This window comes from Rosa chinensis, chromosome 2, assembly GCF_002994745.2.
Source record: "Rosa chinensis cultivar Old Blush chromosome 2, RchiOBHm-V2, whole genome shotgun sequence".
Taxonomy (NCBI): Eukaryota; Viridiplantae; Streptophyta; class Magnoliopsida; order Rosales; family Rosaceae; genus Rosa; species Rosa chinensis.
This window is the reverse complement of record NC_037089.1, coordinates 21,263,448-21,317,956: the sequence shown is the minus strand read 5'-3', so window position 1 is coordinate 21,317,956 and position 54,509 is coordinate 21,263,448. Positions and strand designations below refer to the sequence as shown.

Sequence of the window (54,509 nt, the reverse complement as noted above, 5' to 3'; positions counted from 1 at the left end):
ATCTACAAACTAAATTGAAATATAAAATAATAGAGATGTGTATTTAAAATTTCTACGCCTTTATTATTAAAAACATACAAATTTTTTTTTTTTGGGGGGGGGGGACATAAAACCAAAATCTCATAAATAAAAAATTACAAGCACAAATCTAACTTAATCGTACCCTCCGATGCCCTCTAACTTCAAATTCAGCAATCACTGAATCATTATCAATACTGTCAACAAACTCTTTTTCAATGTAGAGAACCATCAAATCATCAAGAAAGTCATCTTCCATCTTATTTAGAAGTTTGTTCTTTATGATGTTCATTGATGAAAATGCTCTCTCTGTTGTTGTTGTAGAAATTGGCAGAGTCAAAATAAGGCAAATCAACATGTAAATCAACCTATAATATATATACATACATTTCAAAATAAATCAAACCAACAGAATAGACATAGGCACATAGCATAGCATAGCATAGACGACATCTGCTTATATTGATAACTAGATAACCAAATTTAAATTTATCAATAAAGAAGCTATAACATAGAAACCACGACATCTGATTATATTCAATAATTTTCTAATTGAGAATACAATGAATCATATTGAGATCTAATTTCATTCCCTTTTATATTCACCAACTACATGTCTCTTTTTATAATATATTAATTTGTTAATATTGCAAAGCAATTCAAGTCATGTGAAACGATATCACTCTATGAGAACTTCTCACAAATATGACAAGTAAGAGGGAAATCAGTAATGCAAAACATATTGACATATTCGGTCCTCCACAAAAGATATAACCCAAATGACCAAATCAGTGAAATCACTTTCTAAGATAATAAACAATCAAACACCAAAACAATCAAACTCATCAACAACCCACAAACTACAAACCTCAGATCAACCAAAAGTCCAAAACCCACACAAACGATCAAAAACAAAGAGTCAAAGCTATGGGTAATCATTAATTCCTTCTATTCATTAAAGGGTACGAAGACATTCATTTTTACCTGGGATTCTAGGAAGCAGACTAGCATAGGGTTTTGCAGCTTTTGCTTGTCGTTGGAATAGGCAAAGAGGCCTGAAACAGGAAGGGACTCAAACGTAGCTGCGTAGAGGGGTGGAGGTGGCTCGGTGGCTGACTGGCGGGACTAAGTGGCTGAAGGAGTCGTGGCTGGAAGGCTGGAAGCGGCTGCGGGAGAGTCTGAGAGTGTGTTGACCTACAACATTAGTATAATTTTTTTATTTATTTGGGCTATACCCCTACTTGGCAGCTTTTGGCCCAAAATTTCCCTTGGGCTACAGCCCAAGTAGCCCTAAGCATAACTATGTCCCTGCCTCCATCGAACCTTCTTTCCATGACAAATTTGAACCTCATCTTAATAGTTAGCAACTCAGAAGGTAATGGAGAAAGTTGGTGGTAAAGTTTTTTAGCCTAACTGCTCCATGCAGGCATGCGTTATCCCTAACTCATTTTTGACAACAGCACTTGCTCCACACAAATTTAATTTAGGGTACGGCTATTGTCACCTTACTAATTACTTTGTTCACCCTATAAGTTTCTGGTTTATTAAAAGACTATAATACCCTAATATAAAATCACAATAAAGGACAATAACTTATTAAAAATTACAATTTATTTTTGGGAAAAAGATGCAAACAGTACCTGACCTTTGGCCCATTAGTAACTTTAGTACTTGACAAAAAAAAATATCACTTTAGTACCTAAAGTTCAAACCCCGACCCAACTTTAGTACCTAAAACACTATTGGCCGTTACGGCGTTAGTCAACTGTCAAACTTTGAGGGTATTTTCGTCCTTTCACTAAATTTCTTCTTCTTCCTCAAGCTCTTCCTCTTCTTCCTGGGCCGGGTCACCCTTTTTTTTCTCTCTCTTTCTCTCTTCTTCCTTTTTTCTTTTCTCTCTTCTTCTTCCTTCACCTGCTAGTAGATCGAGGGTGGGCAGACTGCAGGTGAGATCGAGGGTGGGCGCTGGTGGGCAGGCTGCAGGCTCGCTGCATGGGGTGGGCTACGTAGGCACGGGACGCGGGGCTGCTGATGGATCGAGGGTGGGCAGGCTGCAGGGCGAGATTGAGGGTGGGCGCTGCAGGCTTCAGGCTTGCTGCGTGGGGCGGGCTGGCAGGCGCGAGACGCGGGGCGGGGCTGCTGATGCGGGGGCAATATCGCGGAGGGCGATTGGGTGATGCTGGGCAGCGACTGGGCATGGCGGGCGACTGGGTGAGGTTAGGCAGCGCTCGGCCTGGTGTGCTGGTCTGGCCGGCTGTGGGGCTTCGCGGCAGGGGCTGCTACAAGGTGGGTAGGGCTGGAGAGGAGGAGGTGCTGCAATGCTAGAAGAAATTTTTTTTTTTGGTCTGGGGTGGCGGCAAAGAAAAATTTTTTCTTCTAGGGTTTTGGTTTTGGTTTTTGTGGAGGAGGTGGTGGGTTAGAAGCGTCGGCGAGAGGAATGAGGGTTCTGGCGGTGGTGGTAGGTGGTCATTGATAATGGTTAAGGAAAGAGAGAGAGAGAGAGAGAGAGAGAGCTCTGGAAGAGGAGGTTAAAATATATATATATATATAAATATATATATATATAATGAATTAACTATGAAAGGACGAAATTACCCTTCAATATATGCCACCTGTCAGACGCCGTTATTGAGTTAACGGCTCCAGGTACTAAAGTTGGGTTGGGGTTTGAACTTCAGGTACTAAAGTGATATTTTTTTTTTTGTCAGGTACTAAAGTTACTAATGGGCCAAAGGTCAGGTACTGTTTGCATCTTTTTCCCTTTATTTTTCTTATTACACCTTATAGAACACGTACTTAAATTTCATTCTTAATGTTTTCGTTTATCATTAAACCCTAAAACTTTGTTTCTTAGCAATCATTATTTGCAATCATTCTCATGTTGTGCTAATAACTTTGATGCCTCAAAATATATTATATTCTAATGGAGTCTGAAAACACCTATTTGGAGCCTAAAACCATTTTTGTTTTCATGTTTCTTTGTTTATTAGACGGATTGACTGAGAGACACGAGTAGAAAGCCAAAAGAAACTAAGAGAGACGTGGATGAAGCCAAATAGAAAAAGAATTTAGTTAAACTTTACATTGGAAAAGAATATTTTGGGTACAGGCGTACAACAAATAGGTGAGCATAGTAAACTTGCAATTAAAAAAATATAGGACTAGCTTTAGGGCTAAAATCACTTTGGTCCCTGACTTTTTTTTTTAATCACGATGGTCCCTGCACTTCCAAATTACACCAACCTAGTCCAAAATTTGACTTTGACTTGAAAGATGACGTCATATGCTGAGTTGGAGCCGATATAAGGGCCCACTTTTCTGATTTTAAACACCCAAAGAAGGGCAAAATGGTCATTTCTAATTTAATCTAATTTCTATTTTTTTAAAAAAAATTCTCTTCATTTTCTCTCTTTTCTTCTCTTTCTCTTGCGCTCTCTCTCTCTGACTGTCTCTTCCTCTCTGCAATTTCATCTGAAACAAAAGCAACTCCCTTCTGTGAATTTTGAACTCCCATTGGGTGCCAAAAATAGTTGTACACCAACATTACCACTATCACATTTCTCCAGATAACCCACTTCTGCAGCATTTTGAGCTTTAAGAAGAAAATGTCCTGCTTGGACTGCGGTGGAGATGCATTTTGCTTCTACTGCCGCTCCTCCAGACACAAAGACCACCAAGTGACCTAGGTCTGGTTAATTATATTTCCACCAAGGAGGTCCTTTAGCAGGTTGGGGACGAAGCCAGTAACTAAGGCCAAAAATCAACTCCGACAACCACTATCGCTGCTGTGCATAGTAACTACACGGTAGTCAGCCATTGCTCAAAACCTAACTTTCTTCAAATCTCATCCAAACTCAAATTCAAGTATGCAGAGAGGTAAAGCTCGAAGAATTGACCAACTTTCATACCTGAGTTGAAACCAAAGGTAGCCGGAAATGGAAGAAAACTCACCGTGAAACCCCTACACCATCTCCTTCAATTCTCACTCATGCTTCGTTTTTGGGACAATCCGACACCATAGGGATGTCCACGATATCAAGAGGAAGCTTCGGCCATCGTTGAGACTTCACGAACTGGCCAGAATCGGAAAATTTGCCGGCGAACCTGAGAAGCTTTCGGGCTTCGATTCTCTTTCACTGAAGCTCTTCTGTGAAAACCAAAGTAGGATGACAGCGGTGTCGAGAGGAAGCTGTGGCCATCGATATGTCGTCGGCGGGGATGGTGGTGACGACGGCGGTCATTACCTCGGAGATGAGGGGGTTGGAGAGGGAAACGTCGTCATTTTGGGAGATGAAGGTTTGGTGGCAATAGTTGAAGTGGTGGGAATGGGAGTGGGAGAGGCGAGGGTGTAGAGGAAAGGAGGAGGAGGAGGAGGGCGGAGATCACGGCTCATATCAGGTTTTGGGTTATGCGAATTGGGAGAGTGAGACAGAGCGCAAGAGAGAGAGAGAAGAAAAGAGAGAAAATGAAGAGAGAAAAAAATAGAAATTAGATTAAATTGGAAATGACCATTTTGCCCTTCTTTGGGTGTTTAAAATCAGAAAGTGGGCCCATATGTCAGCTCCAACTCAGCACATAACGTCATCTTTCGAGTCAAAGTCAAATTTTGGACTAGATTGATGTAATTTGGAAATGCAAGGACCATCGTGATTAAAATAAAAAGTCAGGGACCAAAGTGATTTTAGCCCTAAAGTTCAAGGGATTAAACTGAATTTAGTTCAAAAATATATGTAGGGTAAGAAGAGAATGTAGGGTAAACAAAGTAGTTAGTATGGTAGCAATAACGGCACCTTTTAATTTATGGTGTATTGAAATGATTACTTGTGAATCACATATCACTAAAGAAAAACTTAAGGGAAAATTACTGGTCACACCCTGTACTTTGGGTGCGACGACAGTTCAGTCTCTAACATTCTAATTTTAACAAATAACTCCCCAGACATTCAAACCTCAAACAATTTAGTCCAAAATGACAATTTTACTCTCTCTCTCTCTCTCTCTCTCTCTCTCTCTCTCTCTCTCTCTCTCTCTCTCTCTCTCTCTCTCTCTCTCTCTCTCTCTCTCTCACGATCTGGCTAGATCCATTGACAAACCAAAAATACAAGACATAGCACAATTGCTCTCAGGTCCAAACTCGTTGATGATACCAGCGACATATAGAATTGTAAAGTACTAACAATCTCTAGAGTGAGAAGAGTTACCATCAACGGCGATCAACTGTTGCTGAACCTTGAAGTCGGCGGCCGCACAAGCGTCACAAGCGGAGAGATCAGTGAGGTCTATTCTACAGGAAGAATCGAGTGCACTGGTGCCATTGAGTTTGGGAAGACTCAATATGGGCACAGATATTGATGGGGATGAGAAACTGTGGTGACGAAGCTTCAGAGGTCTTCTTCGCATGGTGGCAATTCTTGGAATAGGAGATGCAGTTGAGGTTGATGGCGACGGCAAACCACAACTCTCCGAGTTCACAATTCCGGCGGACGATTTGAATCTTCCGGCGCCGTTTTTCTAAGCTGAGAGAGAGAGAGAGAGAGAGAGAGAGAGAGAGACCTAGTGTTCAACAATGAGGAATCCAGTCGAAGAAGAGGATGTGGGGCGATGACAAGGCTTTCTAATTCGTTCTGAGATTATGACGACGAATGGCAATGGTGGGTGGAGAGCAGGTAAGCAAGATCGGAGTAATCCTATGCTCGGACGGAGATGGCCTCGTGATTGGTTCAAGTTGGAGTCACAGGATCGAGTGGCGGCTTCGCTGGGATCTATTGGTTTTCGTTCGGATTAGGTCGATTTTCGCTCTAATCAGATTGCTCGAATCGAGATTGGGATGTCTAGCTCCAATCTAAGGAGGGTGGTGTGTCTTTGCCAAGATGGTGGGGATGATGGAGGGTGGAATGGTCAGATCGCCTTCCATGGCGTCAAGTTGGCGACGGGACGACGAGGGAGGCTCAGGCAAGAGAGAGAGAGAGAGAGAGAGAGAGAGAGAGAGAGAGAGAGAGAGAGAGAGAGAGAGAGAGAGAGAGAGGAAAAAAAAAGTGAGGGGTAAAATAGTTATTTTAGACCAAATTGTGTGAAATTTAAATGTTTGGGGAGTTATTTGTTAAAATTAAGATGTTAAGGACTGAACTGTCAAGACACCTAAAGTACAGGGTGTGACCAATAATTTGCCCAAAACTTAAATAGGCGGAAGTAAATATCAATCTAATTTGGAAGTCGTTATATTGTAGTTTAAATACTACTTGTTCTGTTTCTGTTTAATTTAAAAAAAAAAAACAAAATATTTGGTTAGAAACGATTTTTTTTTTTTTTTTTAAAGGGCTGGTGCAGCTACCCTAAAGCCTTGATTAATGAAACTGTCGAATTACAAGAGGGGGACTTTGAGCCTAAACCACTTATTACAATAAGCATTTAGAGAACGTCCCAAAATGATATCAGGAGTCTCTACAAAATACATGTATTTTAACAAGCACCAATTAGTAAAGTGCGCACTACTGGCTACTCCATTTATTTTGACATAACAGTGACTTACCAGAAAGATAACTCGATTACAACGAAGCATAATTAGTATAATCACAGGTTTCCCACTATGTTGCTGCTGAAAAATAATTCCGACGACACTTAATTTCTGATTGGTATCATACGCTACCTTAGGAATTAAGGAGGGAGTGGGAGAACCATTTTCAATGGATGTCTATTGTGCACTTCCCCTTCTCAATCTCAAGGAATTGTAAGCCAATTATGTATCATTCACACTGCTGAGTTGAAGTTTGCTAAAAAACATTTACTTCTTTCTCTTCAATGTGATTAACTATAATGTCTTATGAGTAATTTGCTCCGCAAGGCACGTACGTAGGGACAAAATTTTTTCCAGAAAACAGGTCTAGCTAGCTAGAAACTACAATAGTTTTGCCGGAAATTAATCTGACGAAATAAAATATTGTAATGGACGTTCCAATTGATTAAGATGCTCTGCATTATAATAGGGAAACAATCAATTGCATATCTTGCCCTAAAGTCTATATTATTATTGTACGTCCTTTTTCTGATGTTCGTACCAACCAAGCGAGCTAATGCAGCCAATGTTGGTCAATCCAAATTAAGCTAATAATACAAAATTAAACGTTTCAAATAATAATACAAAATTTAATTGCATCAGTTTCTAATACGTGTCTCAATTATTGAAACTAGCTTTCTCTTTTATATTTCCATACCTAGCTAAATTATTGACCAGAAGCAAATGATCACTTGCAAATATAGGCAAGGCAACAATATCATAATTGGATGGATATAGCACCAAGTCATTTCCAAGAGCCTATATATCTATTCAAGTCTATGCATGATGTTGCAAAATTACAATCCAAATCTAAATCAAGTGTTATGTCATTATCAAAGCCGGAGACACAATTTAGTATAGTACTGCACAATATATTATATACATATCTGTCTTGATCATCTTCCAATTCTTATCACAAGTGTATAACTTTTGCGTACCAAATAGAATCTCATCTGAACACTTCAATTGACCAGGCCAGGGGAGCTTCAGAAAATAGATCCTACAAAAGTGAAAGAAAAAAAAATACTAATGATATATTCGATAATGCATGAGCTGGGCAATGAAGTATCCAATAGAGTATACGTCTATCCATGAACTCTACAACGAATAAATAACCAAACGATTTTCATTTTTTTTTTCCATTGATAACCTAATAAGTAAAACATAAATCACTGTGATTTTTTTTTTTTTTAAGGAGTTTGGAACTCAACAAAGGTGGGAGGCTCAGCCCTATATACCTGACTTATTGTATTAAAATTTAACATATACATCGAGATAGACATAAAACTTTGACCTTTAGCATTAGTACATGAATCCTAATAGAATACGTACATCCCGAATAATTGCGGGAGACTCATCTAACCAATAGTGATTAAGATAATTCGTACTAGCAAGGTGAGATAGTCACTGTGATTGTGTTATATGTTCATATGAAAGTATCAGCTTTGGCAAAGTATTAAGACAGATTAATTTTGTCGTCAATACATGTTTAAATATGACCTATTAATGATTTTTTTTTAAAGGATGACTTATTAATAATACAATAAAAATTAACAAACAGGAAAAATGTTTTGCGGCGGAAGGTATTATCATGGAAGAGATCCAGACTCTGTTAAGAGACCTCCAGATCTCTGTGGTTAAGCATACGTCACAGGATAATAATAAGGCAGCCCATGCTATTGCAAACTTTGTAGCCCGAGAGGAAGGGCAAGTATTATGGTTAGAGGATGGGCCTTCTTGGCTCATGTCCATCACTGAGAGTGAGAGGCCTTTAACCGAGGTAGAAGAGAGGGAAATGAGTAGTGTTTGTATCCCTAGTGTGTTGGGTGATACTGAGGCTACACCGAGTCATTCCCGAATTATGTAATTTTGATTTTAGTTAATTAAGTTTTATTAATTCTAAAAAAAAAAAACAATAAAAGATATCGAGTACAATCTATTTTTTATTGTTAAAATTATTTGGATCGATACAAACTAATATTATAGAATATGAAGATTCCATAAAAAAAAAAAAATTTTAAAGCCCACAATTATAAGCGCTGAATATGAGTAAACCTATTAGGTCCGATGCATTTTGAGATAGAACCACACTAATTTTACACAAAATGGTCAAGTGAGGTTAAGTATACATTCCATTTTTTGTGATACTGCTAAGAAGGTTCACAAATACTTATAAAAGTTCTCTTGGCTTTCATTTGCGAACACAAAAGATGAGATGAGAGGATAATGAAGTAGAAGAAAAATGAGGTGGTAGTGTTTACTGTTAAAAGAAAGAATAACTGTGACTAGTGTAGGTTTGGCCAATTACACGTCTTTTGATGAAGCTAGCTAAGCTAGGGCTCCGCTCTCTGGCGCGATCTGGCAGTAGTCGTCTGGGCTTTCCCTCGTTTTCTTGTGCTGATTTGACTGAATCCAGTGGGGACACATACGCCAACCTTTCTCTGACCTACCTTAATCCTCTCCTTTTTACATGGAAGCAAGCTTTGAATGCCATAACCATCCCGGCCCGCCGGCATCCTAAATAACTAAACAGATCATTAAATGGATGTATAGCTCTTTTCCGGCAACCCGAAACTTACCGGGCATTCGTTTCAAATCAAAGTGAATAGTATCCGTATTATACAATTCCGACAACGACGAGGTGACCAAACCCCACGGGGGCAATGCTACCGTTCAGACGCAGACACGTGTCAAACTTCACTACAGTTAACCCAAAAAATGAGAGATCTCTCTCCTCTTGTTCTCGTCCGTTTAGAATCAACCTTGCTTTGTAAAACCAGCATCAGATTTTGGAACTGAACCATTATGAACATGTTGAAAAAGAACCTAAACTTCCCTCGCTCATTTTGGAACTTTCTTTTTTTCCTTTTTATCTGAGATTTTTCTAATGGCTGGTAAAAGAACCAAAAAAAGAAGAATGAAACTTCTTCACCAATGAGAGGATAAAGAGAAAGTTGGATCTATTAGTTGGAAATAAGAACATCAAAGCAGTGAGTTTGTGATAGTTGGATAGGTTGGAAGTAGGGGCTGATGAGAGAGAAAGGTTGGTGTCTACGGGTAGGGGAGACAGAGAAACCAAAATGTGCCAAGGGTAAAACTGGAAATAGATGACTGATCTACTGGTACTGACTGATCTGCTCATCTCATGCAAAGGTGCAGCAGGAGCTGATAATCGAGGAAGAGTGGGGCCTCGGTCAAATCTGGGGAAAGGACAGAGATTGGAAAGCGAGATAGGAACAAAGGCGGGTTCGTATAAAAAAGAAAAGGCCGGTTTGGTTTAGAGGGAGAGAGATAGAGGGAGTGTGTGATAATATTGTGGGCGGGGTAGGGGTTAGCTCAATCAGCCTCTCAACCTCAGCCTGTTTTGTATGTCCATCAAAGGTCACCAAGGAAGGTACGTGCCAACACCACCAACCAGCAAGTTAGCTAGGTCATTTTCTTTCCTTTTCTTTCTCTCGTCACCATCAGAATCTGGGAAAACCGCTTTTCTTTTGGCGTCGTCATCTAACGCCGCTGTTTTTCCTCCGTCCTCCACGTCAAGTTCTACCACCCTACGGCCTCGGCTACGTCATTATCATTCTACTACACCGTTCGTTCTGGTCTTAGAGAGTACAAAGCATGAAAGCTAAGTAGCTAACGACAGTCATTATCTCTATTATTCACTTTATAATTTTAACAAGAATGTGCTCGAGGACGTGTGGCGAAATTATTAACCGGATGAGTGAAACTTAGCTAGCTAGCTAGCTTGACGATGTTGTTGATTTATTCACAACGGTGAAATTACACTAAATACGCCACTAGCTCTCGGATTAGAAGATCTTTCAAACAATAGACGACAAATGCAAATGCATGAATAATATTTTCATTTTCTTCGTTGGCCGCCCTTGCTCTGAGTGTTGCCACCATCTTAGTTTGCCGTGATTTCTTTCTTGAGATTGTAGCACATATATTGTTAAGATTATTTCTTAGCCGGTAAGATTTGCTGATATGGAGCATACATATAAGCAATCCTCACTTTGTCTCAGTAATCGTTCCATCAAAAAGACTTTTTCGAAGATATTTAAAAAAATTAGTGTAATTCGACTTTTGCTCTGCTAGGGTTTTCTCTCTAGCTGAAACACTGATCGAGTGTTCCGTAGCCATGGTGGAGGAGGGAGCGGCAACTACTCTCACCCTGTCGGAAGAAGCCGTGGTGAGCTTGGAGGGGGCTGGAGATTTGATCCATGACCCATTTTTTTTACTTGTGTGGCCGGTTGCTATCCAAGAAACTGGTGGTCGTACCGTCCTTCTTGGCAGCGATCTCCAGGGTGTGGCTGCTAAAGGAGAAGGTCTTGATCCGTGAGGAGGAGGGTGGCATCTTTGTGTTCCAATTCAAAGATCAGGAGGAGAAACACTGCATCCTCAATGGAGGACCATGGTTTTATAGCAACTCGATGCTTCTACTAACGTCCATACGATGGTGTTAGCGCTTTGTCGAACGTCCAGCCGCACTCCCTCGAAGTTTAGGTTGCGGTGAAGGGTTTGTGTGTTGCCATGCACAATGAACGAGCTTTGAATTGTATATGAAGTTTTCTAAGGAGCTTTATTAGGACTGATCTGGTGGCGCTGCAGAGGAAGGATTCCATCTAACGAATCTGACTTAGTCATGACATGCGGCAGTGGATATGGGCTCGAAGGGAGTTTCGCTTCTCGTTGGACTTATCTGTCGAATTGGAATTCCATTATGAGAAGTGTAATGGCATTTGCAAGGCATGTAGCTTCTTTTACCATGGCGGAGTGAATTGTGACAGAGGCCTAGTAGTGGAGGCTGTTGTGATGCTGGCCTTGGATCTACAGGTGGTGGCGAACTCAAAGGTGGTGACGGTCCGAGATTCCGAGTCGGATGGGCCGGTTCTGACCTTCGGGGCTGATGACAGTAACTGATGATGGGCCGCGTCTCGGGGCGGAGGCGGAGATTCATGCATCTGCTACTCCTGTTTTGGTGGGAAACCCTAGCTTCAAACTAGGGTTGACTGCTGGGCTAGGAAACAATGGGCCAGGCGGATCTGTTGGACCGGATGGGCTGGACAAGATGTTGCGCTCTTTGCTTCTGGGCTTCATTCTGGTACAGGGTTGAAGGATGAGATCTTGTGTCATGCTTCGATTTTCAAGCACAAATTGTAAACAAATAACAATCGCAAATACTCCTAACGTGATGGTTCAAACATCAATACAAAACACTAGAAAAAAAATTCTTTAAATAACAGTAAGTAAAGATGTCCTGAACCAACAATGTCAATATAGACTCATTCTTTATAGTCATACATTACATTACACCAAGTTTATAAACTAACTAAATAGCAATTCAATAAATAAACAACCCCACCTTACTCACTACACAGCAAAAGACTAACAAGTGCGTACAACAATTAAGTTCCTAAACTCATGACTGCAACAGCAAGGGACCATAGCTCCAACACATTCACCTTAACCTGCAGGATAGACCCCTACCCCATGAAATAGTGCACCGGGTTGAAAAGACAAACCAAGTAAGCTTATGAAAGCTCGTGTGAGTAACCTCAAAATAACATGAAAGAAGCACATGCTTAAACCATCTCAACTTAACAAAAACATCAAGTTCATATCATATCATATCATTCTCACGTACGTTAACTCAAAATCTAAAACCACATGTTCTGACTCTCAACTGATACATTTAATTTTTCAAAGGTTCAACTAAACAATCAATCTCCAGTAACGATTCAAAACATTTAAAACTCCAATAATCCAAAATCATGCTCCTTTTATCTCAACCGAATAATTGTCACCTCAGTGACCTTTCAAAATCATTGAAATCTCAGCAACCACTTCCCGAAAAATGTAAAGCACTTATAATTCAAAATCAAGTAAAAAGTAATCTCTGCATGTGAATTAGTTCAGGAGATCACATCAAAAGCACATCAAGCAAATCATAGTAATCTCTGCATGTCGTTTAGTTCAGGAGATTACATTAAAATAATCAATAAAAGTCATAGTAATCTCTGCATGTCGTTTAGAAGAAATTACATTAAAACCAATCAATTCAGAAAACAGTAATCCCTGCATATAATTTAGTTCAGGAGATTACGAAAGACAACAAGCAAGTCAATAATATAAATAAGATAAAAACCAATACCATTCATTTACTAATAAAACCAAACACCACATCAAAAATCTCAAACATCAATCACTCAACAATAATCCATATTCTTTTCATAACAATCACCACATCAATTATCACCACTTTAGTACTACTGTATAGATTATCATCACCTTGGTTATCACCACTTTAGTACTACCGTATCGATTATCACAACTTTGGTACTACTGCATAAAGTATCACCACACAGGTCCTACTATGCCAAACTCCAATTATTAAGTCACACAACTCAAAATGCAATTCCAAATCTCAATATTACAATAAAACTGATCGCCTCAAAATACTGTATCCTTATCTCCAATAACCTCAAAATCACCTCACAACCCAATAGTGATCAAATCATGCAAAACAATATTTTTCTCTTCATCAAACAACTCATACAATATTTCACAATCTACTCAAACCGAAAATGATCTGTAACAAATCCTTGTTTTTACTTACCCATGAATCGTTAACAATCAAGTTCATATATTTCAAAACAAATATTTATTTGCAAGAAAAATGATTTTACATCTAATGATTAATTCTACTAAAACTATCACATAACAAATTTATCACCCAAAACAATGTGAGATTTACTCACCTCCATATCCTGCTGTGTCTTCAGACAAACCAAGACAAACACAAAATCATCCAAACTCCACTCACGCAATTCCGTCAATCACCTAATCACATCAAGATCATACTCAATACAACACAAAGCACACAATCATTTTAAAGTTCGAAACACGTGAACTATAAACCGAATGATACGTCAATTGAGACGAAACCCCATTGGAGACCACCTAAGGCCTCCAAAACACTTCTAGGATCAAACCGCCCAAATAAGAGGTCGATCCACCGATCGGATCGTCACTTATCGAAAACCGAACGAACCGAAACTATAATTAACCCAACTCAACCGAACACAAAAGTAAATATACACACATTTGTATTGACAAATGAAGGCTAACAGAGCAAGGAACTGCCCCTGGAATGGCCAGACACGCTGCCACACGCCGTTGCACGTGAAGCCCACGTACTGCAGAGCCAACATCAAAACTATGAAAATCAACTCCACCCAACTTGGAGATCACAACATGAGAAACAACTTTCATAACTGGCACCAAGGCCAATTCAGCCTGGATCGACTGAGATCGAGCCCCAAAAATCCTAACAGTTAAACTTCAAACCATAATTTCTCACTCCACACCTCGAATCGATCTTCAAGACTTGTATGGTTGTGATCAGGAGGATGAGAGCGTCATATAATGACCTGTTTCAGCCGTCGCCGTTGCCGGAGGAAGCTAGGTTCGGGTCAGCGCCACATGAAATCCACCGATCCGCCACTTTCGGTGCACCTCGGAGCAAACCAGTGGCTAGGGGAAGAAGAGGAGGAAAATCTGAGCTGGGTAGTGCAAGTTTCACCACCGGAGGACACCAGACGGTGGAGAAAAAGCCGAGTCGAGTCACCGGTTTCGCTGGTTGGGTCGGGCCTTGTTGAGAGAGAAATCTTCTGGAAAAATCTAGAAAATTTCCCAAAAAGTAAATTATGAAATATTTTCTGAAAATTTCTATTTATACTAATTAAAATTTTTAAAATGGAAATAACTTCTGCTGCGCATAACTTCTTCATACGATTTCCAATTTCTGCGTTCCAAATGTCTATGAACTCGTATCGACACGCTCTATGACTTTCGTGAATGAAGTTTTGGAGAAACCCAACGAATAAAAGTCAACCATTTGACCCATTTAAAATAAAACGTTTCGAGTAATTATTCGTCCGAAATACTTTCACTTTACCACGAAACAATTATTCGCACAACAACCCACATAATAAAAACCGGAAAACACTCCAAAATTAATAACTAAATTCCATGGTATTGCATCTTGGGTATGATAAAATTGCGTGAGGTCGACTAGTCTGAGGTTCGTAAGCGGCTGAAGAAGGCAATTGGTCTAATGGATTTGGGTGAGGGGTTGGTGGAGGTTCCTGTGGTTGCTGGCAAGGTGCCGAAGAAGAGAGGCTGCCCTCGTGGTCATCGGAACAAGCCCAAACTTGCACCAGGTTTTGAGGTAGTTGTCGAGGAGGAAGAGACCCCTCCTCAGAAGGGTTAGGTATGCTATCCTACATTGGCTTTGTCGAAACTTTTGCTATGATGACTGCTGCAATGTGCACCATGATAGTCTTAGGCATCAGGGCTTCATGACGGTTGCTTGCTCGAGGCTGTGTAGGACTATGCTTTATTTTTTTTCTTTGCAAATAAGTGAGCTTTGTTCTTCTGTTATTTTTTTTCCTTGCAATTCCTTTGAGTTTTTAGTTTTTTGGTTAGGAGTTCTTGGCTGCTCTGACAGTCTATCTAGTGCTTGATCTTGTATTATGAGTGGTTTCTTGAAATCCTCAAACTTGGCACAGTGACGTCATTTAATAGAACTTGATTCTGTTCCCTAAAAAAACAAAAACAAAAAACTCTTTCAAAGAAGAATAGGCAAAATGAACAAACAATGAGTCAACACCAAATTTTTGATAAACATACTGATCAATGTCAAATTCAACTAGGACTCATAGGTTTGTAACCTCCACAATTTGGCGAACATGTTAAACATGTTATGGCATTTACTAATAAGGGTATATCAGTCACTGTCAGAATTGATGTTGTGCCAATTATACTTATCCGCAAAGAAATAAAGACTAGTTCTAAAAAGGGCTAAATACTAGTTGATACCCTGTGGTTTAGGTCCAAAATCAATTCAGTCCCTGGACTTCTAATTTCATCAAAAACACCCCTGGACTTTCAATTTTGATCTAATAGGTCTAATTCGTTAATAATCTGTTATGAGTTCAAGTTATAGTTGAATTATTTGTTGAAAAACTATTTATTTTTAATAGTAGGACTCACTCCTAAATTGACTATGCAGACCACCTCGACACCACATCATAAAACATAAGCTATATATGAGCCATGCGTACGTTAACAAGTTAAATAACTCAATTGTCGGAAAATTAACAAATTGGACCTATTAGATCAAAATTGAAAGTGCAGGGGTGTTTTTGATGAAATTAGAGCAAGTTCACCCGTAGTCAAGAAATGTCAAGGTCGAGAAGTCAAGAATTCGACCAGTCAAGATACTGTTCACTGCCACTGGACATGGGTTAGCACCCGTTGTTTTTCTTGACCGGTCAAGACTGTTCATCGCGGGCACTGTTCAATCATCATTGTTCACCAATTTCACTGTTCATTGAGTTTTGGTCTGAATTCTGCACTGTTCATTGTTCATTTTTTTGGGTTCTTTTTTTTTTATTTTTTAAATAAAATATATTTGATGCTACTAACATGGATTTATGGATAATTAATGTCATAATTATGCAATTTTATTTGGTTTGTATTATGTTTATTAGGTGCTATGATTTTGATAAGAGGAATGTGCTTTAATAATAGGAATTTAAAATACAACTTTTATTTCATTAAATAGTAGCTTACATAAATGAAAAACTATGAATAAGTACAATACAATTAACAACATGCATAATCAACTAATTATTCAAATCATAATCATAATCCTCATCTTCTCTAGACATCCAATTTGCGTTTGAATGGTCATCATGAGGGTTAGGGTTGGTGGAATTATCCGTAGAGAAAGGTGAAAATTGTGGTTGTGTAGGATATCCCCCGGGGTAAGGTGGTTGCGGATAATATCCACCCATAGAAGCAGAGGGTTGTGGGAATCCACCCATAGAAACAGAGGGTTGTGGGAATCCACCGGTGAAGGGAGGTGGTGGGAATCCACCGGTTAAGGGAGGTTGTGAGAATCCATCAGGGTAAGGTGGTTGTGGGTATGTACCGGGGTAAGGTGGTTGTGGGTATGCACCAGGGTAAGGTGGTTGTGGGTATGCACCGGCGTAAGGAGGTTGTGGGTATGCACCGGCGTAAGGAGGTTGTGGGTATGCACCACCAAAATTTGGTTGCGGATAGTATCCACCCATAGAAGGTGGCGGCTGCTCGTCAAGATCTTCTTTCTCCCCTATCTTCTTTTGTTTTCTTGACCAATAACGCTTTTTATTTGGCGTCATTTTACTTGTATCAATCTCCATAATACGCTCTTCCCTCTCTTTATTTCGCTCTTCCCTCTCGTTAATTCGATCTTGCCTTTCTTGAAATAGGAGTTGCTCTTTTCGTATTTCGATTTGCAAGAGGATACATGCTCTTTTCTCTTCCTCTTGGAGACTTCGAGCGAATTCGTCATCGAGTTTTTTCTTGCCCTTGGTTGCCTCTATTTGGTTGTTCGCTATACTCTCGAGACTGTTTGACAAACACTACAAGAGAAAATAGCAAAAGCGAGGAATTTCATTTGACAACTTAAAATTCGTCGCAAAAACTTGGCAAATACGAGGAAATTTTAGTTGTCGCACATAATCCCATCGGCGACAACCAATTTTTCGCATAAAGTAGGAATTTGTAAGAAATTGACAGTTGTCGCCCATATGACATTCACCCAATTCCTCACAAAATATCAATTAAGCGACAATTTCTACCAATTGTCGGTTAATGTTTATGTGACAACTTTAACTTCCTCGCAAAAGATTAATTAAGTGACAACTTTTGTGAATTGTCGCTTGATGTTAATGTGACAACTAGATTTTTGTCACTGAATACTGATTTAGTGACCATTTCTGTGAATTGTCGGTTAATGATTATGTGACAACCTTACCTTCCTCGCTAAAAATCACTTTGGCGACAACTTTATCGGGTTGTCGCTTAATGTTTATGTGACAACTTGTATTTCCCCACTAAAAACTAATTAGGCGACGACTTCTGCTAGATGTCGGTTAATGTTTATGTGACAACCTTAACTTCCTCGCTGAAATCCCATTGGGTGACAATTTTTACGGGTTGTCACTTAATGTTTATGTGGCAACTGGAACTTCCTCACCTAAGACCAATTGGGCGACAACTTCTATGAGTTGTCGATTAATTTTTTTGTGACAACTTTAATTTTCACGCAAAAGGGCAATTGAGCGACAACTTCTATGGTTTGTCGGTTAATGTTTATGTGATAACTGAAACTTCCTTAGTGAAGACTGATTAGGCGACGACTTCTGTGAGTTGTCGGTTAATGTTTGTGTGACAATTTTAATTTTCTTGCAAAAGACCAATTATGTGACGACTTCTACAGGTTGTCGCTTGATGTTTATGTGACAACTCGAAGTTCCTCGCTGAAAGCCAATTAGGTGATGACTTCTATGAGTTGTCGATTAATGTTTATGTGACAACTTTACTTTTCTCGCAAAAAACCAATTAGGCAACGATTTCTATTGGGTGTCGCTTAATGATTTTGTGACAACTTGAACTTTCTCGCCGAAAACCAATTAGGTGACGACTTGTAGGAATTTTCGTTTATTGTTTGTGAAAATATATATTAGAATTTCATCATATACTGTTTGTACTTTCTTGTCAAGATGAAATTGATCTTTCCTAGTTGAATTATATTACTTAGAAAGCTTTCATTAGTTAATCTATTCCTTATTGGATTATGATTCTAATCCTAGTCAACTTATATTTATTATTTACTTCTCTATTTGATACAATAAAATTTCTATAAGTACTTCAAAGATGGAGAAGAATAAATCCATCGAAGCTTATTGATAAATTTTTCCTCTCTATAATTATGAGCCAAGTTAATTGAATTATAAGATAATCTATGTTGTTTGGTATTTTTGATGCTCACATTCAATGAACAAAATTCATGAACTGAGTTTATATATTGTTTTCCAACTTCGACTTTGTGTTCCATATATATATATATATATATATATATATATATATATATATATATATATATATATATATATATATATATATTTTTCAAAATTAGATAAGTGTAATAGAAAATATGATACTTTCACAAATGTAGAATAGTGCAATTAATTTTGTCCTTCTTTCAATATATGGTTGTGGTCATGTGTTCGATATGCTTGTTTTTCTTTTTCTCACTGTTTTTTTTTTGTCTATATGTCACGCCCCTGATTTTACACACATGAAAATCGATATATATAACCCCATAATTATATATGCGTGAACGTCCAGTCATCAATACAGAATACCTGGAATCTTTTTCCCTTTAACTTAAACAGATATTGATGCCCTGAACCCTCAAAGTTAATATACACTCACTCCAAAGAGTTATATATTACACAAGCTTACGAATTAAATTGTCAACAACAAAATAAAACGTAAAGGCTGCTCAGAGTAACTATACAACGGAAGTCCTTATCAAAAGTAAAGTCACAAAGGTGGCTTCCTACCGTAAAGCTGCAAGCTCGCTGCCTCAACCTCGATTATCCTAACCTGCAGGATTAACCCCTACACCGTTTGAATAGTGTACCAGGTTGCCACACAACAAACCCGGTAAGCTTTTGCAAGCCCGTATGAGTAACTCAAAACACAAATGCACAACTCAAGCCAAAAACGAGGAAAACTTTTCAACTCGCGAATAAAGAAAACATACCATGCTTCCAAAAACAATACTCTTTTCCCAAAAGGAACAACGAAAGTCACACCGTGACAAAATCATATAAATCGTTAACCTAACAATTCAAATATGATAAATCGATCCAACCTGGATAAAACAATAATTAGGTCCAACCTGGACAAAACAGCAAATAGGTCCAACCTGGACAAAACGATAATTAGGTCCAACCTGGACAAAACAGCAAATAGGTTCAACCTGGACAAAGCATCAACACAAATAAATCATACCTATTGTTAACCTAACAAGTAGAATATGATAAATCGATCCAACCTGGATAAAACAATAATTAGGTCCAACCTGGACAAAACAACAAATAGGTCCAACCTGGACAAAATATCAAATCGGTCCAACCTGGACAAAATATCAAATCGGTCCAACCTGGACAAAATATGTACCCAGGAGTCTTAAGTAACCTACTTAGATCCCTAAAGTACGATGGCAGACAGACTAGAGCTCTAACTGAATCGTAACCTGTCACCCGGCCAAGGTTCAATCTTACGATATAATATTGCCATGAGGATGCAACCTGCAACCCCGGATCCTTAGGCCAACCTGACCCTCAGATCAAAACGTCAAATCAAATCAAAAGGAGAAATCACAACCTGTGACTCTCAAATCCTCAGACCACCGGTCGTCAGATCAAAACGTTAAATCAATTCAAAAGGAGAAATCACAACCTGTGACTCTCAAATCCTCAAACACTTTTCAAAACAATAGAAATACCATTTCCCACCAATTGTTTTCCAAAAGCCACAACCCAAAACAATAAAAAGCATCGTTTCATGCATATTGTTTCACAAATCCACAACTAATACATGAATACGTATGTATATATATACATCCCATAATATATATATACACACATAGTCATCTACTCAGAAATGTCACTAATATCGTCTACAGTTTGCAGTTAACCAATTAACTCTCAAAACAATAAGGTATTCCCGTTCGTGAATGAACTTCGTGAGATTACTCACCTTGAACTCCTGCTGCGTCTTCAATACAGAACCGAACCAAAACTATCACCAACAACTCGTCCAAATACTTCGTCAAGTACCTAATCACAATCGATTTCCACTTAGTAATAATTCACAAACGATTTAAGTCCGAAACCCCTGTTTTGAACTAAAATCCACAAAGTGGCGCCAATCGAGGCAAAACCACATCCGAGACCTCCTTAAGTCTTCGGAATACGTCCACGATCGATGTGACCAAACCACAAGTCGATCGAACGCTCGAATCCTCACGGATCGAATAAATCGATCGGTATGAAACTGTAAAAATCATAACAATTTCATACGAACTCCAAAATTTGCATAATATATATCGAAACGCTCGTATCAACGACTAAACATATATAATGCCACAAACATTCCCATACATGGCCGGAACACCGCCGAAACGCCGCCACAGGAGGTGGTGCACCGCCGCCGGCCAAAACTCAATATTTCACAAAACTCCCAACATCAAAAAGCTTCATCTAAGCATGCTTGTGAACTTTCATAACTGGATCGAAGTCAGAAAACAAGCTTAATGGATCGAAAACTACCTCACAAGCCGTGAACAGTAATCCCAACTAAGTTTATCGAAGTTTCACGTGAATCGATCCAAACAACCACCAAGGATCGATCAACGAGGCTGCTCTGAGCTCAACCAAGAAGACTTGAAGCCTCGCCGACGTCGGAACAAGGATTTTCGATCGGGTCCGAAAACGTCAACCTGCACCGCCTTCTACCACCGCCACCACCGAGAATCGGTGCTAGAGGACACCAGAGGGACGACCAGACGGAGGAGACGATCCTATCTAGAAAGTTTCGTCGCCGGAGACCGCCGCAGTTCGCCGGAAAAGTCGGGTCGGATCGACCGGGTCCGGGTCGGGTCAGTCTGAAAATTTCGTTTCTGAAGGAGCGGACGAGAGAGAAGAGAGAGAGAGAATTATTTCCGGAAAAGGAAAGGGAAATAATGAATTTAATTTCTGATTTTCCATATTTATACTAAAACGGAAACTTCTTCCAATAGTCATAACTTCCTCATACGAACTCCGATTCTCGCGTTCCACATGTCCACGAACTCGTATCGACGCGTTCTACAACTTTCGTGAAGGAAGTTTTCGGAGAATCCCAACGAATAAAAAGTCAACCTTTGGCAACCCCCTAAAACCATATTCTTCAATTAATTATTCGCCCGAAACACTTCCGCTCCATCCACGAGCCACGAAACCGTCCAACAACCATAAATTAGATTCCGGAAATTCCTCAGAAAATAATTACGAATTTCCGGGGCATCACACTATATATGGAAATTAATTATGGTTGTAATTCCGTAGTTATGATTATTGTCTCTCCTTTTTTAAGAAGGTACTTTCTTTTACTATATGGAAATAAGTTACGGTTATGATTCTATAATTATGATTATTATTTCCTTTGAATATCGATCATATATGAAAGTAATTATGATTATTGTTTTTTTTCCTCTATATATGGAAATAAATTATAGTTGTAATTCTATAATTATGATTATTAATGTTTCCTTTGATATATCGATCATATATGAAACTTACAATTATCTTTATTGTTTCCTTTGATAAATCTGTTTTTTTTTTCCTTCTATTATCTATAAATTCATTCAAAAACAAAAGAACCCAAAATGGAACAACTTCTTCTCGTTCTTATCTCAAAAAGGCGCAGAAATTCTCATTATCCTCTCATACCCAAAAAGTAGGCTGTATTCTTAAGAGAAAAGAGAGGAGTCCTAGTTATGACTCTTCTTAACCCAAAAAGATGGAAGACGATATAAAGGGAACGTTCTCTCTTCTGTCGAATTTCAAGGTGTTCATAACCAAACCCAACAGTCAAAATGGTGCGTTTTCTCTCTTATTATCCAATTTGGATCTTTATGTGCTTGATATGACGCTTCTATGTATCATTCAGATTTAGCGTTTAAAAATTTGATGAGAAAATGCGACGGAGATTTAGAGAGGAGGTTTTTTTTTTTTTTTGCTGCAGAGAAAATGCGTCAAAATATATTGCCTGCGTTTATTTTATTATTATTTTATATCTCGATCTAGCTTGCTTTGTACTTCGTTTTTTCTGCATTGTGACTGCCAAGGTTTCATTGTTCAGATCCAATCTTCTATGTCACCGTTGTTTTTCTTAATTTGATAATGGAAAGAAGAGTTTGCAAATGAAACAATTAGACTATGAGTTGATTCTTCATTCTTCATTCTATAAGAAACTTGATTTCTTTTCCAAGCTGGATCGCATTATAATTGTTTCAACTTTATTTCTATGTAGGTACTAGTTCTGAATTCATAAATTAATATAAATTTTCCCTGTCGGTATGTAAAACATGAGACTGCAGCCAAGTTTAGGGAATATGTGGCGAAGGTCATCAATATTGGATTTATCCCTTCTAGTGTCCTGCATTCAGTTTTTTGGATATTACCACATGGAATTATCTTTAATATCATGACAAAATACTTCTCCTTTGTTTATCTATGTGAAATTGTGATTATGGTAGATTTAGCGTTCAGAACTTTGATTGATTGAGGGGTGAGAGATGAATGGAGCTTATTTTCTATATCAGTTCACGTATGGATGCCTAATTAACTTATGAATGGAACTTTGGCTATCTTTTTTTTTTTTTTTTTTTGTCTGTACCTTTGTCTAGATGTCTAGGTCGAGACGAAACTTTGAATAAGTTGAACTTTTATTTTTTATTTTTTTTAACAAAAGACAGTTGTACTTCTACTAAACTTTGAATAAATGGTTTGACCCTTTCTTGTTATGTAATGCAGATGACATTTCAAGCTCCACAAGTAAAGGCTTCCTCTAACCCTGCTGAAATGAAAAGAAAGCGCGGAAAAACGACTGGAAAGGGTATGATTAAGATGATTGCTAGGACTTGCAACGAGAAGATGGAGATAATATTTGACCGGATCTATGGGGTATGAGGCCGAGAGAGGATTGGCAATGACTATGTGATAAACTCTACACCAATCCAAAGTATATTGTATGTATTCTCTACACCTACATTTTTTTTTCTCCAAAATGTTTCCGTTATGTTTTTCCAGTTTTATGCTTGGATTAAAAATCTTAGAGTATATATATTTGACTTCACATTATTTATGAAGGAAAAATGCAACAAGAATTCAGCTAGCCGAAGAAACAAAAGAGTATGAATCGTGGGGGAGCTGTGCCTTTCATTTAACATGCCTTAAGGAGAGCCAAGAGATGAAGATAGTGTCAAACAATGCAGACAATTTGGAACATGAGGAATTTGATGAAGATGATGAATTTTGATACTTTGAGAAGTTTTGAGTAATAATTAGTTTAGGTTTTAGCTAGTCTTGGTAAACTATTTTTTTCCTTTTTTATTAGCTATTATTATTTTTGGGTACAATATTTGTAAACTTAATTTGGTTTATAATTTAATAAGTCTTCGAATATTATTATTTGCAGATAAATATTATTAATGTTTTTTTTTTAAATATTGAAATTAATTTAAAATTTTAAATAAATAACTAAATTTGAGCAAGAAATATGTAGCCATTTGTTGCATTTTGCTTATTATTAAATGAGACTAACAACCTAACCTCGTCTATAATCGTTTGCAACAAACAATGATTTCTCGTTTAATTGAAAATGCGACGACTTTGGGTTGTCGCAACCAGTTGTCGCCTAATGTGTTTTACCGATTGTCAAAAGCGACGAAATTATACGGTTATTGCTTTTTCAACACACGACGCAATTAGTTCCTCGACAAAATTATATGAAACAAACAAGAAGCCTCGCATATAATTTTCTACAACAAATAAATATATGTCACATATTAATATATGCAACAAAAATAAAATCACGCAGTTATTTTTTCCAACAAAAAAAAGTCTCGCATATAAATTTTTGATCAAACATATAAGCCCCGCAGACGGAATATACAACGTAAATGAAGTCTCGCATATTACAAATTGTAACAAACATACAGTCTCATATATAGCATTCTGTAACACACTTATGTGTCTCACAAGATGTCATATGCGAGGAACAAATTGCGTCGCTTATTGAAAATGCGACAAGCATCCAAGCCCGGCATATGGAATATGCAACGTAAACAAAGCCTCGTATATTAAAAATAGCAACAAATATAAAGTTTTGCATATAATTTTTGGTAACACACCTGTGTGTCTCACAATTTGTGATATGCGAGGAACTAAATACGTCACATATTGAAAAAGCGATAACCATGTAATTTCGTCGCTTTTGACAATTAGTAAAACACATAAGGCGACAACTGGTTGCGACAACCCAAAGTCGTTGCATTTTCAATTCAACGAGAAATTTAGACTTTTTACGACAACTTTGGGCTGTCTCCGATGACATTTTCTCTTGTAGTGAAAGGACTTTGATCTTTCGCTGCCTTCTTTCCTTTCCGTATTGCTTCTTTGGCAGTCTTCCTTCCTTGAGGCCTCACATTGGGATTTGCTGTTTCACCTGCAATTATCTCATCTACATCCATGTCCAAGTTGATGGGAGAATTTCCAGGAATTGGTTGTGTAGGTGTATGTTGATTTCCTTCATTTGATATTCCTCCAGATATATGACTAGGAATGTCTTTAAATTGTTGAAAACCCTCCACAACAGCGTAACTACAAAACTCTGAAAATTGTGTTTTTTTGGCTTCTTTTTTCTCTTCATCCTGGCATGCCACAATTTATGTGCTTCATCTCGCTACGAAATAAATAAAAACAATTACTACTAACTAAAACGATATTATAATTACTACATTATTTATCAAGACATATTTTACTAAAATGTATCAATAAGATTTATCAACAAATATAAAGGTCATAATTTTAATGAAGACATATTTTAATTATAACGAAAAATAATTACTACAATTAAAACGATATTATAATTACTACATTATTTATCAAGACATATTTTACTATAATGTATCAATAAGATTTATCAACAAATATAAAGGTCATAATTTTAATGAAGACATATTTTAATTATAACGAAAAATAATTACTACAATTAAAACGATATTATAATTACTACATTATTTATCAAGACATATTTTACTATAATGTATCAATAAGATTTATCAACAAATATAAAGGTCATAATTTTAATGAAGACATATTTTAATTATAATGAAAAATAATTACTACAATTAAAACGATATTATAATTACTACATTATTTATCAAGACATATTTTACTATAATGTATCAATAAGATTTATCAACAAATATAAAGGTCATAATTTTAATGAAGACATATTTTAATTATAACGAAAAATAATTACTACAATTAAAACAATATTATAATTACTACATTATTTATCAAGACATATTTTACTATAATGTATCAATAAGATTTATCAACAAATATAAAGGTCATAATTTTAATAAAAAAGTATCTATCCCGTTTGACAATAAAAATCAATTAGTACAAATATAAACATCGTTGTAATTACATCATTATTTATCAACTACATTATTTATCATGTAATATTTTAATTTAATGTATCAACAAATTAAATGATTTATCAAAAAATTCATACCTCATCAACCGCATTCGAACCGCTCTTGTACCAATTTTTCGCTTGCCTTAATGCACAATGCCACTCAAAGAGTTCAACCTTCAAAATTTTCCACCTTCCTTGCAAAGAGGAAGCTGATCGGCTTTGGGGCCAATTTGCGACAAAGTGTCGCGTCACACGCATCCATAAGTCGTTGTTTTTTTTATTTGTGCCCACAGCCGGATCTTGCCCAACAATTTTCCAAGACTTGCACAATTGAACATCTTCCTCATCCGTCCATCTCCTTTTGTCTTGAATATTATCATCTTCATTTTGATCTCCCTCTTGTCCGGCCACTGGACCTGTGTTTCCCCTTTCTTCAGCCATATTGGATATAAATAAATTTGGAAGATGAGAGCTATATGAAGAGGAGGAAGCAAAAAATTGGGTTACTATGAAAGATAAATTTTGTTGTGTGAGTTGTAAAATAAATGGTAGGTATTTATGGAGAAATGTTTAGAATTTTTTAAAATTTTTTTAGTTACCGTTTATTAACGTTACAAACATATATATACATGTTAATTGTAAACCGTAGGATTGCCCATTTAATTAAAATGAAGGGCTGAGATTTCATGACCGTTGGGCCTCGAATTCAAACATATATATACATGTTAATCCTTAGCCGTATGATTTCCCATTTAATTGAAATAAAGGGCTGAGATTTCATGACCGTTGGGATCAGATTTCAAATTGGACCAACGGTTGGATTCCACGTGGCATGCCGGCCCCTCTCTCTACCGCTACGCGACAAGCGACCAGCCTTCCATCAAGTTGCGGCGCCACGTGTCTTCATGGTGTTGTCCACTTCCAAGCAAAGGCGCGTCGATGGGTTTTGGCAGCATGCTCACGTCAGCCACGTGAAGGCTGGGCTTGTGTGGCCTTCCTTCCTTGATCGGTCATGGAAATAGTCATGGAATTGACTATTTCTTTGGCTGTAGTCATGAAGGGGTGAAGTTTGCCCGGGCAAGACTCCTCCGCTGCAAACTCGTTTCTTCCATGGCCGGTCACCACGTCAGCTTTTTCTTGACTATGACCAGTCAAGGTGAAACCAGTGCACTTGCTCTTAGAAGTTCATGGACTGAATTGATTTTGGACCTAAACCACAAGGTAGTAATTTGTATTTAGCCCTTCTAAAAATATAATCCTTGATATATTTTTTTTTTATCAAATCAGTAACCATTCATTAATGTAAATAAAGGTTACAATTAAGTAAGTCGGATTCAATCGACTTCATTAGCCATTCCGGCCCTTCCTCCATATAATAGAGACTAGCATTTTCATACAAAATTGACTTAGCTAAACCATGAGCTACCATGTTGCATTCCTTGAAAAACGACCTTTTCGGTACCGCTGGCTAGAGCAACAACCACACAAAGCATTGCAATCTTGGTTAACCTTCTCATCACGTGCAATTATAATTGCTTCATCATTGCTCGAACTAACTGTAAAAATATTGTTAACATTGATTTTTAACTCTCAAAGCATTCTGGATCAAGGTTACACTATTTAACTGATTCTTTAATTGTGTTTATTTGCAATCTACAGAAGGTCGAAACCTAAAACCCGAGAACTCTCTCCCTAGCGCCGCGAGAGAGCACCAAACCCACCAGATTGTTCCCTGTCCGGTGGCGGCCGTCGATGGTGCTGGCTTCGGCCTCATCGTCGTTTGCTGGCTGCCGGACGGACACTTCAATGCCCTGGGCTGAGGTCGGGAGAGGAGGTGGCTATGGCTTATGGTTTGGCGGCTTGGTTTTGACGGCAAACGTGGGCGCACTTTCTGGGCGTCTGTGGTAGTTATTCTGTGCAGGGATGGTGCGATCCGGCGGCGGCGTTTCGTGGGCATCTAGGCGATGGCGCGGCTTGCGGCGATTGGGGCTAGGCGCTGGATCTGCAGTGACTTGGTGCTCGAGGCGGTGCTGGCTTGTAACGAAGCTTGGCGGTGCGGCTCATGGCGGGGCTGGTTCACGGCGGGGTTGCAGAGGCGGCTGCAGACGTGGTGGAAGGGTGACTGGGTTTGGGTCAACCCTGGCTTGCTGGACCTTGAGTTGGGCCCTTCTCTATTGGGCTGACCATTGGGCTTTTATTTAGGCTAGGGTTGTTTTAGCCCTAAGCCTTTTCTATGTTTTTAGCTTTGTCTATTTACAATAAGGTTCCGTTTTCAGGGACAGTCTAGGCACCTTTGTGCATTTAGTTTTCTGCATTTGGTATGGTCCTGTCAACTTAATTCTCAGTGGATCTAGGTGTACACCAATTGAGGTCTCTAGGCAGCTAGGTTTATTGGTTAAAGAGTTAGGTTGGAAGGGCCGGATCTTTCTAGCACCTCCAGCGTAGTACCAAAGGGGGATTCCCGCTATGTCTACGTACTCGTTGTACAATGAGTGGGTCTATTATTTATGTACCATTGTGGGTACTACCACTATCTTCTTGTCCGTCTATAGATGACAGCGGAAGAGTGTGTAATGACCTATTCTGGCTTGTGATGAATATATATTCGCCCTACTGGCTCAATTATTCAAAAAAAAACAAAAACAAATTAATTGTGTTTAATTTATTTTATGAGAAAAAAAATTTACAGCCTCAATACAATTCCAACTTACATAAGAATTATCATTGTTGCTTTTTATATTATCAGTTCAATCAGTAATTTAAAGCTAATTAAGAAAAATTCTTTTATGCACTGGTGGTGCAAGTAAATCATGAATTTCAGCAGTTTTGAGTCGTTGATATTTATAGGAAATCTTTTTTTATAATAACAAAAAAATATACTTAATGTTATCCAACCGTCCATTTATGTTAGTACAAGTGCACGTCCGTGCACTTAATTATTCGTTGCTAATTAAGATATGTTACACCTACATAGAACTGCATCTCAAAAAAAAAAAAGAACTGCACTGCACGTGTTATTGAAGTCCGATTGGCCCATTTCAAAATTGGATGATGTGTAAGACCGAAGCAACCCATATTCAGAGATTAATTTATCTCCATAAGCAATATTCTCAATATATACTCATAATTCAGCAGGAATAGTTGGTTTAATAATCCATCAAACTTGGGGATATTAATGATTCCCTTAATAATATAAAATAAAGGTGGAATCGTGATGCATGCATGGATAGTACGAAATGCCACATAGAAAATGCTGAAATATTTTTGTCGCAATCTGCCCGCGAACATGTACATATTTGATTTATGTACACATATTCAATGACATATTTCCTACTCAATTATGCTTAACTAATCTTAAATTTTAATTTAACGGTTAAGAATGGTGAGAAAAATAAATAAATTTTAATTATTTTATTATTATCCATCCTATAAGTTTAGATTCATCATGCAACATGTTAATAGGCACGACCGTAAGTCTGTAATATTGTCTGTAACTTTATCTTTTTAAAACTACATAATAAATTGTGATTTTTTTTTTTTAAGAAACACTAAATTATAAGTAAGTCTCGACATTCATTCTAAAAAAAAAAAAATTTAGTCTCGACATATATGCAATTGAGGTTGATTAATCGTCCTTCCAACAGGTTGTAAACGGCATAATCATCTCATCTTGAACTAAGACAAACATAAGACAAGATGTGCCTTAGAGAATTAATTGTTTGACTCTAACACAAGATAAATTATTACTTATTCACATCAGGAATTGAAACCTGCTTTGTCCTATAAATATTAAAAGTTTCTCTAGGTAATGCATATGTAGATTTTTCTTTAGCATGTTGTTCAATTTTGACATGTGCTTGCTGCAATTTTTAGGTTGTGCTATACTAGTGTTGAGGGCAATTCATTTTTTGAGATATTAGTCAAAAGATTCATCCCTATGAAGAAGCATGTAAAAAAACGGCATTCGCGTGAGAAAATGTTCGACATATACCATTTAGACCTAAGTTTCCATGTTATGGACTCACTGGTAAACCTTCCTATAATTCGTTGCTGTCATCCAACTTAATTAGTCACTTAAGTGCGGCTATAAGTTTATAAAATTATTGTGCTAATTGTCTAAATATGATTTAAATACGTCTGCATCCTAATATTGAACAAGAAGTCCAACTTTAGTATATTATCATAAAAATTTAAGAGTTAAAATATAAATTGTTGAATTTGAATACAGCGGCGATAATTATTAATGTCTAAGATACCTTACACACTATATTGTGATTATATTTCGTAGAGATTAATATGATTTTTTTTCTTTGATTAAATTAGTAAAATTAGAATGATTTTTTTTTTGTTCGATTAAATTAATATGGGTATATGTACTTATATTCTTAGAGAAAGACATCTTCACGTTGGATAGTTGCAAGAAACTCCAAAATTAAGAGAAACGATGAAATATTAGAAAACGAACTTATATAAGCTTCCCTAATAGGAATTTGTTTCCTGTTTCCTTGAATACCTTTTTCAGGACAATGAGAATTAATTAATCAGATTACACGAACTAATCACATAGAACAAATTAGATTAGCACATTATTAATCCCACGTAGAGACAACTTAGGCGTTTTTATCCAAGCCTACCTAGTCTTTCTAGTCATTAAAGTGAGGAAGAAAGAGAATGCATAGTTTCATTCTGCATGTTCATCCAGTTAGATTCATTAAGTTGCAGAAAAATTTGTGTAAAGAAAATTAGTAAACAAAATACCTGACAGTCTTTTGCTAAGTGCATAATTTTTGGGTTTTTTTTTTTTTTTTTGAGAAAGCATCCTTTTTGGGTTCAGACAGATTTGTGGGTCAAAGCTTTTTCAAGGCATGGATATAAAATTATAAGTTTGTCCGGATTAATAATTTCGGTGAAAAAGACATAAATTCACCTTGAGATTGAGAGAGAGAAAGAGGAGTGAGATGAAAAAGCAGATTCCTTTTTCATTCATTCTTAGGGTATAGCTTAGCCTAGCCCCTCTTTAGGTTCTGCTGCTTCACACACACAAGTGACACAACAACATACACAACACTCTATTGCTTTCTTTTTCTTGACCTGAAACCCTTCAAATTTTTTGGTTGCTACCCATTTTACCAAGCTTCCTTCCTCCTTGAACAGTGAAAGAGAGAAGAGAGTGTGAGATGGAGCTTACTCAACATGGGTTCTTGGAGGAGCTACTAGCTCCAATTAGAAGAGAGAGTTGGAACACATACTCTTCTGGGTTTAATGAGTTCTTTCCTATGAATAATGGGTGGAGCTTTGATTCCAATTTTGAAGCGAACCCAGTTCTAGTTTCCTCATCAAACCCAGAATTTGGTGTGTTCTCCACCCAAACTGAGCCAACCTTTGAATGTCCATTACTCACTGAGCAGCAAGCCTCATCCTTCCCTTTTGTTGATGGAGGTGGGGTGCTCACAGTCCCAGCTGATATTGAATCCTCATACACCAACAACAATGACAGCAATACCCCTCCATTCCCACCCCAAGATCAAGACTACCCTTCAATGGTGGAGGATGAGGAGTTTGGAAATTTCCTTGGGAGTGAAAACCAGAGCAGCTGTTTGGAGTTGGAAGAGAGCAAGAACAGTACTTGCAAAGTTGAGACAGAGCAACAAGGCACTACTATCACTACAGATCATGGTGACATGCCTGTGGCTTTCAATATGGGATTGTGTGGTGGAAAGAGAAGCTGCAGCAGCAAGCCTAAGAAGTTAGAAGGGCAGCCTTCAAAGAACCTAATGGCAGAGAGAAGAAGAAGGAAGCGCTTGAATGACCGCCTTTCCATGCTCAGATCAATAGTCCCCAAGATTAGCAAGGTGAGTTTATGTTCTACATTTGTTGAAATTTCCCTTCTTTTCTTAGTTCTAAGCATTAATTGAACGATTGATGCAATAATACTAGCAGATGGACAGAACATCTATACTTGGAGACACAATAGACTACATGAAAGAGCTTTTGGAAAGAATCAGCAAGTTGCAAGAAGAGAAAACTGAAGAGGGTACAAATCAGTTCAGCTTAATAGGCATCAACAAGGACCTAAACCCAAGTGAGGTCTTGGTGAGAAATTCCCCCAAGGTAAAATACTAAAATTTATATACCATTTTGCATGTTATGACCTCAAAACCAAAATCCTTTTTAATTTTGGCCTCATTGCCCATATTTGCAGTTTGATGTGGAGAGGAGAGACATGGACACCAGAATAGACATCTGCTGTGCAGCCAAGCCAGGATTGCTGCTTTCAACAGTGAGCACTATAGAAGCACTTGGCCTTGAGATTCAGCAGTGTGTTATAAGCTGCTTCAATGATTTTTCATTGCAAGCCTCTTGTTCAGAGGTATGCATACAACTCAATTGGTTAGTCAAATTTATGGTTAAGTAATGTGCATGCTTAATTTGACTTGGGTTTCTCTAATGGCTTCAGGGAGCAGAGCAGAGAACAATGATTAATTCTGAGGAAATAAAGCAAGCGTTGTTCAGAAATGCAGGGTATGGAGGGAGGTGCTTGTAGGAATAATGAATGATTTTCCAAGTGAGAAGTTGTAATAACATTGTATTTTGTTAAATAATTGTGCCTTTATCAGATCCATCTCTCAGCCTAATTTGTATCATAAACTATCAAATTTGGGCAATATAGAATCCGAAAGGGTCACTAGTTCCTCATCTAACAAAAGCTGATGCCAGATAGACAATAAAGGCTTCTTCTTCTTTTTCTCTTTGTTTTTGATAATGTTCTTCATTTTTCATGTGTTGCTATGGGGACATGAAGTCATGCTAAGAATTTGTAAATAATTTTAGTCGAATTTGGGATTACAGATGGAGACCTCTTGTCACTAAATCTTTGAAGAATATCTGAAACACCAGAAAAAACAAACTACACAGAAACCATTGACAGCAACAAGAGGAATTCATTCACCAAGAAAACAATGCAAAACTGATTAGACATATCTTTGCTGACAGGAAGTAATCAAAATATTCTCTTACCTCCATGTCCCTTCAAGCCAAAGCAACTTCTTATTTTCTCTTTTTCCTATATTTTAACTTGGCCAAAGAACCCTACTTCTTCTGTTCTCTTGATTAGATGCCAAGCATAATGTTGTGAAGAAGTGACAATACATGTTTGATGAAGTAGCAAAACTGCAAAAGCATGATTTTTGCTCCCATAAGCTCCATCACATTACCAGAAGTATCTGTTTTTCTTCTTGAGGATCAGAACTAGTTTGAACTAGATTGGTGGTTTAAATCTGTGGGATACAGACCTCTAGATGATTTAGGACATTTTGAGACAAAATTGGTTGAGTTTGGATCAGGAACTAATGGATGACGAAATTACACCAAACATTTTACCATCTCCCTTCCTTTTAAACCAAGATGAAATTCAGGTTCGTACCAAGCTGCAAGCAGATGAGTTTTGAATGCATTGCATAATTATATGAAAATGAATAACAAAATCTTCCAAGCAGATTAGAAATTTTGTTTTATATTAAGGATTAACAAAGGCAAAACAAACTTTGATTTCTCCATTTCACCGTAACCCTTGAATGTCAAATTCTCAAATAATTGCAGATGCTCCTCTGTCAACAGGCACGGATTTAGGAATTTAATTTTTCTCCATGCGAAGCAGTAAGCTGTTTACTCGGACCTTATTTGAGGCATTTTAATAGAACACTTCATTCCATGTCAAGGAAATATCATAGATGAGTATAGTTGCCAGAAAAAAACAGAGATTCGTCAGTGTCTACCAACAGAGAAAGATTCTCTCTTCTGTTACAATGAGATTTAAAGCTACAACCTCTATTTTCATTTTATCCGTTTGGATGATGACACAAATAAGACAGGGTCAAAAGTCAGGAGCTAGGAAAGCAACTTCAATTACAGGGATACAAATTCTACATGTTGGTTAATGTCATACATGTGTAAGAAAAGGAGAGGATAACACTACAAAGTCTCATCTTCATCTTCCTCATCATCCCTTGCAATTCCATCATCATCCGACTCCGAGGAGTTTTCCTGCAGATGTTTGAGCTTATTTATAGCATCTCTTGCATCAGAAACCAGGGCAATTTTTGCAGTTCTCAGATCCACCTCCTGAATATGACTCTTTTGTGTTTCATCGATTCCACCAGTGGATTTTTTAGTGTTTTTAGCTAATGCTTTTCTCTTAGCTTCCCTGATATGCAATTGGTCAATATATTTCTCATGCAAGACCTTGTTCTTGACCTGCTTTAATACCGGAGGACTAACAAGAGATGTCTCAGATGAGTTACTAAACCTTGAGAGGGGCTTCTTATGACCCGCAGATGATATTTGACTGCTCTTGTGAAGGAATCCCTGCTTTACCTGTGAATTTGTTGGAGTAGAAGGTACAACACTAGGCTGAGAAGTCTCAGTAGATGGACCTACACTTGGCTCAAGTACTGAAAATAGATCTGCCTCAAACTCTTGGTGCACTTGATAATGCTTGTGTAATAATGCTCTGACAGCTTTCTGCGCAAGATGGCTTCTCTGTTTACTGCAGCCATGTCTTTTAGCCTTTGACTCAACAGGATTAAGCAGTCTACTTGCAGAGAGTGAAAATCCTCCAAGGGGGGATGAATTTGTAGTAATCTTTGCCCTCGACCGAGGACGAGGTTGGGGTGGGGTTATATGGTCAGAATGTATCCTATCAAAGCAATCCTGTGCAGACTTTCCGGGAACCTGAGATTGAGTTTGTATGGAAACATAAGTTACAGTATCTGAATAAGCAATGGTATGTCACAGGAGAAAGATAAATGTTACTACAACAAGTTTAAGTCTCAATTAACAAAGCATCATAGCTAAAAACTTTGATGGCAGCTGATTTTTTCAACTTCCAATATAGAATTATGTAGAGAACCTGCAGTTTGGAAACTAGAGCACAAAAATAGCACTACAGCTGATTAGAACATGACTCTAAATTAGTAATTCCAGGAGTCATTTAGGGGGCACAGATATGAAGCTTATAAATTTTGTGGAAACACTTGGTTACTTCAGTGACTAACTATAGTAACCTTAAATTTGTCTCCTTGTCTTGTCCTACATCATATGATAAATCAATGAAAAACAATTTTTTTCCTACACTTTTTGTAATTTATGATTTTTCTTTTTCAAGGAAACTTTTGTCATCAAACTCTCACTCAATCTATGTGGCTTGTGGTGTATAGATCTCATAAGCAGGATCCTTTTCTTGGGCAAAGCCAACTTGAACTTTAATCTCTATTACCAGGTCCTGAAAACACATACTCAATAGAAATCACTATGCTACCTGATGTAATCCACTAGAAATCATTAGTCTGATGAAACACAATCAATATCTATCAGACTAGGTCTCATAAACAACTCCAAGAGAAGCAAATATTCATGATATCCAAAGCTTAGGACTGAAAATGTGTTCTGGTCAGTTAGGTGACCCCATCTGTTAAGCTGCAAGGGACTGCCATCCCTTATTCCCTTAGCAATATTATTGAGTTCATTATCTGGGTGGACTATTCTGCCACCTCCAAAATTAAATATCTAAACAATAAGAGATCACACTGAATTGAGCAGAACTGTCAAGGCCAATTTCTTGTAAGCAACCAGCACTATCACTCACTGGAAAGATTATGTACCTATATGAAATATCTTACAAGTCTACTTCCAATAATCAGAATGATCTTCTAGACAATTTATATGAATTCTCACATGCACTATAGTACTTTCCTGCAGTTTAGTGGCTTTCAGTTCTGTTATAATTGCTGATGTAAACAAGTGAAAGCAACAGGAACACTCTAGTCCCAGCATATCATAAAACAGGAAATTAATTGTCAAACCAATGACAAAAGTTTACCATATTCATAAATAAGATAATCTAGATCTCGAGCTCTTACATAAGTTCTTATTACACTCTCTCAATATTGGACTTTGGCTAAAACTGTACTTCCAATACCAATACTTGTTCAAAATGGTCCGTATTTACATTTTTGTCACAAACAAAGTACTCAAAAATACAAACACAGTGCCTTTCGTCACATTTTGATTCTATAGTCATATTAGTTTTCCACTTGATGTAATTAGAGGAAAAGTTCACCCTTTTCTCAAACAATGTGAAGGAATAGAAGTATTAGCAGACTATAACGATGACCTTGTTCAAACTGGCATTAGAAAAGCTAAAGGGAAAGCAGGGTGAAACTTTTAGAACTACAAAATGTATCTAATCTTATTCTTCTTAGTAACATGAAAGAATTCTATAAGCAGCTTGCCATGAAAACAAGATCTTTTTTGAATTAAAGGATCAGAAGCATACCAGTTTAGAAACCTGCTTCCAGAAACCAGGCGTCGGCTTTGCTAGCAAATAAGCTCTCTGCAAGGCCAATTCTTGTTCCTTTGTCCAACCTTTGGCGACCTTGACATCTTCTCCACCTCTCTTTCTCTTCCTCCTAACCGCAACTTTTTTATCTCCACAATCTAACTCTTGAGCTTTGCCCTCTCCACCTTCCACACTAACTGTTTCAACACCACCGACTGAACTTTTCTTACTCACCCTTTTGCTCTTTTCCAAAACAATTTCGCCTGAATTCACACAAGCTCCATCTTTCCGAACACCTGAGACCTTCTCTTTATCCAAAGAAATTTTGGACTTACTCTTAGATCTACCACTAGTTGCCTTATCAGTTTGTTTGTCAACCACATTCTGCTTACCACCCAACCTCGAAGATCGTCTAGGAGTCTGAAACCCATCACTGACATTGTTCAATCTTGGAGCTTTTCTTGACCCAGAACTCGATTTCTCGCAATTACGAGACCCATAATGAGATTCCCCCAAGTTCTTTGAGACTCTCTCTGGGGAGGAATCCTCAGCTTCATCCACGACCACCTCCTGATTCAAAACCTTAGATTCTCTCGACCCAGCATTGGCTTTACTCAATTTCTTCGAGCCAATCGAAAGATTCAAAGAGCGTACCACATTGTCGCTTCTAGATTTAAATTTGGGGGTTTTAGGGTTTTCCAACTGCCCAGATCTCTCTTTCAATTCCACAAGCCGCTGCGACTTTCGGAGACTCGTGGCCGTTTGCTCCGGTTCTGGACTGTTACTCTTCTCAAGAAGTCTACAATCCAAAGCTTTTGCCCCGTTCCTTCTGAATTTGGATTTGGGGGTTTTCTGGTTTTCGGATTCTGCAGCGGTCTTTCTCTGAGGCTTCCGGCGAGGTGTGGCGAGTTTCTGTGGTTCTGGAGTGGTCTTGGGGTGAAGAAATCTGGGAGATCTTCGCAGAATTGAGGATTGTTGGGGTGTGGAGGCCACTGAGTCTCTCTCAGGCATTTTCACAAACACCTGGTGGGCATTCCTCATATAGAAGACTAGAAGAGGGAAAAGGATTTGATTTTCAAAATTTTAAATTGTGATAGTGGGCTTTTCTCTATAAGTCCACATGTATAAAATATTGAGGGGACCAAACCATCAAAGGCTTCTTAATTTCTTTTTCTGGCCAATGAGAAGGACTTTGCAAAATTTTGGACATCCAATGAACGCAATAAGCCAATAACTGAAAAAAACTTTGTGTTCAACATTTTTCCTTGTTAGGAAAAAACTTCTTGTTTTGAAGCTATTAGGATGTTTTTTTTTTTTTTTTTAATAAGAAAAGCTTTTAGGATGTTACGATTCACGATTATGAGCTTGAATTCTCCCTTTGCTGTTGTCAATGCGATCTATCATAAGTATGATAACGATTTTTTTCGCTTAGACAACAATCCTTGACAGGATAAAATTCAAGTATTATAACTAGACCGATTCAATTTAGTGATGGAGCAACGAAGACAAAAGAGGTTCTAGTTATGATATCATTATATACGATATAAGTGCATCATTTTAATGGCACCATCTCAGATGAGTGTCATGAAAACAAATACTTTGAGGTATTGATATCTTGGCTAAACTTCTTCCTTAGTCAATATGTAAGTTGAAAAATTGACTTGTATATTTTGTGTATGTTTTTTTGTGTCAATGAACTCTTTTTTTTCTCTTTTTTTTAGAGGGGTTTGGTATCCAGTCTAATTGGGATGCTCTTTCCCACTCTCGTACATATTAATAAATGATGAAACAGAACATAATAGGGAGGACATGAAACTAAAGCCCAGTGTAAAAGTACATTGATCCTCAGAGAACATGTCCCAAATAATAACGGGAGACTATTCTAATCATAATTCATCAACATAATTAAAGCTAGTAAGGAGGGCTAACCTATTTGGCACTCTATTTGCTTCTCCTTAAACATGTAGGAATAGATAGAAAGTAAAGCTATTGAAATCAAAATACTGAAATGCTCTGCACAATCTGTCCCTAAAAGCAAATCAGAAGCTCAAGAAACTTGAACATGAATGGAGCAATCAATAATTCCAAATCTTCTTACAGATGCCTAATTTAGCTATTCAGTCTAAAACAAAAATAGCTTCTTGATAATTATGTTTTGGAACAAGAAGCTTTCGAGATTAAGATCTATTATCAATTACTGTACGATGCAGCATCATTCTTGGGTTACATCTTTCTTACTTTGACGTGTTTTCTAAAATAAAAATATAAAATCAATATGCTTCTAAATAGTTCAAGAGAGTTGGGTATTTGGTGAGCATTTGAAGATAGAAAAGCTCCAGAATTGTTTTTAATTCAAAAAAGACTAATCATAAAGAACTGAATGTGTTTGGATGAGGGAAAAAATGATGGAATTTAATTGAAAGTGAGGATTTCATAATTCCTAGAAGCCAATTCCCTCGTTTGACATTATCAGATTGGAAATTTTAAATTGGGCTAAATACTGATTACTACCATATAGTTTGGGTCTAAAATCAATTCAGTCCCTGAACTTCTAATTTCATCAAGAACACCCCTGCACTTTCAATTTTGATCTAATAGGTCAAATTTATTAGACTTCCGACAATTGAGTTATTTAACTTATTGACATGGCTCATATATGGCCCATGTTTTATAATGTGGTGTTGATGTGGCCTACATAATCAATTTAGGAGTGAGATCCACTATTAGAAATCTATCAAATAAATAAATTTTCAACAAATAATCCAACTATAACTTGAACTCATAACAGAATATTAATGAATTGGACCTATTAGATCAAAATTGAAAGTGTAGGGGTGTTTTTGATGAAATTAGAAGTCCAGGGACTGAATTGATTTTGGACCTAAACCACAGGATAGTAACCAGTATTTAGCCCTTTTAAATTTCTCTGTGGAAAAAAAATGTAGGAATTCGTTATTTAAATTCCTCACTTCAATTTCCACCAAAATATGTGTCATTTACGAATTCCTTTGCAGTATTCAATTTTTATTTCCAAAACAAGACTTTTTTCTATTTTATCTTTTTATTTGTTTTAAACTTTCTTAATTTATTACACATTTCAAATCCTAAATAGATGCAACCAAACAATAGAAATTGCAATTAATGGAATTTTAGATTGATGGAGTTAAAGATTTCATCATTTATAAATTTCAATGAATTTTATAATTTTCTCATCCAAACGCACCGTAAAGTAATTTGCTAATTCCGGAGCTCTATTATCTTCAAAAATACTAGCATGGGCCTATAGGGCCTTTTTCTTCAAGTGAGTGGGGAAGTAGTTAAAAGTAGTGGGGAGTTTCCTCATAGAAACCCACCACGTTTCCACTACTTTTATTTTTATTTTGTAATTGACTTTCTTATCCCTTTTGATTATTTCTGATTCAAGGTTTTTTAAAATATAAAAGGTAAATTAATAAAAAAAATTCAGTTAAGGGGAGTAAGTTCTCTTCTCTTAATAATAACTAGACTCCAAACACACCCTATGGGTGTGAATAATTTAGTGGGAAGTTACTCCACAGAATGTGGAGAAAATTGTTGCACATATTTTGTTTTTGATTTTTGATTTTTTTTGTTAAATTTCTTTTGTTTTTCTTTTATTTGTGAATTGACCATTTTGCCTTTCTCAAATATTTCCGTTCAAATGTTTTTTAATATTTCAGGGATATTTTGGTAAAAATTTTTTGTTTTGGCTGACAAATTCTCTTCTCTTAATAATAGTATAGATATAGATATTTTGCTTTTATTGCTTTATGCCAAAACCACCTATATCTCAGTAGGTAGCTCGCCACAACTTGTAGATTTATCCTAGTTGAATTGATCAAGCCGTAGGATTTGACATGCAAGAACAAGTTCTAGAATCTTCATGTCAAGCGCGCAAAGACACAATAGAAGAAACAACAGACAAACACTACCCAACAATTTGTATTTTATTTTTCTTTTTGAAGTATATATCTATACTATTATTAAGAGAAGAGAGCTTGCTCTTTAAAACTGAAATTTTTTACCAATTTAATCTTTATATATTAAAAATTTATGAAATATAATTAATCAATAAAGATAATATAGTAAATTGTAAAATAAAAATTTAAAAATCATAAAATGTGGTAATTATAAGGGAAGTTTTTTCACTATTTTAAATTTCTCTCTACACACATAATGTGTGGGCCTATGTATATTGTAGCGAGTATCTCACTCATACAACTTGTTGACATCTGATTAATAGAGAATATATACTTGATGAGAATATGACACTTATCTGCTTAGCTTTAATTATGATTGGCTAGGCAACCCCATATGATCTGAAATCAAAACCTAAATGGCCATAAAAGTATAAGATAGAGTAAAATAAGATATCCATATATACAGTCATTGGAAACTATGATAGAGCATTTTGGTTGGTTTCAAGAACAAAGAACTATATGTCAATACAGTCATGATCACCTGGTCACCTACTGACCAAATATTATTTGGTTAGTCACCGTTCGATTGACATCGGACGGTTGACAGCTAAGTGATGAAATCTGAGATGAGAGCTGTCAACCGTCTGATCTCAATCGAACGGTGACTGACCAAATATCATTTGGTCAGTAGGTGACCATGTGAACGGGGCCGATGTCAATAACTCAATATGTGCATCAGCAGCTCTGAGCCGTACCACTAGAAATGGAAGAAGAAAGAAGTCTGTTGAGAAAATGTCAAAAGGAAAATGCTCAAAACCCATATTGTTAGTTCTTTTTATGATTTAAACCTAACTTTTTACAGGCCAACGATCTTTGGCTCAGTTAGTAAGGACGGATTAGTGCTGGAACCCCCATCCGAGTTCGATCCCCGTTGCCAACAAGCCTCGTTGGTTCGCGATCTGTAAGTCCCCTACGGAAATTCATACATGTAGGTTGTGCGACAGATACATGTCACACGTAAATCTTTCATAATTGAAGTTATAGATAGACTTGCCCTGATGATGGCGGTGTAGCGTAACCAAGCTCTCTCACCTAAACTTTTTAAGACCAACAACACATAAACCTAACTTCCTACGGGGATTTCCACTAAAACAACTAATCCTGGGACAGATTATGCACTTGATGGATTCTCGTGCCTGAAGTACTACTACCTACCCCACTAATCAACATTATCAGCTCTGAGTTATTGCTCCAACAGCAAAGACCTAACCTTCCATCTGTTAATGTTGGGGTTGCCTTCTTGACGATGCTTGTGTCGTAATGAGATTTCTTATAGATTTTCCTAAATTGTGATTATGGACCTCATGAAAATCAACTTTGGTTGAAATGACTGAGAGGGAAAATTCTATTGATTCTCATAATTACGCATATAGCCAACTTGCATCAAAGATTAATGTGCATTAACAATTAACAGTCATTTACACGCGTGTAAGATTGTTTTAACAAGTTTTGATCCTGACATGCAAGTTAGTCTGTATGCTAATTGAATGTGTGTGTGTGTGGCAGTAGATTAACTAAAGCAAACCGTGTGAGGGATTTTTGGATAGAGAAGGTGAGTCTCAATCCATTAATAATATGCAGGTAATATCACAAAAAAAATAGCTCACCAAAAAGCGGGACTACGGCAGAGTTTGACTTTAACAGTTGATATTAAGAATAATGTTAATTATCTCAAAGTTTTCCCATTTTCAGCTACAAAAACTGTTAATCTCAATTAAGAAATGTTATCTTTTTCAATGCTACATTTTACTGAAGAATTTTTTTTTTTTATCAGGTAGTTAGCTGTTAGTAACTCACACACCCATGTAGTGGTATCTCAGTCCAGGACACCTGCACCAACATTGCTGCAAAAGCCAGGCAAAGCCAGACTAATCCACTGCACTGCAGACGCACGAACCCAAAATGATCCCTCAAATCTGCTGGCCACTGGATAGAGCTGGGATTCGAACGCTAGACCTCTAAGAATATTTCAGTGCTAGATTCTGATTAAGTGGCATGGTCTGATGTCCCATGTTAATTATTACTGTTAACTAATGGCTGGTTTTCTAAAGTATCGAATTTACAGGGCCAAGGACGAGTGAAGGAAATCTCTATCCTTTTTCTTTTCATTAAATTGCCTCCATGGTTGAAATCTTAAGATGCAATGGTATATGATTAATTGATCCGCGCACAGGATCCATTCCAGGAATAATGAAGGCAGTAGCTCTAATAACCCAATTTTTTTTCCTAATATACCCAATTCTATAAAATTTAAGAAAGTATAATAGATTACTCGATCAAATGTCTCAAACATATTGAGATAAGCGCGCACCAAACAAAGTTTTCTTTCAAATCTTTTCTATTTTTGCTCATATGGTAGAAAAAGTTCTAAATCTCTCATTTATATACATCTTTAAACTAAGTCCTTGCTTGAGTTTTTTACTGATTGTACAAAATACTTGCAAGAAACATGATAGGGTTTAAATACAATATATATCAGCAACGCACTGCCCGAGCTTAAAGCGCAATATATGCAGCTCTTTTCATGGCCATATAAGATTCTTGATTGATTCTTGTGGTGATATATATTATAGTAGGGCTGGGAATCTGTGACCGATAAACCGATGCCGAAACCGATATCGATATGCTCGGTTTCATTTCTGTTTTTTGGAGTACCGAACCGAAACCGTACCGATCTTATTGGGCTCAGGTCAGGATCGGATTGGGCCTTTTTAATACCGTTAGGTTACCAACCCGGTCCGTTAATCTGCTCCAAATCGATGCAGCTGTGGCTGGAGTCATTTGACTAGGTCATTTGACATTTCAACATGAAAAACGCGGCCTCCTTCGCTCTCAAATCAGTCAAGTGAGTCAAATCTCCTTTACAGCAACACAAATCCATATTTGATTATCGATGAACTGAAGAAGTAAGAAGTTGATTCCATTCCTTAGCTACGATCTGCTGCGGTCTGCACTCTGCAGTTTTCACTTGGTTTTGAATTTTGATTATCAATGGGAAAGTTGGGAGTAAGTCTGACTATCTATCAATGGGTTTTGATTCAGTTTATCAGATTGTCAATTTTACATTTCGATTGAATATGAATATATGATTATATAATTATCAGTTCATTTCATTTTTTACTTTAGTTCTTTGGCATTTTGATTATGATAGTAAGCCTTTGCTCGTTTGGTGCAATACTTACTTATTGTCATGCCTTGATTAGTTGATTGCCTTCATTGTAATAGTAAGCCTTTGTTGCGATATTTATGAATTTATCAATTTATGTTTGTCAGTTTAGCAGGTTTGTTTTTAGTTTATGACTTTAGGAAGTTTTGTATGCTTTGTGATGAGTTTAGTTGTTTAGCAACCTTTGCTTTCACTTTTCAGTTTATGGGTTATGTCTTTATGCCTTTGTGTGCTTTGTGATGAGTTTAGCAGCCCTTGTTTGATTCAGTTCATGACTTTATGCTTTGGTCAGTTGTGCTTGAACTAGTTATGCAGGAAAAATTAGCAGCAAGGCTTGGATTGCCTCCAAACAACACAGATTTTTGAAAACAGAACTGGTATACCGAACAATACCGAACTAGTACCGAACCGATCGGTTTTCGAGACGGTTCGGTTTTGATATGTAGTTTGAGGAGTACCGAGCCATACCGAACCGACTCAAACAATCGGTCTCGACTTCAGTATGCCTTGTTTACCGAGCCGATCCCAGCCCTATTAATTATAGTAGATTAGTAGTACACTATAGTAGATCATCAAGATCCAAGAATATGATATTAATTACCACTCTTATCCGTGAATTATGCTTAAAACCCCACCATTGTTAAAGCAGTTAATCAGGATGACAATCTTAATCAAACAATATTTGATTAATCAGGACAATGTCTCTATGGCTCGTCCAGCTTACCCTGCAGGTTACATCAGCAGGCACTGTTGAGATAAGACCAGTAGGATAAGACCAGTAGACCACTAGGGATTCCACTAGCAATTGTCCATCATCAAATTAAAGCTTCTCTGTCTCCATGTGATTTTTAGTGCATTTGAGACCCCATTTGATACATAGCTCAGCGTGCTTATCATCCGTACATTTACAAGACCTACTTTTCACTTGATTTTCTTCTTCGAATATCTCGGGAAACAAATTAGGTCGCAGAGAGAGGCTGCTTAATGGTAATGGACTTGGAGGCATACAAGGACTATAATTTCCAATGAGAGCTAGTAAGAAAAATTCAGTTGGGTAGTTGGGTTATATATAATATATAAGATTAACCAATGATTAAATTATGCTTATTTGTGCACCATACTTGGAAATTCAAACTCACTTGGATCATCATGGTGAAAAGGTTTACTTGCAAGTAACAAAGGGTAGAGATGCAGGAATCTTGTTCCAAGGAGGGTTTTGATTATGATATTTGACATTTTGACCATTATCCAAGTGGTTTTTTTTTCAAAATCAAAAGCAAGAAGTTGAAACGTGTTTTACTCTTCTAAATGAGCTTTTGATTAGCAGTACGGGTACCATAGACCGCGTTTGGTTCGCGGAAAGGAAAGGAAATCAATTCCTTGCTCTTTCCATGGGCATGGAAAATTGCAATTCCCATCAATTTTCCTTTCCAGTGTTTGGGAAGATTAGGAATGTAGTCAGAATACACATTTTAGTTTCCATTGCAGTGTTTGGTTCTTATAAGGAAAGGAAACAAATCCTATCAATTTTTCAATAATACCCTCATACTAATGAGAAAACTTAGAACACAATCAAAATTGAGATTCAAATTCATAATTTTACCTTCTTTTCTTTCTTTTATAAGTTTTATTTCATACTGGGGCTTTCAATTGGTCTTTTGTAGAGTATCTTTCAATAATGTCGTTCCTCAATAATATACATCATAATGTATATCATGACGACAGAATTAAGTAAATCCTTAATATTGTCTCGCATTAGAAGAATCCTCCATAATGTATATCATGACGACACATCTATGGAGTGATATCTAGCAACTACCTCTCTTGTTCAAGTTAAAAATAATAATAATAATAATCAATAACTAAAAACAGATGAAATCAAAAACCAAACGCACACTGCATATTATATAATATATATAAGAGAAGAAAGAAATGAGATGAATTTACATGAATATATCATATACAGTTAACCGATAAATGAGAGAAGAATGGATAAAACTAGCAAATAATGATTTTGAGCATGGGCAATTTAATCATATAATGTTGTAATAAATGCAGGAAATTGATAGGGAAAGTGGTTCCTGGGGTGGGTAGGGGGGGGGACCATTTTCCACCTCTTTTTCCTTTCTTTTGGGAATCATTTTCCCTTCCCTTGCCATCCCAAACACAGGAAACTGAAAGAAATGAATGACATTCCTTTCCCAATGCCCAGATTATGTGAAACAAACACAACCTATAAGTTAAGTACAAATGCATCTCCTGAATGAAACTGGAAAGCACAAGTTGAAGTAAGATGAAGCACCTATGAAGTGATTCTATAGTTCTATAGACTATATGAAGCAGTTTTAGTTAGTTTTTAGGCAACAATACCATAGGGATATGCTTCTAAAAACACTTTTCTTACTTCTAAAGTGATTATAGTTTCAACTATAAATACTTATCAGATCACACAAAAGTTAAGAATACTGAAAACATATACTCTATTTGTAGAGACAATTAGATTCGTTCTTACAAAAACAAGATGCACAGAAAGTCCGGGTCTTTGACATTTCAAAAATATTTGAAAATGAAATGGAAAATGTGATTTTTCTTGTAAAGCAAAGATATTTGTAGTGGAAAGATATTTTGCTTGCCCCCCTATAAATGATGGTATCCTGAGAATGTGTGTCACTCAAGAATGTGACGAAGGGTATATTTCAGTATTTCACAACACCACCACCAGCACCACTTAAATTTTCGAGGAATTGATCGAAGGGATCGTCCTAAGGCACCGTTATTGAAAATAAAGAGGGTGATGGAACTGGAAAAGTGATGTCATGAGGAAAGCTGATCGAGTACAATTTTCCAGTACTGAATAGAGAGATAGAGAGAGAAAGAAAGTGGTGATGGAATCATCATACTAGTGGCTTTGAAGTTTAAAGCACCAACAGGGTCCATCGAAACAGTGAAGTTAGGACATGAATATGAAGGCTCTCTCTCTCAGCTTGTGGTTGAAGAATGAAGATCGTCTTTGTTGGCCATGAAAGTGAACTTTTTCATGACGTCAAATTAATCGGCTAATATCTTTTAAGTTTTTGATTTTGAAAACTTTTGCTTTCTGCAACATGTCATTATCATACCATTATCTGTTTCCCGCTGTTTTCAGATATCTTTTGGTTGTGGGGGGTTTTGTGAATTCTGCATATATAAAAAACCAGAATCAAACATTAAACTAAAATTATACAAAAGCAATGCGCGGAAAATCCGTGTATGTGATAATGTGATTCTTCTGTATTAATCAACAGCGGAGTCAAAATAAATTAATCAGTAATAATGATGATTGAGGCCTACTAAATAAACAAATTCAAAAACATTGATGTTTTAATATTTAATTCATATGTCTCATCAAATACTTTACTTTCACCTTAAATAAAATTTAAGAAATACAAAAATTATTGATTATAAGATTAATTCCATGATCCATTAGCGAGTGAATGAAGACATGTGATCTATATATTTTTCCTTCTTTTCTTAATAGTGGACGTAGAACTGTAGAAGCCAGTGTGTTGAAATGCATAAAAAATGCAAGGGCAGGTTCAAGAAATGGCGAGGAGGTACAGGACTACAGGGCATGCATCAAAAGATTTTTCTTTTTGAATAAAGAAGAAATGAAAAGAAGTAGCATCAATCTACCAAATCAGAAGAGAAAATATTAAATGATAATCGACAAATTGTCTAAAACTCTCAAAGAGATTAAAGACCAATACAAATTAGAAAATAGACTTCTTCTGTGCCCTATGACAGAATAATTAATTTTTTTCGATGAAAAAAGAATAATTAATTGTTGGAGCCTTCAGTCGTCAAAACTGATTGCATTTCCAAAACCTAATTGATTTTGACAGCACAAGGGAAGGTGGAGGAGGTTCATAGGAAGTTGCCAGGGTGCTCACGACCATCAGTGAGGGCGGCTTTATGTTCTGTAATGCACAAAACTGTGTACTCATTTTGTTTAGGCAAAAATTTCAGGTGGTGAATGGTACTTCTTGGTCCTGATTTGGTACTATGCCAGGGTTTAACAAGACGTACACTTTTTCCACAAAGTATAGGGTGACTGTCCGCAGAGTTACTGTGAAGCCATAAACACATATTTGAAAATTTTGAATTGATCACTAAAGAGTGATGACTACTGGCTTCCGCACTTCATGTAAGACCCTTACACACCACTAACAGGATTTTTTGTGTAGAAACAACCATACATGCCAAGTGGTAATATGAAAAGATTTCATGTTACCTGTCACCCGTCATTAGCAAACCCAATATGCTTGAAATTGAAGCACATACACATACATCCTCACAATACATTCATCTTTCAAGTTTTTCTCTTTACTAGTAATTTAACTGTTTTAAGTGCCCTAAATAGGGTTTGTTTGCCTATGTAGTGTAGGGCCTTTTATTAGTAATTTCTTAGAATTGGCCATAAGAAATGGTTAATCTTAATCATCACCAAAAGAAGATGTCATGAATTCAAATTTTATGTAGGACAACAGAAAAAAAGAGCTACAAACGCTCCTGCCAATTCCTGTATCTGCTTGTCCATTATCCTTATTTATTAAAGGTGGTTTTTGTATTCCATTTTTCATCACTTTTCATTCTTGAATCTCTTTTTATGCATTTTCAATGTTTCTATTTGTGCTTGAAGATGAAGGGTAACAGTAAAGTATGTTCAAAAGCAAACCTTTTTCTTTTTATCAAAATACTTTTTTATCACACCCTCTTTTCGGGTTGTTTGCTGTATCCCAAAAACTTCTCAAGTCCATAAATTAATCCGTTGGAGGCTCGGACGGCCAATGGGGCATTGTAGCCTCTCCCCTGATCACGTTTACACATTTATAATTCAATAAACAATACTAAATCAACCCAATATACGAACCCAGGATGTGGGAGTTCCACATCTTGAATGTTCTAATAAGAGAACCAATTGCATCTATTGCACTGAACCACTTGCTGTGATTATCAAAAATACGTCTTAATTAGAAAAATATAAATAAGCATTAAAATAGCAAAACTAAACTAGAAATAAATCCAAAAATTCAATAAATAAAAAACCAATAATGTTAGTAACTTGTTTACCAATTTTTAAATATCACCTCACCAAGGGAATGACAAATCAACAATTCACGTAGTCTAATGTTGATTATTTAGTTATAGATTCTTAAATTGAAACATAATTTTTTTTTTTTTGAAACGATATAGGTCATCCAATATTATAAATTCAGCAAGCAGTATTAGAAACGACACACCCTTGAGGGGCTGACAGAAAGAGCCGTCCTTTAGGACATATAAATTACCTTTTTTTAAAAAAAAAAAAAAAGAACCTCGCACTCTCGGGTACACTCACCTTTATTATGACAAAATCTAGAAAACTCAGAAGCAGTTTAAATAAATATAACAACGGAGCACCTAGGCTTTGCGACCCTAATGAAATTTAAATATTATTGGTAGAGGAGGAGGATGCACCAACATCCCCAACCTCTCCACCCTCTTTTGATACCTCCACCATTTGATCAAGCTTATCATTTCCAGCTGCCTCCTCCTCAACAAGAATTTGGATGTCTTTGTCGCTATCACAAAAGGCTCTACTTCTTAGCCTTCTTCCCCTGCAAGTCCTTCTCGAGAACTCTAGCACATTTAGGCCTATTCTTACTTCCCTTAGGCCTGCCTAGCTTCTTCTTTCGTGGAAATACTACCAATTTTCCATGCTTATGCCGCAAGACAAGCTGCATACCGTCATCCACCTGAAGCAAGGGTTCAGGATTAGACCCATACCTCTTACCAATGCATCCCAGCATCTCCACCGACTTTCTTTTCACACCCAGCACCGAGCTAGGGCCCGATTCTAGAACCATTATGTCCACCCTACCCTCCGCCCTAGAGAGCTTGCCCGACAGAGGAAGCATGCTTCCTCCATTCACATGACCGGCTTGTTTTGGCAACCGAGCATTCCAACTCTCCAAAAAAGTCGACAGATTGAAACCTGCAAACAGATTTGCCCTGTGCTCTCCATCACCCACCACCGACAACAACGGAGGCGGCATAACACTCTCCACCACAGTTTGTATCCCTTCGAGTTGGAGCCGGCTCAATCATCTGCAGCCACACTGGAGCAGCCTACTTAATTACCTCCTCAGTCCAAGGCTAATTCTGGCTATTCGACAGAGACAACTCAGCTAGAACTGGCGATTGCATCTGTGCCATAATATCGTCTTTCTCCTTCATAAAAAAACCCTCATAACTTGCTTCCCCATGCTCAAAGAAACCACAGCTACGACAGAATCCCTTCACCTTTTCATAGATGAACAGCAGCTCCGGCTCCACCACAGGCGAGAACTCAAACATCTTCCAAACCCTAACACGTCGCCGGACTTCATAAAACACGTTGTTCTTCTTCCTTCTGAAATAAGGCGGTTTGATCTAGCCGAATAACACGATCAATGGTAGATCCTACCAGATTCAGAGGGATATTAGCCACCGAATCAATCCCATCGTATGCTCCAAGCACCAGCATGGTATTTCTATAAAACCATGGCCCTCCATGTAGTATCTTGTTATGTTCAGCTTCGCAATCGAATTGAAAACAAACTGATCTCCAAAATCCTGAATCGACAAACCAAACTTGATTCTCCAAATTGTAGAAATAGTCCCTTTAAACCCTGGGTATTTGGCCTTGGGGCTGAGGAGTCTACCCACCATGTACCGTCGGTCAACTTATAGCGCTGCAAGTCTCGCTGAGCCAAGAGAGACACGCGCCGAGTCCAGAAGTTGAAGCCCTGTCGGATCTCTAGCCTCCAAGTTCGCCATCATGTAGAGATATTTGGTAGTTTTTGTCATAGGCAAGCAACGAGAAACCCTAGCAGAGATGGCTAGGTCAAGTTTCATTTTTGAAATATAAAAAGTTAATAATGTACCGAAGGATATATCAAGTCATGATAATACTAGAGATGTTATCAATGTTAATGACACATTTACTTGCCTAGAATATAGGAGTTAAAAAAAAAACTTTTCAAATACATTAATTGATTTGCCTAATACAATTTGGTTTAGTGACATAAGTCTTACATTCCTAAGTGGGAGGTTATTAGTTTGACTTATAGGTATAGTTATAGTTATTGTGTATGAATTGTTTACATGATCCCAAAAAAAAAAAAATATATCAAATGATTTTATAAACACAATGATATATGACACGTATACTTACTTGAAAAATTAAAGTAAAAAATTGATTCAAATACGTTTTTCCCGCGCTGTTATAAGCACAAAAAGAATGACATATGACACGTTTATTTACTTTAAAAACTTATGTATTTAGTTCCCTCACTTTTACAAACACAAAGAGAATAGAATGCAACTTAAACTCTGATGAGTTTCCCCATCGTCTCAAAAATTCATTACATGATGTGGTAGGTACTCGATCCTCATACCTTTTATTTTCATTCATCGCTACATCATTCCAGATAAGTAAAGACACGGAAAGAAGGAGAAATTGCAATACAAATCTTGTTATAAAATATTTAGCAATATTTTTTTCCTAAATTGGAAAGAGCAAAATCATTACTTTGCTCCAACTCATTTTCTGGAAAAAAAAAAAAAAATCACCGACGGTTCAACTTTGCTATCCTCCAAAATCCAAAGGTGGTATCAAACAAGAACAAATACCCACAGATGCCCTTCTCTCAGAGCTGGCCTTCCAGGGTCACTCCAAATGGCAATCCAAGTGTCTGAATTTGGCACCCATAATTATTCACCGACCGATTTGAGTTTGATCACAATTAACTTATGAACATGGTCTGGCTTTGTTCACTTAAAAAAAAAAAAAAAAAAGATTGTGCTTCCATTCAGACCCCTTTCAGAAAACTGTTTGGCTAGCTATAAACTCCCAGAAGAAGCATCAACAAATGGTGGAAATCTCTGTTTCATAGATTAAGTGAGCTAAAATTTAATTGAATTAATATTAATTACATTTACTATGTACACAGTGAAATTGCTCAATACAGAGGTACAGGAAATCGAGGTGGCTTGGGCGGTTTTTGAACTTTGACAACTATCTTCTCTTCTCTCGGAGGCTCACGAGGACACGGCAATGCCATAAACTTCGGAATCTGATCGCCGGGCATTATCACCGGCACGCTTTGATTTTGATTCTGATTCAAGTCCTACGAAAATCGAAAAAGTTATGTCAGTTACATATATTATGTCGTCAGAGTGTCGATTAATAAATTTCGAGACAACTAGCGAAATTAAATACCAGATGGGCGGGTTTAGATTTGGAGGGAGATTGGCCTTCGATGTCGTCGGAGGTTTCGGGAGTGGAGTTTTCGGAGAAAGACCTGCGGAGTGATCTGAGCTTGTCCCAGTGGTAGCAGCAGGAGAAGACACCGCTCAAGCTGAAGATGATGATGAGGAGAAGCGCGGTGCCGAGAGGGAACCCCAAGGACGGCCGAGACGCGTCCACGTGCGGTGGCGAAAGATCCTGGCTCTCCATCCCTTAAACCCAACGAGGAAAACAACAACGACGACGACGAGCCTCTTCTTCCTTCACTCATGTGTTGAGGAGGAGGTAGAAGAAGAAGGGGGAGAAGAGTTGGGTTTTTGGGAATGTGGTTATAGCTTATAGGAATGGGAAAGAGGAAGGAGGGTTTTTATAAAAATGAAATAGAGGGCCTGGGTACGTGTAAAGGGTACACTCAATTGTCCGGGCCATGGTACGGAAGGAGGGTGGGTCTACTGGCTCGGTGGTGAGCATAATGGAGAGAATTGAGCGATTTAGGCCTTTGCCTTGTGCTTTTGCCCAGTTTACTTGGGAACAAAGAAACAAATAGGCAAAAAGTGAGGAAAAATTTTGGATCTGAAAATGTAAAAGCAATGAAAAATTTTCATATATCAAATCAATAGAAATGCCCATTAGCTGTATTCCTTGATACTTCTTTAATTTTGAAAAGGAATCGATTTAAAATACTGAATATGAAATCGATTTAAATAATTTTAATGGATATAAGAACAAAATTTATCAGAAAAAGTAATGTAAAATGAACTAGTGTAAAACCAAACCTAGCAATATAAGGAAATCAACAGCTCACCAAACCCAAGTCTTGCACTGAGGTACGATTCTACTTGAAGTTTGGACAAATCATTTATTTGACTATATAAAAACCAGTTTTGTCGGTTAATAATATGATGAAAGGACATAAAACAAAAAATTTGAAAAACGAGAATATCAGTAGCCCGTCAAACAAAGAAAGATCTCGATGAAGAGTACAAGAGGCAACAAAGTTGGCCATGGAAGACCTGATGTTATCCAGAGCACCCCCATTTAATAGGTTTGAAAGGCTGATTGTACATCTTACAATCAGCATGTGGAAATCATCAATGGTTGGCCAAAGTTTTATATTAGATCCCATATTATTGATGCATGAGGTTGGTGAGTAATTCAATTGCATTTACTTATCAAACAGAAAAATGAAAAAAATATATATATAGAATTCATAATTCAGTTTGCAGGTTTTTTGTCACTTGTAAAAGGCTCATGGTGAAAGTAGGTCTGGAAAAGCAAATGCCTGCAATGCTTATCTCTTTCAATCTGGGTGGAGCCTCAGTAGTCCCTTTCTTTTATGAGCTAAAATGGTAGACACCTAAGATGTATGATCTTTTCGGAGCAAATTAAACGAGCCCCAACTAGGTAGTTGAGTGAGTTCTTCCCCAATTATGAGGTTGATACCACTTTTTCCATACAAAGCTACATACATAACGTGTCACCCAATTCATGGATAAAAGAAAATGTGGGTTCTAGCTAGTTTAGTAGATGAGTACTACTCAATAGTGCAAAAGGAAGATTGTATTTCAATGCATTAATTTTAATAGAAGCACTAGGAAAGGATCAATGGAGATCATAGTGTAAGATCTCTTTCATTTGTAGGTATACTTTGGGCCAGGTTTTGGAGAGCTGGATCTGAGTTCTGAAGCTGCGAGGAAATTGATGGCGAAAACAATCTACCATTGTTTGGCAGTAACACGTTTCTGAGTTAAGTGAAATATGATTCTCTCGCCTGAATGTTAAGTGTTGAAATCGTGTTTATGTACAAAATAAATTAAAATTGTGGTTCATGTATAGGCATTTTTTTCAATTTTGTTCTATATAATAATACATGAGTGATAGGAGATGAGTTGTATCCCGTATCCGTATCTAATTTTAAGATATAGTATTTGAGGAAGGAAAACGTGACTTACACTCACTTAACTGGATCAAGTGTTCTTGAAGAGATGATTATTAAAGGTTGTGGAAATTAAGGAAATCAGCGAAGCAGCCAAGTACCGATCGACCTTTACATGCATATGTGGCACCACACTCCCCTAAGTCACAAAACGATGATCAACCAGAGGGTTGCTATCTTAGAAGATCTGCCGTGTGGAACTCAAACTTTGAAGATGCATGCATGCTTGGTAAAGACTGAACCTTTATGTTGACTTGGACAGTTAATCCCAAAATCCCATCAGACAAAGACTATAGCAATTCTTTCCGTACTGTTGTTCTTTATCAGCTGGACTATAGACTTCTGAGCTGCAAATGAAGCCAAGATAACTTTTCATGTGTTTGAATTTGCACCACAAGAGATGTAAGTTGTTACTGGATGCATGCTAGTCAAATATGGCCTTCCTTGTCTAAGGTGTCTAAATAAATAAAGACATGCTTATGTAGCTCAAAGGGGAACATGATCATAAAAACGTAATAGCGTCGACACCAAAAATGTCATTGAAGACAATCGCTCTCTCTCAAATGAAGCCGCTCATTGTAACACTGAACAACTTCGTTTTTATCAGTTTGATGCATAAAAGGCCAAAAGCTAGCGTATGAAATATTCTCGGAGCGGGAAGTAGAAGTCGATTGGCTATGTTGTTTTAGTTGATAAAACAGAATCGCAAGTGTTTTGAGGCAAATCGTCGAACACCTTACGTAACCCCACTGAAGTTGGCTTGTTTACCAAGAATGACGCGCAAAAAAGTCTCTTTTCGTTCCAGCGCAATGGTGATGCTTCCACAGCAAAGAAACTTCTGGGTAGCTTCGTTTTGTTCTATCTTCTTCTATAAAATTTCATATGGTGGGCCAAAAAGATTTTGGAAATTTGAGGAAGGGACGGTTGAAAGTTGAAGTAGGCAGAGAATCTGATGCAGTGAACTGTGTGTGGATGGCAATTTCACTTGGTTTCAACCAATTCCTTTTCCTGTAGGTTTCATGTGTGAACTGTAATG

General features: G+C 37.3%; 4 protein-coding genes and 1 long non-coding RNA gene across 5 annotated transcripts; 2 read left to right on the top strand and 3 right to left on the bottom strand.

Moving 5' to 3' along the window:
• The first annotated feature begins 21,993 nt into the window (after positions 1 to 21,993).
• Positions 21,994 to 23,546, top strand: LOC121051638. Its single transcript, XR_005806312.1, has 3 exons — positions 21,994 to 22,118; positions 23,056 to 23,270; positions 23,392 to 23,546. It is a non-coding gene; the product is annotated as an uncharacterized LOC121051638 (long non-coding RNA).
• Positions 23,547 to 24,744: 1,198 nt separating this feature from the next.
• Positions 24,745 to 26,221, bottom strand: LOC121051195. The gene is made up of 3 exons (XM_040513304.1): positions 25,826 to 26,221; positions 24,963 to 24,985; positions 24,745 to 24,748 (listed from the first exon to the last, which is right to left on the bottom strand). The coding sequence occupies exons 1-3, from the start codon at positions 26,168 to 26,170 to the stop codon at positions 24,745 to 24,747; spliced, it is 372 nt and encodes a 123-aa protein (XP_040369238.1). The 5' UTR covers positions 26,171 to 26,221.
• Positions 26,222 to 30,730: 4,509 nt separating this feature from the next.
• Positions 30,731 to 32,343, top strand: LOC112188196 (transcription factor bHLH93). The gene is made up of 4 exons (XM_024327269.2): positions 30,731 to 31,581; positions 31,670 to 31,840; positions 31,932 to 32,099; positions 32,187 to 32,343. The coding sequence occupies exons 1-4, from the start codon at positions 30,907 to 30,909 to the stop codon at positions 32,271 to 32,273; spliced, it is 1,101 nt and encodes a 366-aa protein (XP_024183037.1). The 5' UTR covers positions 30,731 to 30,906; the 3' UTR covers positions 32,274 to 32,343.
• A 1,197-nt stretch (positions 32,344 to 33,540) lies between these two features.
• Positions 33,541 to 37,238, bottom strand: LOC112185822. The gene is made up of 2 exons (XM_024324136.2): positions 36,063 to 37,238; positions 33,541 to 34,459 (listed from the first exon to the last, which is right to left on the bottom strand). Exons 1-2 carry the CDS (start codon positions 37,104 to 37,106, stop codon positions 33,701 to 33,703), a joined length of 1,803 nt encoding a protein of 600 aa, XP_024179904.1. The 5' UTR covers positions 37,107 to 37,238; the 3' UTR covers positions 33,541 to 33,700.
• A 13,425-nt stretch (positions 37,239 to 50,663) lies between these two features.
• On the bottom strand, positions 50,664 to 51,887 carry LOC112188288 (uncharacterized protein At5g65660). Its single transcript, XM_024327383.2, has 2 exons — positions 51,511 to 51,887; positions 50,664 to 51,418 (listed from the first exon to the last, which is right to left on the bottom strand). The coding sequence occupies exons 1-2, from the start codon at positions 51,745 to 51,747 to the stop codon at positions 51,251 to 51,253; spliced, it is 405 nt and encodes a 134-aa protein (XP_024183151.1). The 5' UTR covers positions 51,748 to 51,887; the 3' UTR covers positions 50,664 to 51,250.
• Positions 51,888 to 54,509: the final 2,622 nt, after the last annotated feature.

Bases quoted from the DNA above. Each gene is read 5' to 3' on its own strand.
- LOC121051195 (XM_040513304.1), bottom strand. From the start codon at position 26,170: ATGGCTGAAGAAAGGGGAAACACAGGTCCAGTGGCCGGACAAGAGGGA. The intron at 24,986-25,825 runs GTATGAATTTTT...TTTATTTCGTAG, and splicing joins GTTCGAATGCGGTTGATGAG to CGAGATGAAGCACATAAATT.
- LOC112188288 (XM_024327383.2), bottom strand. From the start codon at position 51,747: ATGGAGAGCCAGGATCTTTCGCCACCGCACGTGGACGCGTCTCGGCCG. The intron at 51,419-51,510 runs GTATTTAATTTC...CGATTTTCGTAG, and splicing joins AATCTAAACCCGCCCATCTG to GACTTGAATCAGAATCAAAA.
- LOC112185822 (XM_024324136.2), bottom strand. From the start codon at position 37,106: ATGAGGAATGCCCACCAGGTGTTTGTGAAAATGCCTGAGAGAGACTCA. The intron at 34,460-36,062 runs GTATGCTTCTGA...ACTCAATCTCAG, and splicing joins GGAAGCAGGTTTCTAAACTG to GTTCCCGGAAAGTCTGCACA.
- LOC112188196 (XM_024327269.2), top strand. From the start codon at position 30,907: ATGGAGCTTACTCAACATGGGTTCTTGGAGGAGCTACTAGCTCCAATT. The intron at 31,582-31,669 runs GTGAGTTTATGT...TAATACTAGCAG, and splicing joins TAGTCCCCAAGATTAGCAAG to ATGGACAGAACATCTATACT. The intron at 31,841-31,931 runs GTAAAATACTAA...CCATATTTGCAG, and splicing joins TGGTGAGAAATTCCCCCAAG to TTTGATGTGGAGAGGAGAGA.